This window comes from Bidens hawaiensis, unplaced genomic scaffold (assembly GCF_021521415.1).
Source record: "Bidens hawaiensis isolate Kalapana, Puna unplaced genomic scaffold, B.hawaiensis_p1.1 tig00018026_1, whole genome shotgun sequence".
NCBI classification, from domain to species: Eukaryota; Viridiplantae; Streptophyta; class Magnoliopsida; order Asterales; family Asteraceae; genus Bidens; species Bidens hawaiensis.
This window is the reverse complement of record NW_027492718.1, coordinates 240,937-313,025: the sequence shown is the minus strand read 5'-3', so window position 1 is coordinate 313,025 and position 72,089 is coordinate 240,937. Positions and strand designations below refer to the sequence as shown.

The 72,089-nt window shown below is 34.2% G+C and overlaps 4 protein-coding genes and 2 pseudogenes across 6 annotated transcripts; 3 read left to right on the top strand and 3 right to left on the bottom strand.

Moving 5' to 3' along the window:
* Positions 1-12,646: 12,646 nt before the first annotated feature.
* Positions 12,647-19,487, bottom strand: LOC143555216 (protein transport protein SEC24 C-like; annotated as a pseudogene). Its single transcript, XR_013139165.1, has 24 exons — positions 18,765-19,487; positions 17,491-17,724; positions 17,328-17,402; positions 17,148-17,246; positions 16,960-17,071; positions 16,749-16,876; positions 16,533-16,652; positions 16,352-16,432; positions 16,187-16,264; positions 15,999-16,091; positions 15,848-15,902; positions 15,676-15,752; positions 15,521-15,592; positions 15,358-15,441; positions 15,150-15,269; positions 14,990-15,058; positions 14,832-14,909; positions 14,598-14,736; positions 13,935-14,099; positions 13,669-13,814; positions 13,410-13,589; positions 13,087-13,175; positions 12,958-12,989; positions 12,647-12,845 (listed from the first exon to the last, which is right to left on the bottom strand). The product of XR_013139165.1 is annotated as a protein transport protein SEC24 C-like (transcript).
* Positions 19,488-26,506: 7,019 nt separating this feature from the next.
* On the top strand, positions 26,507-28,138 carry LOC143555213 (ubiquitin-related modifier 1 homolog 1-like). Its single transcript, XM_077044805.1, has 4 exons — positions 26,507-26,574; positions 27,517-27,592; positions 27,681-27,763; positions 27,843-28,138. The coding sequence occupies exons 1-4, from the start codon at positions 26,552-26,554 to the stop codon at positions 27,958-27,960; spliced, it is 300 nt and encodes a 99-aa protein (XP_076900920.1). The 5' UTR covers positions 26,507-26,551; the 3' UTR covers positions 27,961-28,138.
* Positions 28,139-29,304: 1,166 nt separating this feature from the next.
* LOC143555212 (uncharacterized) lies at positions 29,305-30,968 on the top strand (annotated as a pseudogene). The gene is made up of 7 exons (XR_013139164.1): positions 29,305-29,607; positions 29,783-29,850; positions 29,973-30,200; positions 30,271-30,357; positions 30,430-30,515; positions 30,588-30,708; positions 30,810-30,968. The product of XR_013139164.1 is annotated as an uncharacterized LOC143555212 (transcript).
* Positions 30,969-40,565: 9,597 nt separating this feature from the next.
* LOC143555211 (tetraspanin-2-like) lies at positions 40,566-41,739 on the bottom strand. The gene is made up of 2 exons (XM_077044803.1): positions 41,120-41,739; positions 40,566-40,869 (listed from the first exon to the last, which is right to left on the bottom strand). The coding sequence occupies exons 1-2, from the start codon at positions 41,615-41,617 to the stop codon at positions 40,579-40,581; spliced, it is 789 nt and encodes a 262-aa protein (XP_076900918.1). The 5' UTR covers positions 41,618-41,739; the 3' UTR covers positions 40,566-40,578.
* Positions 41,740-42,267: 528 nt separating this feature from the next.
* Positions 42,268-44,684, bottom strand: LOC143555210 (uncharacterized). Its single transcript, XM_077044802.1, has 5 exons — positions 43,787-44,684; positions 43,525-43,577; positions 43,245-43,411; positions 43,013-43,164; positions 42,268-42,904 (listed from the first exon to the last, which is right to left on the bottom strand). Exons 1-5 carry the CDS (start codon positions 44,583-44,585, stop codon positions 42,465-42,467), a joined length of 1,611 nt encoding a protein of 536 aa, XP_076900917.1. The 5' UTR covers positions 44,586-44,684; the 3' UTR covers positions 42,268-42,464.
* A 12,056-nt stretch (positions 44,685-56,740) lies between these two features.
* On the top strand, positions 56,741-58,539 carry LOC143555209 (1-aminocyclopropane-1-carboxylate synthase 7-like). Its single transcript, XM_077044801.1, has 4 exons — positions 56,741-56,911; positions 57,004-57,132; positions 57,249-57,409; positions 57,511-58,539. Exons 1-4 carry the CDS (start codon positions 56,741-56,743, stop codon positions 58,373-58,375), a joined length of 1,326 nt encoding a protein of 441 aa, XP_076900916.1. The 3' UTR covers positions 58,376-58,539.
* The last annotated feature ends 13,550 nt before the right edge of the window (positions 58,540-72,089 follow it).

The window sequence follows — 72,089 nt, the reverse complement described above, 5'->3', positions numbered from 1 at the left end:
AGTTGCACGGAACAGGGAGAGAGGGTGGGTTGTCGGGCCACCGGAGACGACTCACCGGAAAACCGAGGGTGGCACGTGAGGGGCTAGGGGCTACCGGAAAGCTGAGAGGAAAGGAGGGTAGTGGTGGTGGCTGCGGGGTGTCGGAGAAAGCGGAAGAGGATAACCGGAAACGCGTTGCGCTTCTCGCCGGAGAACGGCGGGAGGGGGGGGGGGGCGGCTGGGTAAAGGTTGTTAGGGTTAGGGTTTTTTTTTTATTGTTAGTGTTATATATATATGTATATATTTTAGTTATTTACAGAAAGACCCCTCCAAGTTCTAAATATTATACTAAAGGGTATTAAACTTGAGTAGTGCTAATATAAATTCGAAAATGGCAAGTATTACCCCATTACAATTTATAAACTAATTTTATGTTAATTAAACAACGATTAGTACATGCCTACATGATGGGTTTTGATTAACTAAGTACGAAAAAAAATTAAAGATCAACTTAAATGATTAATAAAATTACCGGGTTGGGTTTACAACACAATACGAGTATGAAGTAAAATTTATTAAAATAAAACGCGGAAGAAAATCTAAAACCCGAATTTGACGAATGTCACAAAAACTAACTACTCAAGATACACCACCCACAATGTGTTGTTAATCAATGATCCAAAGAAATAGAAATTTATACATAACTTGTTTGAAATATAGACTAAATTCATTTTTTCCACTCATATTAAAAACTATGACTAATGAACCACTACCATTCATCAATCAACTCTTCATCGACTCTTCTTCAAATGTTCTGGAACCTTGTGGTAAAATACATGTTTAATTAACCCAAAAAGAAAAAAAAGACAAAAACAAACTAAATAAAACACCCAATATCATGCACTTAGCAGCCATCGGATGATAAATTTGAACAATTATACAGCTCGTAAAAGCAAAGACAGTAGTTCCAAATCACATGCATACAAACAATCTAGCCCAAACATTTAGATACAGATCCGTTGATCCGTTGAAGAATGACGGTAATGATATTCCAAGCCAAGCCAAAGCACGTATGAGGAAAACATACATATACCAAACACAACAATTGCTAGTTTATACCCCTCTTCATCTTTGTGAACTTGCATATAAGCTATATAGCACTCCAACTCGTCTCTTTGCCCGTTTAGTATACTCATACCCGTTTAGTATCCGTATTGGTACCTATAACTGTACCCATTCTTGTTTCTTTGCCATTCAAGCCAAAACCAACCTAGTCTAATCATAATCATCTTTCAACCTAACAACAAGGCACTAACATGAAGCAAGAAGGTCTAAGAAGGTGAAATATCAGAAGTTGGCTTGGAGTGCTCAAGTTCAATATCTTTTCTTCAGCTCCATCATACGCAAAATCCATTTATAGTGAGTATTGATCTAACATAATCTTTTATTTATATACTTTCATTAAGAGTTTATGTTATAAGTGCTCTCCCAAATGTAAACCGTAACTTAAAAAATATTATAAAAGTATGAACAAATATGTAAACTCTAATGGAGATAATAGTTATAATTAGTGTTAGATTTAGATGTAAGTTTAAATTTATAAAATCGTTAGTTATTATTTTTAGAGAATTTTTTCATGAATAAGAGGATTTTTATAAAAGATAAGAATATAAAAGTTTTATTTAAGATAATTTGTTAAAATATTATGTTTACTATATATGAATTTCTCTACATAACTAGATTATGTATAGTATTTAAGTTACAAATAATTCGATTAAATCTATACTCTAAAAGATATATATTTATTAAAGGTTTTCAAAACACATACATATTCAAAAATATATATAGTTATATATATATGAATACTTATTTTGGTTATTATAAAATATTCGTCACTTAATAATTAATATGACCAACACGTGTAGTTATATTAAATATATAACTACTCGATTTTCTTATGACGGTTTACAAAGTATATAGTGTGTATAAAATCTTTTACTTAAACTTTCATAAAAATATGTATATTATTCAAAGTAGATATATATAAAATGTGTATGTTATTCAAAGTAGATATATATGTTAACTGCTTATACATATATATTGTCGAGACCTAATTTGAGTAGTGAGGTTGAAATTTGATTCAAAATTTGTTAAAAATTGTATAGGTGAAACAAAGTTGGTTGGCTCATTTGGTTGTAGGTATTGCTACATTAACCATATTTTTATAATATTTAACTAATTTTAGAAATTAATTTATTTCGTGGTATGTATGTATTTAGTTCAAGAGTAAGATATGAACAATCACTTGTAAGATGGGCATTCCCCCAACTCTCCATGATATTTATTCCTTGGCCAAATGGTTGATTGAAAAGGTATCCCGCTAAGTCTTTATCTCACTTTCCTAACATCGTTGCTCTTTCGGGTAAATTTCTCAAAATTTTGTTTTTACGTTTTAAATTTATTAATACTTGCACGAAAAATTGAGGGGGAAAATAAGAGGATGTTTTTGGTTTTGTATACGTACAACATGAACAACAATTCTGGCCTCCCATGTCTAAAGTTGTGCAAGCATTGGTTCGGCTAATGCAAATGGTAACCGTGGTCAAGAGGCGTTCTCGTGATGACTCAAGCTTTACATACAAAACTTCATATCACGAGGCATACGAGATGCCATATTATAATATCCAAATTTAAAGTATTATTCGGCATAACAACCCTGCAGTTTTCACATATATATGTGCAAGGTCAAAGACTCGGCATTGTATATTTTAGTTCATTTTCATCAGAAGCTGATCAATTAATGTTCAGGACCTCAGGTTATGGCAAACCTATATACATTGAAGATACTTTGATTATTAATATGAAAGTAAAGACCTTTGACTTTTTTTGTAATTCACTTGAGGTTATTTTTTAGTTGGATTCCTAAAGATATTTGTGGGTTTTTGCAACTAAAAGAAGCAGTAAAAACTAAAAAGTAATTATTATACGACCTTTTACATAAAAATGAGTCTAAAACAATTTACTTTGGTCAAACAATGTGGTCGGCATGAATATTTGCATTAGCTTACGTTACGTTTAACTACATGTTTAACGCGTTTAATAGTGCGAACACGGGTTTTTGCTACCCAAATGGGCTTGGACAGTTCACATATTATTTTTATGTTAAAATAATACCTTAAATGATGAAAATCTATTATAAAAGGCAATGGTTTGGTTCAGGTTAAACAGGTCATATAAAGAAGGCAAAGATTTGGTTTGTGTTAAAACGAGTCATTATAAAAACATATGTATTTGGTTCGGGTGAAAATAGGTCATTTAACAATTGTGTCAGTTTGTTTCATGAATTTGAATTTTCCTTGATTTTACACATATTAAATCTTTTAACGCCAAGCAACTTGTGTTTAAATGCTTTCAATTATGTGGAAGAGGTTCAAATTCATCAAGTACTTGCATAGTTTCAACTGAAGCTACAGGTCGATCGAGATGTTATCATGTATTTATGTTTGTATTCCAAAAATTATCAGAACATGTAATGCATTTGATGTGTTTTGTCGCAACATTTTTTAATGTAAACTATCAATCAATCAATCAATCAATCAATCATGCCCAGTAAAATCCCACCGACAGCAAAGCTATAAGTAGGGTCTGGGGAGGGTGGGATGTAGGCACACCGTACCTCCATCCAAAGGAATGAAGAGGTGGCTTCCAGAGAGACCCTCGGCTCTAAGTACATGTGTATGAAGCAAAATAAAGGAAATCAATTTTTAATGTAAACTATCTCTATAGTTATTTTTAAAAAGCACGTACTGTATAAAAAAATTAAAAGAAAAATAATTTAAGAAAAAGAAAACATATGGGTTGTATTAAAAAAATTATAAAAATGTTTTATAATATATATAAAAAAAGTTTCTTTAAAAGAATAGGAAAAAAAAGTTTTTTAAACTAATGATGGTAAAATATAACAAAATGGTAAAAGGTAAAACAAAAATGGTTAAATTGTATTAATGTGAAATTTGAAGGAGATAGTAGGTTTAGTAAAAATAATTGAGATGAGATACGTTTCCCTTCTTATTTAATGTTCAAAATATAGATGCCAAAGTTTATGATTGTTGTTGGTGTGTGTGGTTTTGATATGGATGGTAAGAATGGTGAGCCCTGAGATCTACTTTCCATGGCTTTGATTTGTTTGCATTAACTTCTAATTAAAGGTTGCTTTTGATCTAGGAAAAAATTAGCAGACTACTTTTCCTAGCTTTTATTCTTATTTGGTGCAACTGTGGAAATGGGTTGTGTGGTCACGTTAAAGTCAGCCAAGGAATCACATGGGCTGAAATTTGTGAATTAATGGTTAGGGTAAGAGTAGGCATAGTTAGTTTAGGTTTTCTAAAGTATTAATTGTAATAATTATAGTATGTTATATACATAAATAGTCACAATCTAGTGTAATTATGTGTTTATGATTTCCGCATACGTGAAACAAAGATACTAGGAGATTAATATATTTATGTTAAGGATTGCACGTATATATAATCGTGAAATACTAAAATTTGTCCATTTTCACAAGTTTGTTCACCGAATTATAATGTACCGTTACACTTCGGACACAGTTCAGATTCGTTATTTATATATATCTATATAAATATATTGTGTCGTTTTTCCTTTGAAATATAAAATAATTATTTTACTATTCAAAATAAAGTATCACCAAATGTTATGTCGGGTGTTTGTGAGCATGGCGTGGTAATCATGTAATTATCTAAGGTACATATTATGAAATTATGAATGCATGGAATTTACTAGACTTTAAATGTAATAATAAACATGTATGCGTTTAAGGAGCTCGTGGTTAATAATAATGTTTAATTATCGCTAATAAATTATACGGGTATTGTGAGTTGTCACACTAGTAATAGTTAATTATAAATAAATTGGTTATAGAATGTCATTTCAACAAAAGATTATATAACTAAGCACAACACCACTAGTAGTGTGCGGACTAGTTTGTGTGATTCACAAATTACCTCCCACTATCGAAATAAACACAACCACTTATTTACAAAAAAATAATAGCTCAATAAATAATAATTGTTTTGAATCGGTTTTGTAAAACAAAATCTTTGAATTAAAAAAAAAAGTTTTCAAAATCAATTGTTTTGAAGTATTTTAGAAAAATGGGACGAAAATAAAAGCGTAAATTTTGTTATTTTTAATTCATTTTTTTTTATTTTACTTGAATTAAAAAACATTCTTATTTGTGGATTATGTTGCACATGGATCATCAATGAGTCAACGCCCAAGAACAAAAGGTCCAATTCACCCTCCTCCTGATCTATTATTATAAATAGATAACATCAATTCAATTTAAATAGAGCATTCCCGGTAGTTTCTATATCTTTATCTGTAACAACCCGCAATATCCGTACAATTCTTAAACAATAATTAGAAATAATTACATTACATAAATGCCCTAGCTAGGTGCATATTCATTAAATCATCAAAAGTCTAACAAATTGTGTCCACTTATATCATACACGTTAGGTGATTATAGGGATTACCACGTCACGTGCGCAAACACACGTCACGACGATTGGTGATACTATATTTTATATGGTAAGATAATACTTTAACATTTCAAAAGAAAAACGATAATATATATATACATCATTATTATCTAGCATTAAATGAGTGTAAATCTAGCGTTACATCATTACGATTAGAAATGAGTGTAAATCTAGCGTTAAATTATAGCCTCTTAATAATTTTACTACACAAGCTTGAGTATAGTAAACACAAGATCTAAACTTAGTTATATAAGATTATAGCTAATAAAAATTAAGATAATTTGCACCTAAACTAATACTTGGCCTAACAAAAACAAACCTAGGCTACATTTAATACATGTAGAATCGATTTGTGGGATGTCAAATTGTCAATAAACAAAACACATGTATATTTGTTTTCATAAAAGGGGGATAATGCATTATTTATGTGATGTCCATACTTTCACAAAAATAGATATAAAATAGACAATATTGGAGAAAGGTGGAGTTGTACTAACACCTATTGATCGGTTTCCATTGACCAATATTTTGACACAAGCCATGTACATATCATCATAATTAATTACAGAAATGGTAAATGGAGTTGGCATCATGCATTCAGTTTTCTTTACTAGACAAAAGAACACACTCAAAATAGCTTTACACCAATTAAAATACAAGACAAAACTACTCAGTGGGAAAGGTTATTAAGTGTATACCATTTCAATTCTCCTTATCCAAAGCATGCCTCCACCTTTCCCATGTATTCACATCAACGGTTCATGCACATACATAACCAAATTAACATTTAAGTTTGAAAATGTGGTTGAGTGGTTATATAAGACATCATATGATTTGAAGAAAACTCACACCCCTTTCAAATATATGCACAAGCACACCAAACTTTTCTTCTCTGCCCTATTCAAACCAAAAACAACTCAGTCTCATCATAACCATTTTTCAACCTAACAAACAAGGCACTAAAATGAAGCAAGAAGGTCCAAGAAGGTGAAATATACTAGAAGTTTGTTTGGAGTGCTCAAGTTCAGTATCTTTTCTTCAACTCCGTCATAGGCGAAGTGAGCATATATCTAACATAATCTTTTATTTATATACTTTCATTATGATTTTATGTTATAAGTGCTCACACAAATGTAAAATGTAACTTAAAATATATTATAAAAGTATGAATCTAGCATCATGTTAGTTTAGATATGGTTATAAAACTATGATGATGTGTGTTATCTTTGAATAAGTATATAAACTCTGATGGAGATAATAGTTATTATTAGTGTTAAATGTACGTTTAAATCTATATAACCGTTACTTATTACTTTTAGAGAGATTTTTCATGATAAAAAACATAGTATAAAAGTTTTATTTAAGATAATTTGTTAAAATGTTATGTTTATTAGATATGGAGTTCTCTACCTAACTAGATTATGTATAGTATTTATTTTAAGTTACAAATAATTCGATTAAATATATACTCTAAAATATATATGTAGTAAAAAAATATTTTTATTAAACATTTTCAAGGCACATACGTATTCAAAAGTATATATATAGTTATATATACATAAATACTTATTTTGGTTATCATAAAATATTTTTCACTTAATATGACCAAAAAGTGTAATTATATTAAATATATAGCTACTCGATTTTCTCATGAAGGTTATAAAGTTTATAGTGTGTATAAAGTCTTTTACTTAAAGTTTTATTAAAATATGTATGTTATTCAAAGTATATATATATATATATATATATATATATATATATATATATATATATTTATTTATTGATAAGTAATTTCTTAAGTGCGTATACAAATATTGTCAAGCATATTTCTAACTTAGTGTTTTACCTAAAATTTAATCATGAGGTTTTGATAAATGATTTAATCATGAAAGTATATATGTGAGAAATCATTACTTGCCATATATATTTTAAACATTGAAACTCAACATTTTCAAATCAGCGGGTTTAATCATGCATGTAAAACATATGAACTTACCAATATTATCTTGACTTTTTAAGTATGTTTTTTCAGGGTATTAAAATAGGAAGAAATATGTGGGCATATACAAGCATCGCATCGTATGTAGGATCGCTACGTTAATCAATAACCGTGATTACTCATGAGAGTCGTGTGCCCGCATTTCGCTCTAGCAGGTGTGGCACTATCTATATAATTACACTAAAAACACTAATATTCTCTCTTCCACGCACAACCACTTTTAAATATATTAAAAAATATATAGAGAACGAATAGTGTTCCTTCAAATTTACCAATCTCTTTGAAATTTTCTCTCTCCATCACTCACAACCACATACAACATTCTAAAAAAATTTAGAGATATATCTCATATAATTAGAGCATTCCAAACACCTTCACAAAGATGTAGAGGGGTATAAGCTAGTAATGTGACACCTAATCCTATGAAAATTTTCTCTCCTTTGTTCCAAACACCCCTTACATCAAAATTTATCAGCCTAATCCTTGTTAGCATGCCAAAAGCCCCCATTCTCCTAGATCCATTTCCCCATCAAACATCACCAAGACTACCTCAAGCTATGGCAAGACATGGTTAAGTCTTTGAAACAAGCCTGAGCAGCAATTTTGGTTCTAATTGCTTACATGCAACTTCATAAGAATGCCAAGAGCCCCCATTCTCCCAGAGTCGTTTCCCCATCAAACATCACCAAGACTACCTCAAGGTATGGGAGACATATTTAAGTCTTTAAAACAAGCCCGAGCAGCAATAATGGTTCTACTCTCATACATGCAAGTGCATCACACTGAAAAAGGGTATGAGCTTTCAATCCTTATGTTTGGTACAAGCATGTTTGTATGATACGTCATCTGGTTAGGTCTCGAATATCATTATATCCATTATTCAACAATTACGTCTACACATGCTATTGTTAGATTTATGGTATCCATATGCTTTGGAGGCACGGTGTTTGCTATTGTGGGTCTTCTATAATCCAAATTTAGCTTTGGCCTTGATAGCGTGTGTAGGGGTTTTTTTATTTTTAGGGATGCTTGTCCATGTATTCTACCACAGATCTCCATAACATGGTTCTTGAGGAAAGTTGATTAAGAGTTAGTTTAATGTTTGTTTTTTTAGTGTTGATGCTTGTCTGGTCTTTTTCAACATAATGTAAAGACTGAAATAATTTTTGAACTATTTAAAATCTTCTATCAATTAAGTTATAAACACTTTCTCAATATCCACATTCATAAATCCCTAGCAAACAAAAACTAGTGTTCTACTCATCCCTAGACATTACGCATTAAACGTCCTCAACTCCTCATAAGACTCCAATTAGCCAACGCCACTTAACTCGACATGTATGCATTGTCTACTTTAAAAAAAATCAAGAATTTAACGAAACTACACAGGAATCAAGCTTCTTTTCTCAACTTATGCTCACATGGCATTTCGTACAAGTGGGAGGTAACGTTTCTAATGAGTCACACAGGCATTACACATCACCTTTCAATATGATAATTAATGGCAGCTAAAGTTTAGCATCAATTAACTTACAACAAAACAAGATAACCTTAAAATCTTAAACAACAAACTTACTTGTCAAGCTATGCGGCACCAAACTTTAAAATCTAAAAATGACCAATAAGGTGTTGCAGCGGGAATTTGCAGCACCAAACTTTGTAATTGTATTATATAATAATACATATATGAGAAGAAGCATTGATGCATAAAAGTTTAGGATTTGGATCAAATACAAATTAGGGTTAAACCGATTATACCGGATTTTGGTAAGACAACTGGTATTTATAGCCCGATATTTTTAGGCGGTTTGTTAGAATATCGTACCCCCTGTTTTTTTTAAATATCGGTTTAAAGCGGCAATTTGGTTTTATAACAAAGATATTTTTGGTATATTTTTTGCGGCCCACATATTTTTAAAATGGCTTTTAACCTAGCGGGTAAAATTATAACATGTAACACAGTAAACGATGATTCGTTAATCAACCAATTTTGTATCATACAAATCCAATGTTGGTTTATTTACATTTTTGTAATTGATTAATTTCATATACAAAGTATAGACTTCTTATTTGGCTCGATCCTTGTTATGTGTAATGTATGATTCACGTATGATGTTTATTAATGTATTTTACGGTTATTTTTTGAGTTAAAAGTTTTATTTATATGAACTTTGTTTTGAATTGGTTTTGTAACGAAATATTTAAATTAAGAAAATAAACAGTTTTCAAAAACATTTATTTTCTTTTTGAAGTATTTTAGAAAATATTGGACGGGAAAACAAGTGCAATATATGTTATTTTTTAATTTATTTTTTGTTATGTTACTTATTTCTCATTGGTGGATTCTATGTAAGATGGATTATCAATATGAGCCGTTAGATTTGAAATGTAATCAACGGCCAAGACCCTACAGCCTCCTCCATGATCTTATCTCCTCCCTAGAATCTATTATAAATTTAACATGCATTCAATCCACCTTCAATTCATTTCCACTTCCTTTGTACCTCTTAAGGCTATGTGTTGCGGTGGGATTATAAAATAGGGTGTTTTGCGTCATGTGGCGTCCAGTCAGTAAAGGATAGGTTTTTGTTTTTGGGGTGTAATGGTGTAGGGGCTACAAATAGTAACATATATATGTATATATATTATGTATGTATATATATGTATCTATATAACACACACATACTAATATAATAATAATATTCATTTCTTCCTCCTCCGGCGACAAAATCCTCCCGCCCCTTATCGCCCAGGATGCCGTGCCCCCCCCCCCCTAATTCGCCCAAATTCGCCCCATTACGAATGGCCTAACAACATGCCAAGAGCCTCACACTCTCCACGAGCCATTTCACCCGTAAACACAACCAGGATTACTTGAAAATCTGGCAAAATGTGGTGAAGTCCTTAAAACAAGGCTGGGCTGCGATTTTTGTTCAAATCGCTTATATGATACTGCACAAGGATATCAAAGGATCTAAGGTTTCAGTTATTGCATTTGGTTCGTGTATGTTGGTATCTTATGTCATTTGGGTAGGTCTTGAATTCCATTACCTCCACTCCTCTTCAGATCTGTCTGCAAGTCCAATGGTTAGGTTTTTGGTATCCGTATGTTTTTCAGCGACGATGATTCCTTTTACAGGCCTTCTCATGGTTCAGATCTATGAACTAGAGCTAGTTGTTGTCGTTAGGGGTTTTTTTATGTGTAGGGATAATCCTCCATGTATTCTACTATAGGAGGAAAGAAGTTGATTAAGAGTTGGTTTTTGATGTGTTTAGATAGGTAATTTTGGAGATAGGGTTTTGGTGTTAACTTTAATATATTATGAACTTTAAAATGCACTCATTGAATATTAGTCGATCGGTACCTATCAGTTCCGGCCTCATCGGTTTCGGTATTTCACATTACATAATCTAAAAGTTTGTGAGTCGCGTTTACGAAATAGGATATTGATTGCAATTCAAATGCGTTATTATAAGAAAAAACAAACCTAACATCAAATTCAGTTTAAACAAATATTTGTTAATTTATAAAATGGGGCAATTAACTTTTTTTTAATTGAGAATCCCATTTCAACTATCATCCAAAAGGTAATGGTGGAAAAGTGAAACTACAATCATACACAAAGAAATTTGCTGGTCGGTCAATCTTATCTAGATAGACCAATTTCAAAGATTACTCCCTAATCCAACTAAAGGTTAAAGTAATAACTTTATTAGCACTCATATAACTTTTTTTTTTTTTTTACAATTTAATATTTTAAATTACATTAAATGACTAAAACGGCAACAACAACAAAATCAATGGATGTTAACACTTATTGCTTAATTAGTGTTTTCACTATTGCGATTTTCAATTTCAATAATTTATTATGTAAAGATTTATACATGTAGTGTTGAACTATACTTATACAGTCCCAAGGCCCAAACCAAAGTGTGCAACTAAAAGGTTAAAAGTGAAAGGACGTCAATACGGCCGTTCCACACTTTGGCGGGTTGATAAGGTGGTTAAGGTGAAATAGGAGGTCTCGAGTTCAAACCCTATAAGATGCAAAATTTTAGTCGTTCATGAAAAAGAAAGAACGTCAATACGAGATATCAAAACCGACAACAAAATCAACGATTTCGAAAGAAGGGAGGAAAATCACATATAATCTGTTTATTTGTTAACAACATTTGCTGTTAATTATAGTAGATTATGTACACTATATATTAATGTTTCTAGGTCAATAGTAAAGAGAAGTAATGTTAATACTTGTGAAAATTAATCAAATAACTATTATGGTAATATATTAGTAACAAGTAACATGACGAAATTGTTGTGGGTTATACAGGATCCACTGCCGGAACTTGTGCAAGGTGTGCAACCGTACATGGCCTATATATTGAGTCGGTTTTTAATCGACGAGTCACTAATTATCCTTCTCATATCTGTTTCAACCACACCATTTCTTCAATACCAAAAGCTTTCCAGGAGTAGATCTAGATGCTGACTACACTGCAACCTCAAACGTACGTTACACTCATGATTACTTCCAAACATTTTATCAACTAAAAAACATCATAAAGATGCAGAGATCAACTAGAAGAGGAGTGTAAACATCTTGTACATCAGAACTATGAGCATCATAATTCCTGTTGCAGCCGTTGATACATGAAGCAACTCTCCTGCACCAATCAGATTATTATAAGTCAAATATATAAACTATTAAAAAAAGGTAATATATATAATAATAATACTAATTTTCAATAACTTGAGCATGCTGCAATGAACACAAACTTACAGTTGATTGATGAAGGGTGGTGGCTTATTAGTTGTAAGGCTTTATTGCCATTTAATGTTTGTTTTTAATATCAATGAAAAAAAAAGTCTATATTGCAAATAAGTTCTCTATGAATTTCTATTTTTTTGGACCATTGATTAAACACGCATTGTGGTTGGGATATCTTGAGTAGTTAGTTTCCAAACGGCTTTGGATAGTAAAAACTCGGTTCTGGATATGGATTTTGGTACTGAATTGTATACCCTATTTATACCAAACTAATTATGCAACATTACAAGAAAGGACTATGATTTCCAAACTTTTGCTCAACTAAGTTTCAACAAAAAGACTGCTATCATCATCATTATCATCAATCACATGTTGTAAATGAAACAATAATCTATTAAGCCATTTTGCTTTGAATTTGCCGGTGAACATGCACCAGGAACTCCACATAGGACAGACCACTTGGAGCCTTGTCTTCCACCATGTATGAGAAAATAGACCTCCTGAAACCCAAAACAATATGACGTACTCATATTAGACCTTTTATTGTAAAATTTAATCATTCTTGCAAACATGAGAGATTTCAAACATATCATAAGAATGTGCGAAGAAAAACCCATAAAAGAGGTGAAAACAGCTTGATTTATGTTACCTGATGGGTCTCCTTTCTTGCATAATTTTAAGCTGCAAGAAATATAAAAAACGTCAAGACAAAATGCGTGAACATGATAAGAAAACCGATCCAAAATATTAAAAGAAATGGAACATGTATCAAGCTTACCGAAGGTAATTGCATCTTTGGCTCCTGATCTCATTTATGACCTCATTTAGCTTCTTGGATGAAGGATTGTCATATTGTTGCAATACAAACTGAACATAATATAAAAATAACATTATTGCTATCCTTCGGGTGAAGTGAAACCAATTTGGCCCTTTTTTATAAAAGAATGATTAAGGAGCTTATATGTATTAAAAATGTACTTTGGGTGACTTTCAACCTAATTAACCTTCTCTTCTAGGTATTTTATTGTTGACTGTTTGAGTTTGAGATAGCCTACAACCGAAACCGACCTGGCCCAATCCGTCAAGTAAAATTGGTCGTACCTGACTAGGAATTGCGTCAACAGAAGAAATGCCAAACAGTTGCCTCATGGTATCAGGATCTGCAGTGCTTCCTATATAAATTAAGCAGTCCTCACCGTTTTCAAGAAGATAGATTCCGCTTTCATTCACTTGTTCACTTGATAGAGGAATAACAGCTGGAATAGCAGATCCCTCTGTTTCCTGTAACCTCAGAAACAGTAAACATAGTAGTAAGTCACCGTACAGAGGAATGAAAACAAAACAAAACCTCTACGTTTACCTTTAACTCAAGATCATGAATGCTTATCATCCTAGGGTACACAAGTGGAATTGCCAGCTGTGCAGACAGAGGGAAAACATAGTTGATCCAAAATGATCGATCATCTATCCGTGCATCAGTTCTCAATCCAATACTTTTAATTAAAGCTAAAGTAGACCCAAAATTGAGATTAATCATCAACCGATCCAAAATAACGATCAAATATGAGTAAAAGTAAGTGTAAAACTATGATAAAAAAAAAGAAAGAAAAAAAGAAAAAAACATACCAAGAGTGTACAAAGGCAACAATTTAAGTGCTTCCGGAAGAATAAGTTGTCCTGATGATGAAACGGTAGCACAAAATTTGCGATACGAATGAAGAATGCTGATGCAAAGATTTGTCACTTGTTCTCTTACATGTAATAATGGGCTTGTAATAATTTCATTTGCAGCTGTAGCATATAAAAATTTATAGATACTTTACCTCTCATCATCATCATCATCATCATCATCATCATCATCATCATCATCATCGTACTCAGTATATCCCACCAATAGCAAAGCTATGGTAGGGTCTGAGGAGGGTAAGATGTAGGCAGCCTTACCTCTACCCCATAGGGATAGAGAGGCTGCTTCCGGTGAGACCCCCGGCTCGATAGTAGTTTTGCATCAAGCCTTGGACATAAGGCACATAGCACTCAATCATCGGGACACCGGCTGATCGGTGCATGTACCCTTATCTTTCAGCTATCAACGCCACTACATGATGCCTGATTAACCGTCCGTCACTTTTAACGTTATTTTCACGAGATTAGTAAAATAACGTCAAAATTAGTGCAATTTCACTTTTGCCCACCCGAGGGTTCACACATATATACATCATATGTGCGCACCGCAAGCAGGGCTATAGATACTATGATAAACAATAAAGATTTGTGAGAATCAATTACCTTGTTTCAGAAAACATGAAAACTGTGTATCCAAGTCAGCTGCACGGAAGAGATTACTGAGCATAGTTGTGCATGGTAAGGATATGGTAGACACGCGTATTCTTCTTTGCCCGTATACAGTAGTATAAAGAAGTGCACACTAAACAATATAAACAGTTAATTATTTAAACATACTATACAAAAATTTTTTAGTCAAAATGAAGTTTAGTAGGTCATTAAATAATAAATGCATACCTGAAAAGAACATTCGGTACCATCTTGCAATTTGTCATCATGTTTCAGAGTAACCATGATGGATTTGTCACAATCGATCTGAGAAAGAAAAAAGGTTCGTTTAAAATCTAATAATGATTTAAGAAATGAAACTGTTCAGTAGTGAACGTTAAACGAACCGCAGGTAGGTCCACATCCGTTGGAATGCGCTTACAGAAGTTTCCAGAATATTCTTGAACTTGAAGACCCTGAAATTAATGAAAACAAAAATATATAACCACTTTTAGTGACTAAAATAAATAAAATCAAATGGTAATTATAGATGAAGTGAAGGCTGACCTGGCTGCACCTAACACGCATCACTGCTTCAAACCCTTGAGGCCTCGTGACATTCCATCGAAGATCATTGTAAAGTTTTGCAGGGTCTGAAAGAGCAGAAAAAGGGTGATAATAATACACCTGGAAAAAGTGTGAATAAAAAATTAGTAAATTAGTATTAGCATGCAAATAAAAAATTAACAGTTGACAATATTTTACTAATGACCACCTGTCCTCCAGTCGTCCTTGAAATGACAGATATGGAAGCAATGTCCACATAACTTTGGGTAGTAAGAAATACATCAACAGAGACCTAAAATTAGTGAAAATAAGTATTAAAGAGAAAAAAAATATTATTTTTTAATAAAAGAAGCAAGTTAGGGGAGCTTTACCTGGTACTCCGCAAATTCAATAGCCATTGTCTTTAAAGTATTGTCTACTGGTTGAAGTAGTTTATGAGGTTCCTGAAATATAAGAATAATAAAAAATTAAACCTGAAATATCAGCACAAGAGGGTATTTTAAAAAAACTGGACATATTTATATACCTTTTCTCCTGCAGATATATTAGATCTTCCTTCAGCTTCTCTAGCAGAAAGAGCGGCGATACCAACAGAAGGCAAGACTAAAGTATTAAACAGTGATTAGAGAAGAATACACATTTAATATAGTATCATACATATGGAATACAAATTCTTAACTAGAAAGTTATGAGCTTACCTGATTGGAATACCAAAAGCTTGCCTCCAGTGTTCTTCATTGCCAAAAACGCAGCCTGAGTGACATGGAAGTAAAGGTTATTTGACAACGTCAACAAAAATCTAGTGTTTCTTTTCAAGGATAATAGTGTCAATTAAACAAAAACTAATACCTTTATTCCAGCCCCAAAAGCTGAATCAGCTGTTTTATTATTCTGAAACATAGTTGGGATGCTTTCCAGGAGTAGATGTAGATGCTGACGACACTGCAACCTCAAACATACATTACACTCGATATTACTTCCAAACATTTTATCAACTAAAAAGATCATAAATATGTAGAGATTTTTGCATCGGAAACCTCAGAAAGCTGAACAATAACATCAGTTTGAAGAGGAGTGTAAACATCTTGTACATCTGGAACTATGAGCATCAACGGCTGCAACACCATAATATTACTAGTTAATCAAACAATTTTTTTCCTTTTATACTTATTGTAATTTGTTCAAAACGATAAACCTGTTACCTGCTGCAATGCCCGTTTCAGGTTGTAAAAATGGATGGTGGAGTCAAATGTAGCAATTCCCACCATCGTCTGAGAACCCTCCTGCGCCAATCAGATTATTATAAGTCAAATATATAAACTATTATAAAAATAATACTAATTTTTTAAAAACTTGAGCATGTTGCAATGAACATAAACTTACAGGAAGATCTGCAATAGCCCGGCTGATAGCACTGCAAGCTCCAGCTGTTGCGCCAGTTTGTACGGCGTTCATTGATACATCAATGAGAAAGAAGAATACAGCCAGCATCGGATCACGCACCTGGCAACATACAAGGAATAGAGTTACAGTTAAAACTAATCCAATATATATACATGTAGGCATATATTTTATTCATAAACAAGTAGTAATCCGAACCATAAATTCCCTTGTGGCGACAAATTCAACTGTGCCTCTACATAGCTCAGGTCTCTCATCAGCATCTCTCCTTCTGCCATCTGGACCTAGATTGCATTGATATTCACGGGGAGTTTCATCTGTGAAACCTGCAAAAAAAGGATGTGAAAACCTACATACACTTGATTATATGATGGTCAACGGTCGGTCAACTGAAAATACCAATACTCACCACAGAAGTTGCAGATAAACCGCCTTCCTTGGTCAACAAACTTCATGAACGGATTGATGTAGCCTTTGCAACGGGAACAACGAACAGGACCACCTTCACCAAAATCCACTATCTGCGAATATTAACATTTAGAATTTAAGAAATATTATAATATGATAAAAGTACTACAAAAAGGATTTATGCATTACTTGTATGGGCTCCTCAGATGGATGAGGTAGAGCCAAGGGCTGGACCAACAAAGCCAATTGCATCCCGGAAGTGGTCAAAAGATCTGAAGTACAAGGAACCTGACACAACACAACGGTCCCAATTAAACTAAGCAACAGCATCCTCAAAACAAAAAGTATAAACGAGGAAGTGTAGATTACCTGGTTGATGGTACACCTCATGTACCGTGGACTGCAGTTTCCAGTATCCCTTACAATAAACTCACTTGTCGCAGGCTTCAAAATAAAGCAAAAGTCAAGAATTTTTTTTTATGCAAGTAAAGCATGCAGATGAATTGTTATAAGAGTATTAAAACTTAAATACCGGTGGAGGAATTGCTTGGTTGCCCTGGCGAGTTTCGTGAAGAAGAACCGAGGGACTGGGAATAGGTCGGGGAATTTGGCTAGGGTCGATCTTTGATGGTCCTGTAACTGCAGAGCCGCCAGCACCCATGGCGGGTGATATTGTAGCCATAGCTTGTTGATTAGGAAGTGGTGGTTGCATGCCATACATTCTTGGTGGTTGACCAGAACCAAGGATTGGTGGCGGTGGTACATTCTAATACATTTTATCAATTCATAACTCAATATACAAATCAAAGAATGAACACATAACTAGCATCACAGTGAAAAGTAAATATTTTTCAACATAAGAGCATCTAATAGTCTAACACTCTAATGTAATGTGTATTTGATGAGCTTATGACAGCAGTCATTTAAAGTCTTCACACCAAGTGTTAATTATCTCTATCCAAATAATCTTAATACTATCAATTGCCAAAAAGAAACTAGCACACTGTTAATGAAATATCCTATCACACTTGCCAATTTTAAACCGTTCTTTTTTATTCTGCACATAGTTCGAAAAAATGTTTATCTATATTGTTTTTGTGTGAACAACAAACACCTTATACACGAAGTGTCTATAAAATGCTTACCAAAATATAGATGTTAAAAACATATAGTTGATTAGTTTCTCCATTCCACAATTTCACTTTATTCTGTTAGCAAAAAATAAAAGGCTGAAAGTGTAATGTGTTTCTAGTGTAGCGTAGTCCCCAATTAACAATAATCGTATGCAAATCAAAGCTTTCAAAATTATGGTCTTCAATAGTTTGATGTGTTTAGGACTTTAAGTAAACGGACCTAGGTGATCCTGGTGGCTGGAGCCTAGGTTTTTACTTTTTAGTGTTGATATTTGCCTAATATTTTTCCAATATATGATGTAAAGTAAAAGACTGAAAGGAAAAATAAACTATTTAAAATCTTCTCCGAATTAAGTTATAAACACTTTCTTAATATCCACATTCATAAATCCCTAGCAAACAAAAACTAGTGTTCTACTTACGCCACTTAACTGGACATGTAAGCATTAAACATCGATGCATTGTCCACTTATTTTTAGTCAAGAAATTTAACAAAACTACACAGGAATCAAGCTTCTTTTCTAAACTTATGATCACAAGGCATTTCTTACAAGTTGGAGGTAATCTTTCTAATGAGTCACGCATAGGCATTTACGATGGTAGAACAGTTAAAGTGTAGCATTAAGTAAGTTGCAACAAAACATAACTATAAAATCTTAAACAATAAACTTACTTGTCGAGCTTGCATTTGCCACGGTTGAGCTCCAAAAGGAGAAGCTTGTGGTTGAGGCACTCCTTGACCCTGAGCCGAAAACGTCGGCGGTCCTCTTGGTGGAGCTGAAAACGGGGGTTCTAGTGGCGCTGGCCCTCTTGGCGGTTGGTCCGGCACACTTCCAGAAAAAGATGGTGGCTGTCCCAAAAAGGGTGGAGGTCCAGCAGAAGGTCTGACCACCTTGCATACCACCCGGTCCAAACATTGGAGGACCGTTACTAACCGGACCACCACCTGGATTAACTGGCGGCACAGGCGGACCCGCAAACGGACCAGGACGAGGACCAGGTGGTGCACTAGTCGCCGAAGAAGTCAAAGGTCCGGTACCCATTGACCTTGCAGCAAGCGGAGGAGGCGGATTACTACCAGGCGGGCCACCACCACCGGGAGCTCGGTTAGGAGCCACGAAAGGAGGCAATGTACCTTGTGGAGGCAGCATTGCACCTCTGGGAACCGCACCAGGCGGTGGAGGTCCGGGGCGACTAGTACCCATAAACGGGGCGGATGAAGGGAACGGTTGCTGACCAAACGGAGGAACTGGACCTCTCGGTCTGGCACCAGGATTAGGGCGATTAATTTGGAGGTTTTGCATATTATCAGCAATCGAATTCGGGTTAAAACTAGGGGGAACATTGCTGGGTCTAGGTCCGCCTGGAGTGGCCATTAACACAATCCCCAAATATAAAAAATTCAAAACCCCTGTTTGTTTATATGTGTATACTCCTAATTCCTCCAATTTCACAACAATTGAACACTGTAGCAGATAAAGATTCAATTTTTATACATCGACTGGTGATAATGTACAAAACCCATGTCGGGATCAGACGTAAATTGAATAAGATCTGAATAATAATTATTATTATTATTATTGAAGTGAATGAAGTGAAATTGATGGGCATACATATAAATACATATATACATACCTGAAGCTGGATAAGAGTGATAAGAGGGAATTTAGGAGAGAATAATGTGTGTAATGTAGGAAAGACCTATGGGAGACAGGATGAAGAAGAAGAAGAAGAAGAAGAAGATGATGATGAATGAAAACCAGTTACAACTACCAGAAAAAAAGAAGTATGTGAAATTGTAACTTTCTGTGATTAATGTTTTCGTTGAATGCCATTTATTATTTACTGAAATTATGTCCCATATTTTCTCTGTGATTTGACTCTCAAAACTTATTTTGAGTAAGATGTTGTAAACAATACTTTTAAAACTGTACTTGCTCGAAAATTACTTGAAAAATGTGAGTTCGATTTTGGCTCAGATTGGAAATGAGCAGTTCTACCCGGTTCGGTTTTAAAACAAGCCAAACACGAGCAAAGCTTTGCTCAGTTCGTTTTGCTTGAATTATATTTTATTTATTTATTTATTAATTATATATATATAGAGAGAGAGAGCAAGGTTATAATAAAAAGACAATGTTTCATAAGAAGTGTAGAAAATGATTTGAACCATTTGATGGTCAATGATGAAATGTTTTAATTTTGGAATATATAATTTGAAATTTTGCTGGGATTTGTTTATTTAAAAAATTTCCATTCATTATTTTGTCACACACAAATTGTTTATGTTTTATGAAGATCATCGACATCAAATAGTTGACTCACAACATCCCTTTCGTTTTCTCAGTTTATTTTGAAACAATCACCGACGTTCGGCGTTTGGCTTTGTCCAGAAGCCACCACTGTATCAACCCTCGCATAGTCATGTCATTTTCTGTTCTTCGATCAGCCGATGTACAACACTATAGCATGTCGGGATAGTGCCACCCAGGTCACCGCCGCTGATCTTCGGCTCTGTTTGCAATAATCAATTCCTTTTTCTTCTTGCCGGAAATACATATCGGAGGCTAATACATCCTTTTGGAGAAGATGAGATCTTTATGAAAATCGCATGTCAAAAGATCGGAAAAACCAGTCGGTAGTTATGGCGTTAGAAGGTAAAAGAAATATGATGGAGGTGTTCATAGTTGAAGATTAATTTGTATTGTATTCTTATTTTATTAAAAGAAAAGTTGTATTTTATAATTAGAAAAAGCAAATCAGTGTGTGACGATTTGTGGCCAAGATTTGAATTGTATTCATGTAATTAAAACATAAAATGTATTTCTTAATAAAATAAAAAAAAACTCCGTCACAATGTCTCTGTTCATACGATCGGAAATGGTTTTTTCATACGATTGAATGTGTTTTAAATCTTTGTTTATATGTAGTGTTTTTGTTCATGAATGTTAGTTATGATGTTTATATGAAATTAATTATAGATGATTGGTTTTAATATTTAATGATTGGTGTGTTTTTAGTGTTTATAGTTGATGTTTTAGTATGATGTGTATTCACTTATTGTGTTTTTGTACATCATGTTCAACATAATGTGTTTTTGTTCTTAATGTTCTTGGTGTTGTGTTTTAAATTTCGATGAGAATTTGGTGTTGTATTTTAAACACATTGTAAAATAGATTATGATGTTCTTGGTGTTTTGTTTTAACTTTAGATTAAAATATGATAATCATAGATATAATATGGTGTGTTTTTGTTCGTGATGTTCTTGGTGTTTTTTTGTAAATTTGGACTAAACTTTGGTGTTATGTTTTATAACACACTGTAATTCAGCAAGATTTACGTTATGTGTTTTTGGTGTTCTAGTGTGTTTTTCTGGTAATTCAACAATGGTTATTTATAGTATGTATTCATGTTAAATTTGGATAAAAATATGATAATTAATTATTTAATAAATATTTTCATATATAATATAACACATGAGATGATTATGCCCTTTAACACATCTTTATATACCTTTAAAATAAAACACACTCTCAATTATCTAATCTTTCCATCTTAACCGTTGATTACTAAGATCCAATGCTCCAGATATCTTCCTACACTTTTTAGACACTCTCATCTTTTTAGAATAACCCCTCCCTATATATATAATGAGTATCATTACAGAACCTTTAAATTATTTAAGAACTTAAAGGAACTCTTGAAAACTAACGTTTTTTATTAAAAATTTTGCATGTTAGTGTTATTTGAGTGTAGTTTTATCATTTTTAGTATCTATATTTACGATTACAATTTTGAAAATTAGTTTTTATACATGTTTATGTTTTTTAACACATATGTAAATTTGTTAGTACAAAAATTTTACACATATGTAAACTTGTGATTAATATATGTAATCAAAAATTTATATATAAAAGATGATAAAAACGTTTGGTTTTTATGAGTTCTTAACTTTTTTAGAGTTCTTAAATGATACCAACCCTATATATATATATATATATATATATATATATATATATGGGATGGTTCATGCGAGAAGTGCGAGAAGTGAAACTCAATCGTTTATTATAAAAATCAATGGTCAATAGTACACAATGGTAGTTTTGTAAATTCTTTGAACATTTAACACTAGTTTTCTGGAAGAAAAGGGCAGGATGGTCTTTTATGTGTAGCTTAAAATAAGTTGTGTATTAACTATCCCTGGTTTCAATCGTAAACGGCCCCTGGATACATGTGCCACGAAATCCTCTTAGAGTTGGTGATGTGATACACACAATCGATAAATTTTAAGGCGATTGATTCAGTTTGTGTAACTATAAGAAGCAATCAAAAGTCCATGTTATGTACAAATTGGGGTTTTAGGGTTTAACTGGTGTTGTGCGAGGTGCGACAGAAACTGAAACCGCAGACAAGAAATTGAAGGTATGTTGGCTAATTTATGTTGTGTCTTGTGTAATATAGTTCTTTAGAAGTTGCAATCTGCGTGCTACATGAAGTAATTGATGGTTTTTTGATTGATTTTTCTTACAGAGCAGATGTGGTTGGGTTGGTCTGTGTAGGCTGTAGGAACAGTTAGGTTTCATTGATATTTGGTTAACACACTCATGAAATTTCGTTGCCTTGTTATAAAAAGACTGAAAAAGGTCGATTTTTGTTACGTTGTGAATGGTTTATGACGAATTTGTGTAGGTACAGTTAGGTTTCAGTAAGATGTGGAGTCTTTGTTAATGAAGAACATACATGTTGTCTAAATTAAATTTTTGCAAATACCGTAGGTTTTTATAGGTTGAGTTTTGTTTTAATGTTAATGCATGTACTGAGTGGTGTTTGGTGGTGTTAGAAGTTATTTACAATTCATGTTTTGGTTGTCTAGTTCCTAATAAATGAGGGTTATTCATAGATGTTAGTGGTTGTGGATGTACTTTCACATGAATGTATGGTATGTGTATGAGTCTTGGATGAGTTGCGGGTTATTGTGTACTGTGGGTGTAATGTTTAATTTATGGTTGCGTAGTTTACTTTGTATGTTTGTTGTACTAGTTGTTTTAGTTAGTAGTGACATAAGATATGGCATTCCTTTGGTGTGTTATGGATGTAAACATGGTAAACCATCTGTGTAAGATGCAACATGCCTTTACTGTATCTGCCATTAATCTATGTAACTACTGAGTTTTACAAAAAAGAGTAAAAATTTAACTTGATATGTAATTGCAGGTGAGAAATCTCAAAATTTAACTTGTTACTGTGTAGGGGGGGGGGGACTGTGGATGATGTATATGATGGTTGTTTATTGTGTAGTTTACTGAGCTTATTGTGTGTGTGATTTGTTTATTGTGTATGCTTATTTAGGCAATGTGTAGATTGTATTCTGTGTAGGCTTGTTGCATGTGTAGGTGTATGCAATGTGTTTTCTGTGTAGGGTTAGTGGGTTTGTTGTGTAAATAGTTTATTACTGTGTAGGGGTAACTACGGTTGTGCGTGCATGTTGTTTACAGTGTAGCTTATTGTTTTATGTGTAGGCTTGTTTCCTATGTAGGTGTATTTAATTTGTTTTCTGTGTAAGGTTAATGGGTTTGTTGTGTAAGTAGTTTGTTACTGTGTAGGGGCGACTACGGTTGTGTATGCATGTTGTTTACTATGTAACTTATTGTTTTCTGTGTAGGCTTGTTGCCTGTTTAGGTGTATGCAGTTTGTTTTCTGTGTAGGGTTAATGGGTTTGTTGTATGAGTAGTTTGCTACGGTTGTGTATGCTTATTTTTTTGTGTGTAAGCTTCTTGTGTATGCAGTTTGTTTATTGTGTATGCTTATTTAGGTAATATGTAGATTGTTTTTTGTGTAGATTTGTTTTATGATGTTAGGTTGTAGAGATTTTTTGTATGGTATGTGTAGACTTATTTGAAGATTTTTGGTTGGTTTTGGTGTATGATGCTAGGTTGCTATATAGTTATGAAATGGTGAATTGTTGTGTATGTGTTTTGTTCACTATAGAGGATTTTACTTAATATGTAGGCTGTTGCTTGCACACATCAGTTTCAAAACTGGTAGTACCCCTAAATTTATGTATTTGTAAGCAGTTTATTTCGTTTTCTATATAACTTATTTGAAAATAATTTTTTTATTTTTATGTAAAGGGACTATACTTTGTGAGTTACCAAGGATTGTTGGTTATCTGAAAGATTGATGCACTGGGTTTGTTAATACCAAAATGGTTAAAATTTAAGTGTGAAACAGAAGATAATTATGAATAGTCCGGAAAGATAAATTAGGATTGTGTAAGAATATATGCTCTACGTAGATTTATGATTATCTATTTAGTCTTTATTTATTTCGTTGGAGTATATGTTATTAAGAAGGTTGTTTGATGTTTGGTATTGAAAAAAATAGAAAGCTAGTTTTAGATTATTATTATTATTATTATTATTTTTTATTTGGTTTTTAAACAGGCTGAGAGACATTTAGCTTTTAAAGACTTCACAACCTCACGAGAGTTCGGTTTGATGAAAAACAATATTAAGCACACACTCGGTGGCGATATAAATAGAATGACATTAAAAGACATATGTCGTTTACCAACATCTGTGGCGAGGATTCTATTAGTTATTTAACTTAAAAATGAAAAGGATCACATATTAGGGAGGTTCTAAGTTTGGATCGAATGTTTGGTTGATCAAGGAGTAGTAGGATAATGTCATACTTTGTTTTGTGGTTTTTACCCGTTTTTTAACCCTTCTGTCTGTTTTAGAAATCTTGTGTATGTAGGATCAATAGTTTGTTGTGTAAGGAGTAAGAATGAAATGTTTATGAATTACAATGTCATGTAACTATTTGTTATGTAGGTATAAAAGTAGGTATAATAGTTTGTTATATATGGATTAATTATGAAAGTGTTTAACTTATTTATCCATTAATTTGGGGATAAAGAAGAAAAGGAAACAGATTTTCGTCGTATATGATGCATGTAGATTTTCATCAATGGAATCACAAAAAAAGGAATAGGATAAAATCGATTTTTGATTATCGAATATATTATTGGTTGAATTGGACGTAAAGTTACCTAATGGGATTAAATTATTTGGGTTCAATAGAATTTGAAAAAATCGGTTGGCTAGAATCTCGTGTGAGTTATTCACAAATTTGGAAAAAGGTGATAGTAAGGGTTATTCACAATTTGGAAAAGGTGATAAATAATATAAAATAATTATAATAAAAATTGATATGTGGTAAAGTTACTTACCAAGAATATAAGAATTGGTTTTTTACTTATTTGCCCTTAAAATAAAATAAATAGAAAAGAAAAAGGTTAAATTGTGATTGGTTGGATTTATTTCTCGCACTTCTCACTCTAAAAATATTTCTGAAATGAACCTTTTATATATATGTATATAACCCTATATAGGGATGGCTTCCTTTAGGAACTCAAAAATAATTAAGAACTAAAAGAACTAATCATAGCCATTAATTTACATATCTATGGTTAATAAGATCTGTGACATATTTGTAATTATTAATCAAACAAAAAATTATATTTCAATCTGTAAAGGGTATAACCGTCTTAATATTATATGTAAAACGTAAATATGTATTGGTATCCCCTGGTATTTCTGAATTATATTAGGGTTAATCCCAAAAAAGGTGCAGACATGAACAGAAGACATAGAAGACGACTAGTTTATCACCACCGATTGTTATGCAAATTGAAATTCAAATGTGTATCAGGTTATCCCTACTTATACTGATTAATAGTAGTATATATTCATCCATATGGAAATTGATTTCCTCCAAAATCGATTTACACCAGTTAACTCCTTGGAGGTTGCGCTCTGCGGGTTTCAATTTAGGGTAATCGATTTCAATTGCTTAAACAACCAGCACTAGTTTTAAGCGATCAAGATCCAGCAACTGCTTGTTTTATATATATAATATCCTATTTATTTAAAGTTTTTAAAATTTCTCTTTTTTATGTTGACTTTAAAGTTCAAATTTAAACATTAATTGCTCGTTTTATATAAGTTTTCTTGTTAACTTTGACTTTTAGACATTTTAGAGTTGTACGTTTAGATATTTAAGAATTGAAAGTATTGAGTTAATGATATTTTGGAGTTTTAAAATTTTAAATTTTAAAACTTTGTATGAATCGGATACTATTATACCGGTTAAGAACTAGTTTCGGTTTGATTAACCGGTTAGGATTTTCGCCTCTGCTCGGCCCAGGCCCAATTAGAGAGAAACTAATTTGAGTAGCAACCGGTCCATATGCTAGGAATGAACACAACAGAAGCACAATTACAGTACAATAGATACAAGTGTTTGAACAGCCTGACTTTTACGCTGTGATTCTCCAAGGTTGGTTTCTTCTTTTACTAGGTCTTTAATTTTGGATATCCAGTTCAATTCCGAACCCCCTAAGCCTTCTTTTTAGGGTTTTTCTGGTGCAGGAAGGATAGGATAATAATTGAATTGAAGATGCAATTAACTCTTGAATTCGGGTAATTACATATCTATCTATCTCTGTTTACAATATTCATATTCATAAAGTGACAGTTAAAGTTTGCAATAGAGTGATCTCACCATGAACAATTTTTATATTTGAACTTGTGTATCTGTGTCTGTCTGACTTTCGAGTGCTAGCTTGCTTGTTTGTGATCTATTTCTATAGTATTACTTGTGATTTGAATCTAGAAATACCTTTTGGGCTTAAACACAAAGCTTTTATACATGATCATAGATGTATGGAGTGAATTCAATAGAGGTACATTTGAATGGCTTCTAAAAGGCGAGAACATATTTTAGGGATAAAACCGTTTTTTAGCTAAATTATAGGGATAGGAGGGGGGGGGGGGGGGGTGTTCCAATGTGAATGCTCTAAGCTTCTAGTTCTAAGTGCTTGCAGGTGAATCAGTAAAAGCATATTTGCTTGAAACATCCAAATATTATTTGTTGGATGAGTATAATGCCGTATGCGAGTTCACACGTTCACATGTTGACCTGATTTAAGGGGTGTTTGAGTGCGCTTCTAAATCTTGCTTATTTGTTTGTTGAAAAGCAAAAAGTGTTTGGCAAAGCTCTTCCAAAAGCTTAAAATTGGAGCTTTTCAAAAAGCAAATACGCAATTCTAAAAGCTCACCCAAACACCCCCTTAACCAAATACAAAAAATCTTTAATTTTGATTGATTTACCTTTTTAAAAGAGACTATGAAGATTTTTTGTATAATAATACAACTTGCAGTAAAGGTTTATTTATATATGTTCAATCATTTTTTATAAACTTGGAGTCTATCAAATTGGTGGCATTCCAGACTATGATATATACTTATTATCCAATTCTATTATCTGATGCCCGACTTTAAAGTTCTACTTATTGGTCTATGCCACTGTCATTAGTTATATGATTTTTGATATTTTGTTCTGTTGTTAAATGTTAAATCTAGTGGAGGACTTGAACTTCTTTGTAACTCGGTGAAGATCCATAATGTTGATGTTGACCTACCAGCTGAAGAAAAAAAGGTGCAAATCTTCAAGTTATCAATGACAGCTCTTAAAAGTTTAGATGTATACTTGTTATTTACTTTTTTTTTTTTATTTTTATTTTCAGTTAACCATGAAGCACTTGCTTGCGTGGGTTAAATCCAACTTAATCAAGGAGAGGCCTGAAATGTTCATGAAGGGAGACACTGTGTGAGTTTTTTTTGTGTGATTTTTTATCCAAAACTTATTCCTTTAGCTGTAGCTCATCATGTTGTGATATGGTGTGCAGACGGCCCGGGGTTCTTGTTCTTGTGAATGATTGTGACTGGGAACTGAGCGGTCAGCTCGATACAACATTGGAAAGTAAGGATGTTGTCGTTTTCATCTCTACTTTGCATGGGGGATAGTCACTATGTATCTATCTGTACACTTTATAAAATGTTGGAACTTATGATTGATTTCAGTTTGTAATTCGTGGGGATAGTTTCGACTCACCCATAAGTTTATTTTCTTCCAGCTATAGCTTGCAAGACAAAGTTGTAAACTCAGTGTCTTATTGATGGAACTTAGATGGGTTTGGCTACACTGTTGATGTCCATTTACCACTGTCAATGCAAACACACTATGGTTTTGACAGCGGTATTTCTAACTACGCGTATAGTGTAATACGTGGGTGTATGCTTTTTGCCAATGCATTTACATACATCTATAATATTTGAAAACGTCTAGTCTCATCTTCAGTATTGTGTATTTAGAGTTGTGACACAACCATGATACCAAAAAGGCCATTATAGAGAAGCAACTTATGTTAGATTTGTTGGGAATTTAGTAATAAGTATTTTCATCGACTTTGTACACAAATTTATATTCATAATATATGGGATATATAATCTATAATGTACGGATTTACGTTCTTGATGAGTGCTCCACATCTTTCAGTGCTCGATATTATATGAGTAAAACTTATCACGCGTCCGAGTAGATAAATTCTTAACGTGGTTTATAAGTAGCCAATATGCCTAAAATGCTTCGTACAATACATATATAGACTTGTACAAAGTTTTATGGCAAAATTTATAGCTTAACTGATCAGACTATCCACAATAAAACATTTTTAGAGTGTTTTTGAGCATGTCTACATCGTTAGTTTTTTCTTATTGTGGGTGTAGTTTTTATCATGCGTTTTTTAGTTAGAGTTTTTTCACAACTACCAAACACACCACTTTTTTGCAGATGGTTTGGGGGGGGGGGGGGTGCTTGAATATATATATTTTTGGGTTGAATGTGATTATGACATGATAACGTTTTTTGATATTTTTAAAGAATGGTGCTTTTATGATGTCACATCTTATCAGATATGTTTTTTTTTGTGTGTTTTTCGGGATGCTTGTTATGGATTCTCTTACACAAACAACCAAATATAAGTTATCTTTATTGCTCTTTGCAGTTGACAAATAGTGATTTGAAATATTTTACATCTGCTTACATTTAATGTAATTTTTTTTGGTGTAAATAATATCATAATGTATTGTTGGCACAATATAATGAAGAAAAATAGATAAAAGATTTACATGTTGATTTATTTTATATATATATATATATATTGAAAGTGAAAACGTTTGGTAAAAAATTTATCATCCATTTTCATACGTGACGATGGTTTGGCCACGTAAAGACTTTAATCCACTACATATAGCAACCATCCACATGATGTTTGAATCATCATTTTAGTCATACTTATTTATTTATTTATTATAATATAATATAAACAATTAAAAATGGCAAATCGCTTCCCAAACATTCTACAAAACAGGTTATCTAGTGTTCATCCCAATTCTTCAATTTCTTGTTTTACCATTAATTCTTCTTGTACTCAATTATCAAAAACACTAAAGAGAAGTAACAATCCAAGTAGCTATCGAGTACCTCGACGTCTTGTGCTCGGTATTGGAGTATCTTTTTGGTCTCAGTTCATGAGCATGGCCGGCACCAATAATAATAATAATAATAATAATATCATTGCATCAGCCAGAACAAAAGGCTCTGTTGAACAGGTCAGTTCTTATGTTTTATGGTTGGTTTTTCAGTTATTTGAGGATGAATGTATGCAAACTGTGAATTAGATAAGGTTTGGTTTGTTGATATCATGATGAAATGACACATATTAATTTAGAACAAAATAGAGTGACTTATATGCATATTCATATAATCAAATGTTTGTAATTATAGATATTGGAGAATGTCGAATGGCCCGAATAGTTTCCTTTCAAGGACGAAGACTTCCAACGTTTCGACGAGTAAGTCTCTTTAAACTAATCATTTAGTTACATTATTATGTTACATAACATTTTTAACGTGTCCATGCTCTATGTGTTACATGTTACTTTAAACTTTAAGTAAAAAAGAGTTGTTTTTGTAGATCATCAGATTTGATATTCTATGAATCTCCGCGTTTTGTAACCCACATTGACGATCCTGCTATATCCGCTCTCACAAATTATTACAAAGAAGTTTTCCCTCCAAGTAACACTCACGGTGTAGCTCTTCTAGACATGTGTAGCAGTTGGGTGAGTCATTTTCCCGCGGGATATAAGCAAGAAAGAATAGCGGTATGGGTCTTAACGAAGAAGAACTCAAGGCCAATAAAGTAAGAATTAAAGTACCCGCGTGACACATTTTTTATATTCATTTTTGTGTAACGTTTATAGTTGTTGTAGGTACTTACTGAGTATGTTGTGCAAGACCTAAATACGAAACCTAAGCTTCCGTTTGAAGATAATTCTTTTGATGTTATCACGAATGTGGTGCGTATTGTGACTGGTTAGTTATTCGTGTATTACCAAATCGGGCTTTGACTTAATCGTATCGAATTGCAGGTTAGTGTTGACTATTTGACCAAGCCGATTGAAGTGTTCAAGGAGATGCGTCGGGTCCTTAAGCCAGGTGGCAAGGCTATTATGAGGTGATAATTATGTTTAGTATTTTAATTTTGTATAATTTTAGCTAATATGTCTAACAATCAATTCTATTGCAGTTTCTCGAATCGGTGTTTTTGGACAAAGGCGATATCGATATGGACATCAACAGGCGATGCAGATCACGTGATGATAGTGGGGGCATATTTTCACTATGCTGGAGGATTTGAACCACCCAAGGTGAGTTATATTATGTAGAAAAGAAGTTGCAATTTTGACTTTGAAGGTCAATCCCACTGAATCTTGACTTTGACCAGAAACTCGTTATGAAAACCATGCAGGCTGTAGATATATCTCCTAATCCTGGTCGATCTGACCCGATGTACATTGTTCATTCAAAAAAGCTGGCTACCGCATGAAACGAACGCATATGATTCACATGTTAACGTAATATTTGTAACAAATTAAATTTAATTCTCTATGATAGAATGGAATCAATAATAATAAAAAGTAAAAAGCATATTTTTGTATTGTATTGTATTGTATGGTCAAGTAAGTTGCACGAAATAATAAAAGTAATAACCTTGACATAAGTACATCATCTTGTTATTCAATTTTAACATAACCTCGTTACTTATGTTGTTACCTATTTTGATTTTTCTATAGATTAGGAGAATAAATTTGTTAGCGACGGTAAACGAGGATGGCTCAAGAGAAGGAGTTAGATCAGTGGATGTATGATAGGAAGATGGATTATAGCGAGTGGTGGGTTTCGGATTGGGCCGAAGATTAGCTGGACGAGTGCGAGATGGTATGGTAGGTGTTTGAATGGGAATGGGCTGAAGGTCAGGTTGTGGAGTGGTGGGTTGGTTAGAAGTAGGGACTGGTGCAGGTGGTGTAGTAGAGGCTGTTTCGGTAACAAGGGCTGGTTCGGTCACAAGGGCTGGTTCGGTAACAGGGGCTGTTTCGGTAATGGGGGCTGGTTCGGGCTGGTTAGGAGTGGGCAGTGTAGTGTTAACATGTGTTGGAAAGGTGGAGAATAAGGGGCTGGATTGGTGGTGGGCTCGGTTAAAGGAACTGGTGTAAATGGAAAAAGATGCTCGTTAAATCGAACATGACGTGCAATATACACACGATCGGTAGTCAAGTCCAAACATCGATACCCATGATGAATAGGACTATATCCGAAAAATACACAAGGTGTAGATCGGAAATCTAATTTATGTCGATTATACGGAAGGAGGTAGGGAAAACATTGACATCCAAAAACACGAAGAAAGGAGTAATCTGGTGTTCGATTGAAGAGATGCTCAAAAGGGGATTTGTTTGAGTAGGTTTGGGAGGGTAGTCGGTTGATTAAGTAAACGGCTGTTTCAAATGCAAAATTCCAAAAACGTAGTGGAGTGTTAGAATGAGCAAGGAGAGAGAGGCCCGTTTCGACAACGTGTCGATTTCGACGTTCAACGATACCATTTTGCTCACTCGTGTGAGGACAAGAACGACGATGAATAATACCTAGTGAGGAGAAAAAATGTGTGAGATTGCGGAACTCTCCCCCCAGTCAGTTTGCACATTTTTAAGTTTGGTATTAAAATGTCGTTCGGCCATTGTCACAAATGATTTAAAAGTGGAATAAACGTCAGATTTTTGTGCTAATGGATAATACCACATATATCTTGAATGGTGGTCAACACATAACATAAAGTATCTATATCCATCAAAAGAAAGTGATGAAGCAGGGCCCCAAACATCACAATAAACCAAATCCAAAATATTATTACTACGAAAATTTGAATTATTCAAAGATAACTTAGAAGATTTTCCCATTTGACAAGCAAAACATAAAGCTGGAAATAGTTTTGTAGAAACAGGTAAAGAACAACTAGAAGCAATAGTTTGGAAAACACGAGCATGAGGATGTCCGAGACGTTGGTGCCAAATGGTTGAAGAAGCTCTAGTGGCGGTGAAGGAAAGACGTGGAAGAGACTTCAATTGGGGAAGACGGATCGAGTACAAACCACCATTACTTGGACCCGTGAGTAGGATGGACCGTGTAGATTCGTCCTTCACAACAAAAAAAGATGAGTGAAATTCAAAGAAAACATCATTATCAGTACAAAATTGTTGAACAGATAAGAGGTTCTTTGTAACATCGGGTACGTGAAGAATATTAGAAAGATTAAAAATTTTGTTTAGGGAATATATTTTGGAAGAGCCAATATGAAGAATGGGTAAAGGTTTACCGTCGCCGACATGAAGTTTGTCGTTACCAGAATATGCCTCGGAGTTATCCAAACTTGTGAAGTCTGGTGTGACGTGACTGTTGGACCGTGTGTCGGGAATCCATGTAGAACCAGATTGTGACCCAAGCTCAGAAAAATTTGCATAGTTTGCTTGAGGTGATGCACGGACAACAGAGGAATTGGACTGATTAGGGCATTGGGAAGGCAGATGCTGGATGCCACAACGATTACAGTGGCCATAAACTGTGTTCTGAGTTGAAGCCCATGCAAATTGCTGTTGTCGGTTTTGGTTGCTGCCGTGTCCACGAGAGTCATCATGAGTTCTGTTGGAATAATTACCACGTGTATTGCCACGTGAATTGCCACGCCTGTTGCCACGATAATTGTTTGACGGGCGGTTTGCATAGAATGCTTGAGGTTGAGGGTTTTGAGAGACGGTAGGATGAAGTTGATACCCTAGTTGGGATGCTAGCTGCTGCAAAGCATTTAATTGATTTTGCGGGAATGTGTTTGGTTGCAGCAGGGGATTGGTAGTGGAAGCCATGAAAGCTTGTGGAGAGGGTTTCATGGATTTGTTTACCAGAAAGTCATAATCAGAAATAAGGCCATGCAATTTGTTAAATTTTACCGGTGGGTATCGGCCTAGAAGATTTGCCTTGAGGCCATTGTATTCATCACGAAGACCGGAGATGGCAAGCATAACCAAGTCTTTGTCTTTGGTTGGTTCGCCAATGTTGGGCAGGGCACTAGCATATTCTTGGGCGCGGCTGAGATAGGAGATTGGAGTTTCATCTCCTTTCATCTCAATCTTTAAGAGCTGAGTTTTGAGAGTGTATTCCCGGGAAGAATTATGTGGTGCATATGCCCTCTCAAACGAAAGCCAGAGATCTCTAGATGTTATTCCTTGAACATGTTGAAAAGAAGCTTCAGATATAGTAGAGATGACAATCATTCTTACGTGTGCATCATTGGAGATCCAATGATGATAGCTAGGATTATCAACTGATGCAGTATCAGTTGTGGCAGCTGTTTTAGGCAGTGGGCATGGGATTGTCCCATCTATGTAGCCAAATAAATTGTTGGTGACTAAGAAGGGATGGTCATGGCTTTCCAATACCCATAATTGGTGGGTGATAGCTTGAAAGCGAATTTATGGGAGTTGTGTGCTGTTTTCTCCACAGTTGTAAAGGTAGTAATCATGGCCATGATGAATTAGGGTAGAGTTGTTGATCGACAGAGAAGAGAAAAAAAAATATATGATGTAGGCTGCAATTGGTTGTTGACGGCAGCTAGGGTTTGTAAACCTTGGCTGTGATACCAAGTTAAAACACGTAATGTGATTTTGGTTATTGATTTCTGCATTACAATAGATCCCTATATATAGGGTAGAATATTACATTCAACTACCATCTAAAATCAAGATTGTAAATATAAGATCTAACATAATATATTGTCTAACACATATTAGATAAAATTTACCTTAACATTTTGTTAAGTGCGTGAACAAATTTCACGTATACACAATGGCTCAAGGATTTACCTGCAGACAGGAGACACGGTAAGCAAAGAACGGAGGTGTAGCGTACGAATCCCAAGCCATTTTCTTACAAACTGAAGACGAAGCCAAACACGCCTTTATACTCACCCAATTGTCAGGATGAGTAATGTGATCCCAAGATACAAACGTAAAATTGCAGCCTCTAATTATGGTTGTCTCGTATAGTTTATTTGCTGAAGCTTATAGGCTTTAATTAGTAACTAGTTGTGGATTAGTGGTATGCTTAAACTTCAGGTTTCTGCACTCTAGTTATGGACTTGTGAGTTGATCAAAATGAGATTGGCAGTACAACCTCTATAGAACAAAATAAACTAAACCAAACACTTATTGGACAGGGCTCGATGGGGGTGCACTCGATGATCAGTTGGGTTATATATGGTTGCATTAATTTAAACAGAATCTTAGAGGCGGATCATGCATTGTTTCTGGGATTGGGCAGATCATGCATTAATTTTCGAGTGCAATGGGGATCGGGGCCCGGGCCCAGATGGGTTCAACTTCAGGTTTATAAAGTACTTCTGGGATTGTTTCGAAGTTGACTTCGAGAAAGTGTTGTCGGAATTCCACACGACAAGGAAATTTAATACAGGGGTTAGTTCTTCTTTTATCACTTTGATCCCTAAATGTGTTGATCCGGTGAGCCTAAATGAGTACAGACCAATTAATTTAGTTGGAGCGATAAATAAAGTGGTTTCGAAGGTTCTGGCCAATCGGTTAAAAAAGGTGCCGGGGTCGGTTATTACTAATTATCAGTCGGCGTTCTTAACTGGAAAGGTTATCCTAGATGGTCCTTTGATAGTTAACGAGTTAATTGCCTGGGCCAACAAGTCCAAATATAAAGCTTTCTTTTTGAAAATTGATTTTGAGAAAGCTTACGATTATGTAAATTGGAAATATCTTGTGTCGGTTATGGCTCAAATGGGTTTCCCTTCGGTTTGGTGTGAGTGGATTACGGGTATCCTCGCTTCGGCTAGATCCTCGGTGCTTGTTAATGGGTCTCCTACGTTCGAGTTTCAATGCTTCAAAGGTATGAGACAAGGAGACCTTTATCCCCGTTCTTATTTCTCGTGGTGATGGAGGGTCTCTCGAATATGGTGCAATCGGCGGAGGAGGCAGGCATTCTAATGGGTTTTCAAACTCCTAATCAGGGACCGAAAGTGTCTCATTTATTATATGCGGATGATGCAATGATAATAGGAGAATGGAATACAAGGAATGTGGAAAATGTGAATAGAATCTTGAGATGTTTCCATTTGTGCTCGGGCTTAAAAATCAATTTTAGAAAGTCCAGTTTGTTTGGTTGCAATGTAAATGGAGTGGAGATTGAGGAGATGGTCGAGGTGCTCGGTTGTAAATTGGGTATAATGCCTTTCATACATCTAGGTATTCCGGTCAGTGCTAACATGAACAAAATAAATAATTTGAATGGAATCATGGATATTTTTGAAATAAGATTGTCGATTTGGAGAGCTCACTCTTTATCTATAGGATGAAGGGTAGTTCTCATTAAAGCGGTGCTCGAAAGCTTACCTGTCTATTATCTATCTTTGTTCAAGGTTCCGAGTAAAGTAGCGGAGAACCTTGAGAGGATTATGAAGAGATTTTTGTGTGGGGGGATCAAACGAGTCACAAAAGATCCATTGGGTGGCTTGGGAGAGGGTTGCCACCCCTAAAGATAAGGGCGGTTTAGGTATCTCGAGGATCAAAGATATAAATAACGCTTTATTAACTAAGTGGGGTTGGAGATATAAAACGGGAAAGACGGGGCTGTGGATAAGAATTATTGATTCTGTTCATAATCATCTGAGAAATTGGGATGTGGTTCCGGTCAAAAATGGAAACACAAGTGTGTGGGCTAACCTTGTTAAGTCCATAAATAAGTTAAAGTGGGATGGAAGAAATTTGGTATACATGATAAAAGGTAGTGTTGGAGATGGGCAAAAGTTGTGCTTTTGGATGGATAATTGGGTGGGCAGCGTGTGCCTTAAGGAAGCATGCCCTTCTTTATTCAAATTGGAAAGATATAAAAGGTGTAAAGTCAAGGAGAGATTTTGGAGAGCAAGAGGACATTTCAGTTGGAGCTGGTGTTGGAAAAGAAGGAAGAATGGAAGAAGTGCATGAGGTTAATAAATGCAGCTGTTTGGGTTAACGGGCCGGACTGGTGGGAATTTCTAGGGGACAAAGATGGCGAATTTTTGGTAAGCTCGGTTAAAAGGTTGATTGTAAAAAATAAAAACGTTGGAAATAACTAAATTATGAAGTGGAGCAAATGGGTTCCAAATAAACACAACATTCACGTTTGGAGGACGAAAATGGATAGACTTCAACTTGAGGTGCTCTTGAACAAAAGGAACATACGGGTTACGGAAAGTGGGTGCCCCCCTTGTGCGATAGGGGGGGGGGGGGAGAAACGGTGGATCATATCATGACAAGTGGAGTAGCGGCGGTGGTCTGGGATATTTAAGTCGGTGGTGCAAGGTTCCTCCTATTTTTGGCTTCTCGGTTAGAGACCTTCTGGAGCTCCACAAGACCATCAATCTCGGTCCTATAGAAAAAGAGGTGCTTCATGGAATTATCATAATTTCTTGTTGGAGACTTTGGAAGACGAGAAACGAAAAAAGTTTTTGGAGGAAAGGAGGTTACTTTGGAAGAGATTATAGGAGACATAAAGGCTTGTGGTTTCCTTTGGTTCAAGTATATGTCTAAATTTAGATCTTTAGCTTGGATAAATTGGTGTAATTTTGATTTCATGTAATTTTTTTCTCTTTTTTGGGCTGCTCTCCGGCTTTGTGGTGGTGGCCTTTGGGTGTTGTTTTTCTTGTTTGGTGTTGGTGTTGGTGTTGGTGTTTATAAAAGTTAATCTTTCAAAAAAAAATGCATTGTTTCGGTTTCACCTAACAAGAGTAAGGACCAAAGCCTACAGATTGATTTCGTCTTTATTCCGTCTTAATTTTAAGTTTTCTAAAAATAATACACGTACAACACTGAATGGTGTTTGAAACAGAAACATAATATGAACAAACCATGATCCATGTAAAAAAATCAAAAAAATATTACAATATTCCAAGAAGTCTCGTTTAAAACACTAATAGTAACTGTTGAACAGATAAGCTAATGAAAAACGACAACATATCGTAGCTAGGTACAATGTTAAGCATCAAAATGTATGATCAAGTCCTAAACAGGTAGTAGCGCCTCGTGTGTAATGTTGAGTTGCTCGATCGGTTTCCTTGCTAATTTCTTGTTGATGAACATCAAGTAGGTGATCAAGTGATATGCAATTTCCAACCCAAAGGATATATATAACACTGGATGCAGAATCCAATCGTAGGGTAAAGGGATCACGCACGCATAGAAAATAATGATACACACAAGAAGAGGTAGCCGGTTGGGAGGATACGATCTCTTGTAATGTTGTTGATCATCCAAATAGAGACATGTAAGTATGATCCCAAGCATTAGACAGGCCAGCAAATACCCGATCCAGTTGAGCTCGGGGGAAGAGCTAAGACCATGAGAAGCGAGAAAGAAGCAAGGAACGTGGAGAAGCAACCGATGAATTTCAAAGCGACGAAGCAGAGATCCCACGATGGTAGATTGAAGCACGGCTCCATAAGCAGCCCAAGATAACCATTAAGGAATAAAACGGCCAATGTTGCAACAATGGCAATGTGTGCAAACACCGTATTGTTTTCTAAAGGAATTCGGAGCATGGCAAATCCACACATGAGGCTGGTGCGAATCGAAAACAAAAAGTTTTCCGTAACCCTGAAACAAAAAAGAACGATGCATATATGTCAATCAACATTCAACAACAGTAGTAAGTAATTACCTAGACGAAAACAAACTTACGATTGCTGTGCCACGCTGGAATATAATGAAGATACAAACTCTTCTTCATTCTGGATATCATCTCTCACAGTAATGGCAACCTCTTCTTCTTCTTCTTCTTCTTCTTCTTCTTCTTCTTCTTCTTCTTCTTCTTCTTCTTCTTCATGATTCGGGATAGCCGAGTACTCCATGCCTTGATTAATTTCCAAACCTTTGCGTTCCTAGTCGTTTGTAATTGAAGAATGAATTTGTGTGAGAGAGAATGAATACACATACGTATATATAGATGTTGATGGCCGATTTTTATGCAACTCAAAACTCAATTTTTGAATTTGACTTGATTATTAAGTAATCTAAGGATTGATTACTTGTGGATGAATATTACATTGTTAATTAATTAATCTTTTTTTTTCTTTTTTGAGTCGGTTGATGAGGCAATCTTTTTATGTTATAACTTGTTCGGTTTAAATATATTTATGGAATGATAAACATTGAGGGTCTGTTTGGTATGAGGTAATGGACGTGGTAATGGAATGGACAAATGAATGAAATAGATTATTACCACTCCATAGTCATGTTTGGTTACTATGTAAAAATGAAATGATTTTTCACTTTTTAATTATTATTATAATATTCACCAATGATAATAATTATTATCATTAGTGAATATTATTATTAGTAAATAATACTAATAAACATACTCGTAAAAACGTTGAATCACACACACATGTACGTTATGAAATGTTAACTTCTTAAAATTTAAATATAATAGTAATTCTAATATAATAATAGTTATATTATAATATGCAAAATAATAATAATATATTATAATAATATTGATAATATACCATAACTATAATATAAATAAATAATTATAATATAATATTGATATAATAAAAATAATAGAGATTATTATTATTATTATTATTGGTTCATTTCATTCCTTGAAGAAATGAAAAAAAAAAAAAACACCCCTCTTAAAGGAATGAAAATCGTATAAATGGAAGAAGTTTCATAACATATGACAACCAAGCATATTTTAATTCATTCACTTGAAATGATTAATTGTATTTCACCTTTTATTCCATCATACCAAACACTACCTGAGATTTAAAATTTTTAACTTGATGTGTAGGTAATAGAAGCTAGGACATCATAACGTTTGAAATTCAAACTCAATTTTTCAAAAACCAAAGAATACCTTAAAAATTTCTTTGTTACAAAACTCTTCTTCTTATTATACGGGTTTGAGACCGTAAACAATAAGTTTTTTAACATTAAGTTTTTTATAGAACAGATACATTATTGCATTAGTGAATAATTTTAGTATGCATTAAAAGCTCTCAACTTCTTGTTATGTGTCAAGCAATTGTCGTATTTCGGATATAAAATTTAAAACCTTTAATTTAAAAATGAGTGATTTAAATATAATATAAACTTAAGGTCTTTTTATATATATTTAACAACTTAAAAGAAAAAAAAAATTAATGGATGTAGAATGCTATACAAAATTTGTGGAAAAATGAGAGGAAAAAAAATAGTGTGTGAGGAATAAAAAATATAATAGTTCTTAGAAGAATAGAACTCGTCTAGGGTACAAATAGAACACATAGTCATGACCGCTAGACAAGAGCCTATTTTTAGTTTAACAAATAAATTGTATCTTATTTCATATGTTCGTTCTACATGTATAAATTAAATAAATTCTAAACAGGTCACTTATTAATTTGAAGCCCCAAAGCCCTAGCTTTATCCAACATGACTATTGTGTTGGCCCTGACATTCAACAAAAATTCGAACTATCATCACTTGTAGCTACATGTTTTTGGATATCATGTAAGAAACATAAAGATGGAGACGAACACTAGAACAAGAAAGATGGATAAAGAAATGAAAATGTATCAGAAAGTAAAACTAATAATCGTGCAGGTTGTACATATATCTCTGAGTCCTGGTCGATCTGGCGATCTGACCCAATGTACGTTATCCACTCAAGAAAGTTGGCAACTGCATGAAATAGACACTTATGGTTCACATGTTATATAAAAAAGAATGAAAGCCTGATGAAAGAGAACCGGGAAATCTAAAGCTAAACCATAAATAATTGTTGAAGGAATAACTAACAAATTAAATTTAATTCTCATAGATAAAAATGGAATAATCCAAAGTTCAAAAGTAAAAATAACAAATTAAATTAAATTCTCTAAGATAGACAGAAATGGAATAATCCAAAAATCAAAAGTAAAAAAAACATATTCTTGTATTGTATTGTATGGTTAAGTAAATTGCACAAAATAATAAAAGAAAGCAAAAGAGGAATATATATAGATGCACTCCACTAGCTACAAGAAAACCACATTTTCATATGGACAAGTTTTAATGCATGGTGTACAAGTCATTTTAGCATGACTGACAAAAAAGGTGTTACCTAAAAACAAAAAGATAAACATCAAACGTTAAATGTTGGCAAACACAAATTTATTTTTTGGATTGCGTTTTATGCATGTTCTTGTAAGCGTTAAACGCGATAAAATAAAGACAAATGAGGGCGATCACAGCTATGATCAATATGATGTTTGCTTCCTTCCATTCTTTCCTTAGGTTCCCCAACACGCCCGCTTTACACGAGTCACAATTGTAGCACAACTGATTAGGGTCGTTGTTCCACAAGATGCAGTCCACGTCCCCCATCAGGTTTGTAGGATTGATCCATGTTATTGGGTTCACATATTGATACCCGCACACCGTGGGAGGCTTGCAACATCCTGACTGTAAAAGTAAGCTTTGTTAGGGATGATGATTTTATGTTCACATATTATCATAAATGTCTCGTGTATACAGAATAAAAATAAAATGACCACTTGTTAAGAAAATAATGTAATAAAAGTAGACACTTGACAAGAATTTCGTGCACATTAAAAAACTAAATTAAAAGCTTTGTTAGATTTTTACATTTTATGACACATTTATGATGCTACAAATTAAGCACAAAACATAACTCAAAGACATATATATATACCTGCAAAGAGGAGATACGTGAAGCAAAGAACTGGGGTGCAGTGTACGAATCCCAAACCATTTTCTTACAAACCGAAGACAAAGCCAAACACGCTTTTATACTCCCCCAATTTTCAGGATCAGTAATATGATCCCGAAGCCATTCCGAGTACCCCATGTAATGGTACTCATCATACTCCCGTCCAGGGACCGAGTACGCCCCGGACGGGTGGGTCACGATATATGCAAGTATGAGCAAAATGATCCCGGTCACAATCAAGGCCGCGTTACAGAACAAGTAGAAGGCCAACAACCCTTGTTGGTTACAATAAGCACCTATGAACCCGGTTAAGGCTAGAACAAGGAACAAAACCCCGATGAAGACAATCGGCCAAGGGAGCGAGCGGATGCAGTGGTTATCGGGTTTCGAAGCGAGCCAAATACCGGTGAAGATGATTGGGATTGAACATATTAGTGCTATAAAGTTTATGGTAGCTATAATGTTGTTACTCACTGCCATTATGCTTTGGTTTCACACAATATTGAGAGAAGCTAGGTGAGGATCATGTAGAAGAGCATGAGTTATTGGTTTAGGGAACATATTCTATAGGCACTAACAATATAAATGGTCACTTTATTAAATGATTGATTGGGTTTGGGTGTTACTTATATGATTCCTGGATGATTAGGCAAATGTAAATAAATGGGAAAAGAGATTCTTTTTTAGTGTATTTATATATGCAATTATTATAAAAAGATATGGTGGGGTTTTCTTTTTGTGAGTGATGGAGTCAAAGAACGTGTTGTTTGCAAGATTATTTCAATGTACAATCTTTTACTAGACAAATCAACCACCATTAATATAGGACTACTCTTTACTTGAAGGATATGATACATTTAGATTTTATTGAGATTTATCCCCACTTCTATTATAATTAGGGGTGTAAACGAGACGAGACAAACCTGAGCTCGAGCTCGGTTTGATTCAACTTTTTTTTTTTTTCATATTTGGCTAGTGAATCGTTTTTTAAGCTTGAGTTCGTTTACTATTTTATGTATTTATTTAAATTGTTTTTATATATATTTAATTACTTTATATGCATGAAATATCTTATTAAGAATACAATATAGAAGACTTTGAGAAGTATGAGAATATGAAAAATAAATAAATACTTAGAAATTAAATTGATAAATAAACAAATGAATAACTAAATCAGGAAAGTTCAAAGAAGCCAATAGAACAATAAGAGTTGTACACAATAAACCTACAACTGTAGTTCACAACTTCACATTGACATGAAGATACATTAATCAGAAATTGACAAATTAAAAAAAATTCTCAACATTCAAAATTGAATCATTTTCCTTTAGTCAAGATCTTCATCTGAGTCGGGATCTTCCACTTCACTTTCACTATGGGAAACATCTTTCTCTAACAAACCAGCTTTTTTACCAGACTTTGACCCCGAATGGTCTGCAAGGTTGTACCGCTGAAACTTGACACCGTCTTTCTTCTTTTCAGCATGTCTTTCTTTTCGTTTCTTTCCACTTTCGTATGTATCAGACTGCATAGTTCGCGCAGCAGCAACAAAAGCATCATTCATGGAATCATCGATCTTTTCATCTTCATCATTACCTTTATTATCAATGAAGAACTCTAAATCATCTTCAGTTTTCCCAGCATTTGGCTTGTGGGACTGTGAGTCAAGATCCAAGCTTGACACGTAACCAACTAATCTTGCACGGTGTTTTGAAATGAACCCATCAGTCATATTCAAACCTTGATCCTCGAGGTCAAGCAACCACTCTGTTGAAAAAGTGTCAGTCAAACATGGTCAACAATTAAACTCTATAATGTGATTCAAAAATAGTATGATGCTTAAACTAACTATAACTACAAAATAGTACCACTTACTTAAAAATGCCATAGGTGATGATCCTTTAGGTTGACTTGCATTTCCATTAACACCAAGCTCACTTGCCACCAATTTTGTGATAAGTGTCGGTAAATGGGAATCGGAGAATGCACTTGTGTAAGAAACGACTTCTGTATAATCTTTGTTTTTCCTACAACCGAATATACACTCATAAGATATTCAAAATTGGAGTTTGGTTCTATATTAAAGATATCAAAAGGAAATTTATACCTCAGTAACTCAATGGCTTCATGAGTAACCATAAGTCTAGCAAAGATATTATTCTTTATGTAGCTCTTTGGGATATGACCTACTTTGTCCAGACGAAGGAATGAAAAGTCGGGTAATATAACAGCATCATATAACACTTTCCTCAACAAAGATTCATCTTCAGAACTCTGAAAACCAAATCACAAGTATAACCATGTTATACTTATCACTAAATAAAAAACAGCTACAAAAATGTTATCTTTGGTCATAACAAAGCATAATTCTACTGAAATTGACTAACCAATAGGGACATCACGGGCAAATTCGGTTCCAGGAGCATCTTAACGAGTATATCTGAAACCATAAAAGCACAATATAAATCAAATTAATAAATTGTAAAATCATGAAATATTTGGTGTCAAACATCTATTTATCATCTATAAGGGTTTCAAATGTTGCTAACATAACAATGTGTAAAGACTGCTTACAACACATTATATAAATTATATATAATTAGTAAGAAAACATATCCAAATTGTAAAGAAAGTCAACTGATCATTTACCGAATAAGTAAAAGTTATGAAACCCGGTTATGGAACAAACTGCCCAAGTCCTCAACTCATTCTGCAGCTCCTGTTTCAAACTCCCGTCACTAAACTTCAAACACAATTTCAACAAAAGCGCCTCCACAATCACAGCTCCAGCCAGCACCCCAATATTACCACCACTTTTCTCATTAACCCAATGCGTAATCTCATCACTCAAAAGCGGAAAAAACTGCTTTGATCCATTTTCAGTTGATTCACCACGCACCCAAATCGATATCAAATCGTTTAACGGACTGATCAACCCGGTATCATCATCACTATTTAACCCCTCACAACATATGCTAAAATACCCCAAAATTACATCAACAAATGACTTAATTTCTCTCCTTGCTTTCTTTTTACTCATCAAACCCACTTCTTTACTCTTCAAATCAATAATTACCGAATAAAGTTTATAAATAACAGGCGCTGTTAGTGCGATGGAAACCACAGGACTACTCGAAGCCGACAAGGTTGTTACAGACTGAAAAAGATCTTTCACAGCTGATAATTGATCCAAGATACCATCTTTTTCGTGATTACTAATCTTAAATGTTAAACCCGATAAAACCCAGATGGTTTCGAGATGTGAATTGGGTTTTTCTTGCATCAATTCCACAAATTTTGTAGTGAAACTGGATAAATCAAGATTAGGGTTTTGTAGTGAGTCCAAGAGGCTTTGAATCGACTGATTAATTGTTAATTCGTACTCATCTCTGGTTAAATACTTCAAATTGTGTGGCTTTATGAGGTTTTGAGATTCAATTAGAAGCATTGTGTGGTTGAATTTGAGCAGATGTTAACGCAAAACCCTAATTTGAGGATGATGAATGATAATGATAAAAGAGGGCTAGGGTTTAAGGAGTGTTATAAATTGTTTTGAGTGTGTCAATATTACCCCCTGAATAATAATTTAGTGATATAAATACATAAACTTTGTGTAGTAATGTGTACCATATGGCCCATATTAAAAGCCCAATTATATAAGTCTTGTTCCTAAGACCAAGTGACCAACCCTTTAGGCATGCTCATATTTGGTCCAAAAATAATAATTTTGACTTTTCATGTAATAAGTATTTTATAAATAATTAAGAAATGCTTAATTAAAGTTGATTATACTATAACTTTGATGTGAAAGTAGAGATGGCCAAAAAAACCGGTTGGGGAACCGGTTTACCGGTTTAAACCGGAAACCGGTTTTTACGAAAACCGGTTTTTTAAAAACCGGTTTGACCGGTTTAGAAACCGCCGGTTCGTCTTTCGGTTACAAGTTCTAGATCCAAAACCGGTTAACGAACCGGTTAATGGAAAAACCGGTTTTTTTTATTAACCGGTTATGGAAAAACCGGTTAACCGGTTTATAAAAAAACCGGTTTATAACGGCTATATGCCCGTTTTTTTTGTTTTTGGACCGTTTTTTTTTTTTACCATTTTACCCCCACAAACATCTATATATAGTTTAGGTTGGGTATTGGTTAGATCACACTCGATTATACAACTCCAAACGCTCTAAACGTTTATTTCATACGCGATTATTTTGTTATCTCACGCTCAATTATACCACATTACCACTCCATACGCTCTTATTTCGTAGTCGTTTATTTCATACTCGAGTATACCACTCTTATTTCGTAGTCGATTATCATGGCCTCCCAAAGTGCTGCTTCATCCGTCAACATGGGTGCCTCGAACACGGGAGAAACGGTCGTTCGGGTCATCCCCACGAAACGAAACCATGATGTTTGGCAACATTTCGACCAAATTCATGACTCGTTAAGAGCTGTTGCCCAATCCCAATCCCAAACCGACCTTGAAATGGGGATGTACTACATGATTTGGGAAGACGCCGGTAAACGTCAAAAGGTAAACACCCCAAGCAGTGAACTTGGAAGGTATGGTGGTACCAACTTTGTGAAACACATGACTCCGGATGAATTTAGAAGTCTTGATTTGCTGGCTTGGTGGAGAGGTAAGGAGGATGAGTTTCCGATCCTCGCCGCCATGGCCAAAGATTTACTAACGGTCCAAGCTTCCACGGTAGCTTCGGAGTCTGCTTTTTCTGTTTCTGGCAGGGTTATATCGATTAGGAGGACTCGACTCACTGCACCAGCTATAGAGATGTCGATTTGCTACAAGGATTACTTGGACTCTTTAGATAGGGCACAACATCAACGCTCACTCGAGGGGGAAATGGAGTATGAAGCGGGCTTGTATGAAGACGAGGTCAATGAAGGACACACTCAACCAATGACCGATGAAGAAGCCGCGTACGACGATTACCTAAGAAATAGCTCGGGATCGGGTAGCGAAGAAAATTAGTTAAAGAAACAGCAAACATGGAGGCAAATCATGAGTAAGAAACAGCAAGTTGTTCATGTAATCGTGTCTAAGCATTCTTTTTCCTAATATGTGCTCTTATTTACTTGTTGATTTGGATTTTTCTAATTTAGTTAAAGAAACAGCAAACATGGAGGCAAATCATGAACAAACTGCGATTGGGAACAACAGGAGCATCTGCTAGTTCACGATTTAATGTTTGTATTTTTGAGTTAAATCATGAACAACAGTTCTTGGCAGAGATTTCTTCAGTGTTAATGATTTAATGTTTGTATTTTTGAGTTACGAATATGCGATAACGATTTAATGTTTGTATTTTTAATGTAAAAACTATAAATGAAAGTTATGTGTTTTTAATCTTTGGTTTGTTGAAAACACATTCACCAACACACACTCATACTCATCTTCCAAGCAAAGAACCCTAGCAACAAAAGCAAAGAATGGCTTCGGTCAGTCCGTTTTGCCTTGTAGTTACCGTTTTGCCTTGTAGTTACCGGTTTGTTTATACTGTGAAAAAATAATGGTCTTTATTAAGTACAAAATATAAAAAACAAATATTCGTATTTGAAACCGCGAAATTAAAAAAAAAAAAAAAAAAAAAAAACGGTTAATAAAAAAACCGGTTTATTAACCGGTTCTAACCTGTTTCTAAACCGGTCCTAACCGGTTAGACCGGTTAGGGTTTTGACAGCAAAAAACCGGTTATTAACCGGTCCGGTTATTAACCGAACCGGTTTTTTTCCGGGCCAAAAAAAACCGGTCCGGTTAATAACCGAACCGGTTTTTTTAAAAAAACCGGTTTGTGCACCTCTATGTGAAAGTTTAACCTTAAGGCCATTTAAAAAAAAACCTTGTATATATCCATATCTAGCCAGCTATCTCCATGTTTTACACGAGATGACGAGAATTATTTATTCTTAAAATGAAACAATAACAATAAATTTTAGTAATTCATGATGGTAACTAAACAAAATTGTATCCACATGATTTAAAATTATTTTTATTTATTTATTTACATGGGCTTAACATTACAGCTTTTTAGATTTTTTACATGAGATTATGTTTTGGGTTCAATGACGGACACTATTTGGTTAGGGATGTGTTCTTTGACATATTCATGTGCGTTGAGATTTCAATTAAAAAAGAAACACATGTGAACTTCTTGACGTAGTCGTGGGATGGAAAGTCAGCAACTCTTAGACCAGGTGATATTTTGTTCTTTGGATTGGTAGGAAGGAAACAAGCATGTGTAGATCTGACAAGGGTTTCCCCTCTTAGGGGCTTGGATAGTAGTGTATTTACAATGGGCCAAGGTGCATTAAAAGCGGCATGATGTAAAGTGATCAAACATGAGAAAACAGTCTTGGCAACCAACACCTGTTTACCCTCTTCACGTTTGATATATTTGGTGTCCTAGTGCATAAGGCTGTAGAACTACTTATTAGTTATATCCAACATGTCATGAATAATAATATTATGATCTCATCATCTATGAATGCTATTTTTAAACAACTTAGTTTTGCTATTCAGAAAGTGCTAGAGTCACAGTTTCTAGCTCATTTGAACAAATGTTATGTCTGCGTGATTTCAAAATCCATTTTACAAACATCACATTTTTATGTAAAAAATAGATATAAATATAACAAAGACCGAAAAAGTATGTGCATGTAGAGTGTAGACCATATTATCAACAACTAAAAATATAAATTGCACCATGCTTAGAAGCAACTAAAAGCTTTAGCCACTTGACTTGTTCAACCATACCTTCCCAACAGTTGGTCAAAATGGTTAGGATTTAAATATTAGTAAGTTAAAGTCCCAATGTCATATGATAGGGGTATACTCCACGGTTTCTAAGCTGGCTTGCGACTGTATTTCCATACTTTATGATTAAAAGGCCAACAAACACCACTAGCAAAATTGTTTAATCCAAACCTTTCCAATTAATATTTAAGTCACCTGCTTCTTAAACTTTAAACTTATTTGCAAGGTTTTTAACAACATATATAATTAACAAATATTTTATGGTATGGTTCACTTTTATGATTATGAAAAGCTAATATGTTTTTGTTAAAAAAGATATCATTGTGTTGACTGTTGAATATGTAATCAAGCAACCATTGTTTAATATATCTTGCAAAGGTTATGGTGTTTGGTCAAGGAATAACTGAAAAGGCATGATCCAGTGTCCGTGAAGCAAATGGGCATCCTACAAGTGGTGTGTCTGTTGGTCCGAGAACATGCAAAAAAGTAGATTTTTGGAGAGTATGACAAATGGAAGTAACAAAAATACAAGTGGGACTTGTTTTTTTTATTTAGGTAAAGCAAGTATAGAATACTATCTCTAGCCCATATAAGAAAATGGCCCAGTTTTTTCTTTCTTTTTTTTTTAAATGTCACTCCAAGGATTTGAAAATAAAACCTTTTTGTTTCATACACCCAACACTATCAATTGCACCAAATAACCATTTGGTAAGATTTTGTTCAAAGTTTCTTTTTTATATGTAAATCATACATAATTTTTGTTAATCAACTACATGCCACGAGGCGGTCACCGCTCCTCCGGGTCGTCCCTTGGTCATACTAACAAGTGAAACCCATTTCCTTGGTAAACAACCATTATGTTTTGTTAGGAAACAAAACATAATACATATTGATGTTGACGGGCATGAAACCTTGATATATAGCTTTGTATCCACATTTTTTTACATATTTACTTTCATTTTTTCTACTTTATACTCTTCATTCTTTTATAAATTACAAACTCTATGTATTCTCATGTGTTAACATTTATCTTTGTATAAGCATGCTCACTTTTGAAATATATATTTGTCAACATATATGGTAAATATTACTGTTGGATCAATGTGTAAAATAGTATCATACTTTTTCAATGATATTAACATCATTATGAGTTTAAGTGTCTGTTTTCAAAGAAGATTGCTTCTTGTGATAATAACAGTTGTTCTTGGCACAAAATAGCTATCTTTTATAATTTATAAAAAAAAAGTAATTGCTTAACCCATGGTGAATAAAATTTAGCCCTCATTGTCAATCAATATTGTTGTTTTGTCTAATAGTAGCTCAAACATTGTGGTTTTAGTTAATATGGTGGAGACTTCCTATAAATCACTTATCCAAAAAAAATTTCATGTCGCATATATGTTTAGCATTGTTTTTGGGTTACCGAGTAGAGATGCTTTTGTTGTAGATAAGATTAGAACTCAACACTCAAGTGTGTTTGTATGGAAAAAAATTCCAAGATGTTCCCCTCCTTGAAAATCCCCTCCTGAGTACCAAAAGACACGAGTGTTTATCAGTTTGGTTTTCCGATTACTAAGTTCGGTTTAAATTTCTTTGTCAAAACTTGAAATTAAATCTTGTTCATATAGTCTAAACCCAAACCAAAAATTGAATTTGATTTTTGGTTTGGTTCTAGCTTTGCTAACAGTATATAAAAGAACTGTAAATTTCAGCAGGGCAAGAAGCCAAGAATGAGCTCAATGGAATGGAGAATATAAGCTATTACAACTTTTGTTCTTGGGCACTAAATATCTTAGAGGAAATCAGCTATTGAAATATTGTCAACCAAACTGTTTTGAGGTATGTTCTTCATTTTGACTTGTCCGTGATTAAAAGAATAATAATAATAATCCATATTCTCTAATAAACAGACAATAATTTCTCATTTATTTGTGAAACAATTTCATCATAAAACAATCATTTTCGTGGGGTTATGGGTTTCACCAAACCTGGATAACCTTTGGGTTATAACATCTCACGTGTGTTTGGCTGGGCAGGGGGTAAGCATGCGTGTGTTGACCTCACTGGGGTGTCCCCGTTGGTGGGGCTGAGAGACAGTGGCTTCGTACCGGGACAGGCGGTTTTGAGAGCGGAGTCTAGGAAGGTTGCTAATCATGAGACATCGTGTTTGGAGAATCAGCACGTGTTCATTCCATTTGCCTTCGACACTTTTGGATCCCTAGCTCCCGAGGCGGTTCGCTTCTTGGAGCGGGTGCAGAAGGTGGTCCATAGTGACTCGCAGAGCCCGAGGAACCAAGGATTTATATTTAGTAGAATAGGCTTTGCGATTCAAAAGGGGATAGCGGCGCAACTTGTTGCTCGCTTACCCATTATCCAGATGTAGCTCGGTTTGTGTTATATATAAAAAGATATATAAAGTTTTAACAGGACCGAAACAAATAAGCAAGACATTGGTTTCACCAAGCCCGGATAGCCAACGGGTTACAACATCTCATTTATCTGAAAAACTCTTTTGTTATCAAACCTTAATTTAATTTATCCCCTCTACATATTCTCCATCACCGGTTAACTTCATATTACCACCCTCCATCGTTAACCTCCCTTTTCGCACATCAACCACCATCGTCACCTACATCAATTGCCCCTTCTTTGTTGTATTTCTCCTGAATCGTCGAATGAACACCGGTTAATTGACTATCGGTTTAGATCCAGTCGCCCCTTATCTCCTCTTTTATTTATGAAACTCTATCTGGGTCAACTCGTTTTCATCTTCATCACTTATACCACCACCACCACGCCAACCTTGATTTCAGACCTAGAATGGTTGTTGCTAGTGGCAAATTACTAACATATTATGTTATCTTAAATTTTTAAAAGCATGTCTGATTTAGTTTTTGATCTTAATGCTCTCTAATGCATATACGAGTTAAATATTCTTTCATTTAAAATTAACATGAACAGTTCATTAACATAAATAAACGTAAATGAACATAATTGAACAAAGTAACGAACATAAATGAACAAACGTAAATGAGCATAAAATGTATATAAATAAACACACTTAATCGAAAAAAACGAACAAATATAAAACATTATATAGATGATTAATTCAATGTTTCATCCATAAATGAATATAACTAAAACTAAGTTAATCAAAATAGATCCAAGTATATTATAAACTTTCTTACAATAGATTAAATTAAAATCCAAAAAAAAATTATTCATAATATGAAAAACAACAAATATAAAAATAATACAGTAATATGGAGGCTAAAAGCTAGTACCATATAACTTCAGATCGAGCATATATTTTTTTTTGTTACTTTCATGTAAAACATGTTATTTTTAAGGTTTTTTTTATATATCTTATGATAAATACATTGAATGTGAGTATTAGTAGATGCTTTTGAACGGCAAAGAATCTCACGTGTAAACAATAAACCTATCCTTTTTCGGGTTATGTCCTTCGTTGACTCCTCGACTGCCGTGAAACTATATCCCCTGATGTGTGGGAACCAGATGCATGGATTCCGTAAATGACAAACTTTTTAATTTATATTAATTGATTTTTATTTTTTTTAATGTAGGGTGTCAAACTAAGAACTCGGCTTGTATTTTGTGAATAAATTTTACATACTGAACATAGTGACCACTCATTGGATAGCAAGGTTATCAAATTCAAACGTACATTGTGCTCTTTATTATTTTAATTAGTCATTCATTACATAGAAGTCGTTTATATAGCCTAACTTTATTACCCACGCTAACACTTGCATCATAAAGGGTATGTAGGGTGAGCAACCGGGCAAAACTTTTTTCTTCTCTTGTTTGTGTACCATAGGTCAATTAACATATATATAAACAAAGTTATAAAGTTAACAATAATGTCATGTTATAGAGAATAGAGGGGTCCAATAAATTAATAATCATCTACCATTAGCTCACAAATTAGCTAATCATTTAACCAAATTTGACCCTTTTAAACACTTAAAACAATAACCTAACAATATTTAGCTTTTTTTTTTTTTTTTTTTTTTTCTGTTTCCTAAAAGTTGAGAGAGCATGTATATCAAACCACCATCATGTTAACTATATACATGGTAAAAGCCTTTTGTTGCCTTCTTTTCATGAGTATTATTTAGTAATTGAGATATCAAGTTTATATTTTTGTGGGTGTGAGTAAATAGTATCATAACATAACAATAACCAATGAAACAACAATTAAAAGAAAATCTTGCGGCAAAGATCGTGTATAATTGAATGGGGTATATTTAAGGGTAGTTAAAATATTGTTTATGTCATAAGATTTCATAGATCGTTCACCAACTCAATTTCTTCTTATCTTCCTAGTTCCATTCATATCTCTCACCAAATCCTAAACAACATCCAGCCTGGTGTAACTCAATTTGATACAAACAAAATATATACAAACGCGTATTTGAGATTTCAAATTACACACACACATTATATACGCTGTTATCTTAATCCATTTAATAACTAGCTTTAAACTGTGTGATCTACAATTCTCCACGTAAGTATAACTTTTCAATTTATATTATCATTTTTTTGAAGATTCTCATGTTTTGAGTTGGAACATGTATGTAGGTAAATCTCAAGAAACTTTACGTAGCAAATGCACAAGTAAAATTAGTGGCCGCATGCAACTGTTGACACAACCCTAAACATGAGCTGAACCCGATAAAAAAAATTGTTCAGAGTCAACTAACATGGTTTGTTTAAAAAACTGGTTAGCTTCCAGGGTTGATCGTATAAAAATAAATTGACCAGTTAACCCGTTTAACTATTTAAATAAATAATAATTTGTGATTATAAACTTTGGATCAAGTTATTCTGCAAAGGGGAACACAAATGAGAAGAATTTGTAGTCACAAAAAAAACTCTTAAAAAATTAAAAAAAAAAATCATAACTCAAAATTTAATAAAAAAAAATGAAAAAAAAACACAAAAATGTTTCTCCGTCTTTCTCGTTTCTTAAATAAAAAAACACAATGGTGAGTGAAAAAAGTCGTTGTGTCTTTTTGTTTATCGATCATTGTGTTTATTTTCGTCATTGATTGTGTTTTTTTCCTTGACATTGTGTCTTTTTTTTCTTTATATTGTGTTATATTACTTAACAATATTGTTTTATATTTTATTTGGCATTGTGTTATATTGTGCGGTTTTTTAGTTATAATTGTATTTTTTTTCATTTTCGTCATTGTGTCTTTGATCTCGGCATTTGCGTCTTTTCTTCACATTTTTTTATTTTTTTAACGAGAATGATGGCGGAAACATTTTAGTTTTTTAAAATTTTTTGTTTTTTTATTTATATTTTGAGTTATGATTTTTTTATTATTATTTTTTAATTTATTTTTAATGAGGTTTTTTGTGTAGTCACAGATCCTTCTCACACTTCTCATTTTTGTTTCCTTTCTATTATAACTTTACCTTATAGACTTTTTGTTTCATGTTTTTTAGTTTCCATTTTATGAAGTTACACCTGTAATTTTCAATTTATTTTCAAAATTTTAAATAATTTAGAAAAATAAATAAATTTGTATTACTCATTTACTCTATCAACTTTAAATTATATCAATTTTTTTTTAAATTTTTTTTATAAAATGGGCTTAAACGGGTCATGTTTTGGTCAACATGAATTTGATCAACATGAATTTATTTGTATACGGGTTAGGATCAAAATCTTTGACATAAATAATAATATGAGTTGGGTTCGTGTTGTACATTTCAACCTGCGACACAATTAACACCCTTACGATGCATTAAGACATATTAGTTTAAAAGGGGTTCCACCTTGTCACCCAAGTTTATATTTATTAGTAGTAGTAGTATTTCTTGCGGTAGTTTCTAACATGATTTTCAAATCTAATATATATTAGTTTAAAAGGGGTTCCATGTTACAATAGGTATTGTAACCTATCAAGTATCAAACATGCTTTGATTCCAAGTTAAAAAGAAAAAAAAGGCATCATTACCGACAATCCTAAACCTAGTTGACGCAAATTTGGGGGATTTGATACATTTTCCCCCTTTTGGTTGGAGATTTAGGACAAAACTACACTAAACATTATTAAAGGAATCTAACATTGTCCTTTGACTGCAAATTTAGGACAAAACAATTAGCTGTTTAGTGGTGTTTATACTTGAATATGTCTTCCTAATGTTTGATTTCTTTACTAGACAAATATACTTTTGATTAAAAGTCTTGATACTAGGAATGTTGTCTACTTTTCTATGTAATTTAATGTTGGTTGTCCCCTTTGAGTTTTTTTTTACATGTTGGCAACTATATACTTCATAAGAAACCAAGACATATGTGCTTAAGTGATGAAATAAATTCAATATTTATAGCTTTTTTTATATTCATTTCTATTAAAATCATGAAGGATATGCCCTCTTAGATATAAACATAAACATTTTTTAAAAACAAACAATACACCGGCTAAACAAATGAATATTGTTGACAACTAGTTATTGACGCGCGCATTCTTTCAATTATTACTGACGAACTTCCCAAAAATAAATTAAAACATTTTCTAAAATAGCATTTGATTCAGAATACTATTTAGTTTAGTGGGAGAGCATCACCGACGAAGATTTCCTCAGTACTACATCAGTGATATGGGATTGGATTTTTGATAACATGATCTCCCTATTCTTTTTAGACGATTGTCGTGTGGGCTCAAGATTCTGTATGTAATGCCTCACTCATTCGCTAGTAATAAGGGTTTGGTTTTTCGATATTCCAACCCAAACTTTTTAGACGAATATTGATGTGGAGCCATTTATTGACGGGTTTCAGTTAGAAATCCATCAGTTTCACATTCTATATATGTAAAACTGACTAAAGACTAACCATCAGTTTTTTGACGTTTCGAAAAATTGTAAAACCGAGTATTTCAAATATAGTCTAGGGAGGAGTTACTATTGAGTGTATATCTTAGTTAGCATTTTGTTGGAATATATGATTTCGAAATTAAAACATTCCGTCATTGATGCGTCTTTTACTAAACTTATCCCAAATAGGCAAGCCGTTACCGGGAGCTGTTTTCCTATGTTTGTATGTTTTCCCACATGCACAATATAAATGTTGTTTATTTGTATATGTTGCCCCATCCAAGCAATTGGGGCATGAGTTGCAACGTTAATGAGATTAAAATCTATATTTCTTGCATAAAACCCTCTACGTTAATAAATGTGAGCGTTGATAAGATAATGTTATTTATCTGGAAGATGTGTCATATGTTCTGAGAATCTTATGGCATAATATCACTTTGTGTAATTTGTTGTATTCGAAAATGTATTGTAATTTATCTGTAAGATTTGTAATTAATATTTAAAACTATTCGAAATCATGGCATGGCTTTATGTAAACTATAAATGTATATCAAAACAAATCCATAGGTATTTGTTTTATAATCAAGATGACATATATGTTAGCACGTGTAATATAAGTTTGTGTAACAAGACCAATCAAATAACACATGATATAAGGTTCATTGGTAGCCAATTATGCTCTTGGAATTTAAAAGCTCCGATTCTTACATCAAGTGATAAAACCCAAGATTTAGTGATGTTTAAAATGTAGTTTAGAGCAAATAAATAGCAAATCCCAAATTAGAGAAAACAATTGCCAAATCCTTCATAAATTCATCAATAATTACATATGGGCTTCCGAGATCATTAATATTACTGTCGGAAATTCGAGGGATTTTATGACAAATTTTTCGACGTGATTACCCATAATGGTTTATCAGAAAAACTAGGGTTAAAGTTAAACACAACACGAAGACCAACCGGACGCTGCCACCCTCTTTCTCTCTTGATTAGACTGCCTATCAACCACCACGGCAACCAGAAGACCACCACTATATCGATAATTAATATATAGTTTACGTAATAAAATGTTACTAATAATATTCATGTATAATCATATTACTTAATTTAAGCAGTTTTAACATACTAATTACTAAGTGAACTTATATGTAAATAAACTTTTAAGAGAAAATTCACGAACATACTAATTAGAGAAATTAAATGTATTATTTTTTTAATATGAAAACAACTATGCAACTTAAAACTAAAAAATATCTATAATTTTTATTATATAAAACAGATTAAAATTAATAAATTGACACGCACGACAAACACAAAATATATTGACATTTAATGTTGATTAAGAGTTTGATTAGCATGAATATATTTGCAGTAAAGAATTGGCTCGTGAGGCATGGGAAAATATTAATTATATATATTTAACATAACATAATGCATATTAAATAATACATAATATTACTCAGTTTATTAATTTCTTGACAAATGTAGATCGAAACCCCAACCCCTTAATTCCACACACTTCAGCCCACGTAGAAAACATCATCATAAGGAGGTATTATGATTGGTGGTCTTTTTTATAATAATATATGTGGTTATGGAAATTATTAGTTTCTTATTAAATTACACAATTTTAAAAGGTTGGTTTTGATCTTGCTACTTGCTACCTTATTCTAAACAATTAATCATTGCTTCATTTTGCCAATTTATTGAAGATAAAATAAATTGAATTGAATTAAATTAAATTAAATTATATTGGCATGTTGCAAGTGAACCCCACTAACCTTTTTGATATGTGTGTCGCATGTTGAATTTAGACACTTCCTATATATAGGGGTGTTTTGTCAAAGTTTTCATCAAACACTTTCTTTTCACTTTTTTCTCTCTCTCATCCCATCTCTCTCTCTAGCTCTAAAGTTTCTTCCTTCAAACTTGAATTCAAGAAAACTTTTATATATATATATATATATAGAACTCATGGCAATTGAGATTGTGCAACCAAGTGTTGGATTGTCAAAGATAGCAGTCTCACAAACCCATGGTGAAAACTCTCCATATTTTGCTGGATGGAAGGCTTATGATGAAAACCCTTATCATGAAACAGATAATCCTTCTGGGGTCATTCAAATGGGACTAGCTGAAAATCAAGTAAGCAATGACACACAACTTATTAAAGTATTCAAACTTTCAAGACTTTAATATTTTTACATGTTACTGATTTTTGTGATCACTTTATATAGGTGTCCTTTGATTTACTTGAAGAATATTTGGAAACAAATCTTGAATCAGCAAACTGGGGCCAAAAAGTTTCTGGCTTTAGAGAGAATGCTTTGTTTCAAGATTATCATGGGCTTCAATCCTTTAGAAAGGTACCACCTTTTTTTTAAAAAGAAAAATGTGCAACCCCATGATTATATTTGTTGCAAAAGTGATAAAAAAAAGTCTTAACTTTGTTTAATTATTAATTATTATTTGTTATATATAGGCAATGGCAAGTTTCATGGAACAAGTAAGAGGAGGTAAAGCAAAATTCAACCCTGATAGAGTTGTCTTGACAGCTGGTGCAACTGCAGCTAATGAGCTTTTAACTTTCATTTTGGCTGATCCTGGTGATGCTTTGATGGTCCCAACACCTTATTATCCAGGGTAGGTAGCAGCCACCAATTATTGGACACAAAACATTTGTCAGAAACTTGAAAAATTATTTACAGTCTTTATTGACATTTTTACCATCAAATAATGCACAGATTTGACAGAGATTTAAGGTGGAGAACTGGTGTACAAATTGTCCCAATTCACTGTGACAGCTCAAATGGTTTTCAAATTACACCAGAAGCTTTAGAAGCAGCATATGATCATGCAACATCAATGAACATAAAAGTAAAAGGAGTGCTCATCACGAACCCGTCGAACCCATTGGGCGCAACCGTTCAACGCAAGGTTCTCGAAGAGCTACTAGAATTCGTGACACGAAAAAATATTCACCTAGTATCCGATGAAATCTACTCGGGTTCGGCTTTTTGTGCCGATGAATTCGTTAGCATTGCGGAAGTGCTTGAATCAAGAAACTATAAAGACGCGAAAAGATGTCACATTGTTTACAGCTTGTCGAAAGATCTTGGTCTCCCAGGGTTTCGAATTGGGACCGTTTATTCATACAATGATCAAGTTGTGACAACCGCTAGGAGGATGTCTAGTTTCACATTAATCTCTTCACAAACACAGTTTTTGTTGGCATCTATGTTGTCAGATAAGGATTTCACACAAAAATACATTAAGATCAACCGCGAAAGATTGAAGAAACGATACGAAATGATCATAAATGGACTCCAAAAGGCGGGTATCGAGTGTTTAAAAGGGAATGCTGGTCTTTTCTGTTGGATGAACTTGAGTCCATATTTGGAGGAACCTACAATCAAGAGCGAATTAGCGATTTGGAACACGATTATGCACGAAGTTCGGCTTAACATATCGCCTGGATCGTCTTGCCATTGTTCCGAACCAGGGTGGTTTCGGGTTTGTTTTGCGAATATGAGTGAAGAAACACTTGAAGTTGCTCTCTCAAGAATTCATGACTTCATCAAAGAAAGGAAGCAAGATATGCAAGTTTAGTGAGTGCTATGATTATTAATATAATTATGAAGTTCTCTATCTTTTTGGCAATAATTTTTTAGATGGGAAGCACTAATTATCAAGATTAGGGTTTTTGCCATCAATAATTTGTGAATCATACCGGGGATTTAAGTATGTTTTTGCTCTAATTTTCTTTGGGATTAATTTCATAATCTCCAAAGATTTTGAGTTTATAGACCCCTTTGTATGCGTTCAACTTGTTTGTAACATTATTATTACAATTAATATATCAAAATTATACTTTTTTTTATCCTTGTGAAAGTATCATAAAGTTTGCAGTTGCTGGTTTAAAGAGTCTCTGTCTTACCCAACCAATCAATGCTACGATTTTTATGAATACAATATTATAATATGTGTTATTTTAATAATAAACATGACTCAATCATATGCGTACACATAAAGTTGCATGGTTTGGCGTTTTATCTTTAGTCGATCAAATATAATGGAGTCTAAGCTTATCGTCCCATAATTTAATTTGTATAAAAAAATAATATGAATTGCAGCAAATGTTTTATATTTAAACTTATTGCATGCACAACATGTAGAAGAATCCAACTGTTATCCAGTCGTTTTAGTACTGCTATATGATTTGGTTTGATTGTATTGTGGGGTCCAATTATTACTATTCATATAATATAAAATTTTGATTGATAAATAAAAGTTTCAACCTCACAGAGAGAAAATATATGTATGTATCAATATTTAAATACAAAGGGTTATTAAATATGAGAGTTTTTAAAGAGGTTTGGATAGGTAAAATTGGAGATGTCTCCTGTTTTTCAAGTTCTAATTTACTATAAAATTGGAGACGCAAGAGATGAGTACGTGTACGGAGCAAGTTAGCATGCTAAACTAAACCGGGGTTGCTAAAATGGGCTGCTAATGGAACTGCGGCACCAAAATCCCCTTTTATACTATATAGATAATCGTTAAGAGATTTTAATTATATGGCGTGGTTTTAAAAAATATTTTTATTATATTTTTTTTATATCAACTTAGAAAGCGTAAATGTGTTGTGCATAATTATATACATAAGTTGAGAAAATATATGTTGCGTAATTATTATTTAGGTTGTGTTATTATTTATAAGTTGCATAGTTATTTATATTATTACTTATTTTAACATTCTTGAACATTTTGATATTTTTTTTCTTTTGGTTATGTTATTGATGTTAATTTTGTAACTAGTTAAGAGTTAAAACCGTTCTAAATCCAGATACCATCAAAGACTTATGTATGAATTAGATATTCGTATAGAAATGTTTATTCTTTTATATAATTTTGAGTGTTTTTTCTCCCTAATTTTGTTTATTCGAATAGATTCAATTCCGACTTGACTTTAAATAAGCTTATTCGAAACGATTTATTCAAAGTTTTATCAAATTTAAATTTAATTAGTTTTAAATTGTAGGTCTCTTGACCGGATCTAACAATACAACAACTATTACTAGTTATCTTGGATCAACCTCTACACTAGTTAGCGGAAATCACTAGTAAGGACCGATATCTCAAATCTTGTTTGTGTGTGTTTATTGCCGAGAGAATGAGAGAAGAGAGAGTTGTTGAGAATAAGGTATTTTCAAAAGGTTATGTGTGTATGAGTTACACACACTATATATAGTGTGTGTGCTCATACACTATGTATTGATTGTAAACAGCCCATTGGGCTCAAACACACACGGCCTTGGGCCCAAACATACAAAATATAAGTTTAACAAGCTAAGAGCATTCACAGCTCGTACCTCATCTCTATATCTATAATTATACTATAAAACACTATATTTCTCTTTCATGTTTAATTAAATAATACTTTTTATAATTTTATCATTACAGTTTTCTCTCTCCTTTACTCACAACCAATTCAATAAATATTAAAAAATAAATGGGGGCAAACTTTGCTTCCCCAAATTTACAAAAAATCACTACATTTCTCTCTTCACCCTATAATTTACACTCACAACCATTCAAAACTCCACCCTATAATTTACCAATTTTCCTCACATAATTATGGGGGATGGGTTGGGAATGCTCTAACAAATACTTAGACACTACAATACATACAAATACGAAAGACTAATTTAGAAATGAGCCTTACATAAATTTTCAATTTCAAATAACGTGAATTAGATTTGCCGAACACCTATAGCCGACTCGATAATACGGATACCTAGCCTAATGTTGTTTAGTCAGAATTAGTGTATGGTAGCGATATGGTGCCGCCACTTCTTAAGTTGGGCTTAGTGCCATTAAAAAACTTGGTGGAGAAATATAGGTTGAAAGTACATAAGTTGTAATTGTCTAGGTACATTTCTAGCATCGGCTATAGATCGAAATTGAGATTATTAAAATTCAATATTCTTTTTTAATTTTGTTGCCTTGTATAATCCATTTTTGTGTTTTTTTAACTTTTTTTTTAACGACTAAGTTTTTGACACTCTATAAAGCTTAAATCCATGACCTCCTATTTGGCACCTTAACTTGATTGATTTTTATATTTTTTTCTTTTTATCACAATAAAATTATCACATAAACAAGAAAATTACTTCAGTACTATGAAACAAAAACATCAAAAAAATACTATAAGTTGGTATTATTAAGGTCATTTTCAATATTTTATCAATATGCAATTCCTTTATTATACATCTATTTATAAAATATAATATATATCAACCCAACTAATCAAATGTTAAGAAATCAAATTCGAAAAGGACGGGTAAAAACGTTCTAAAAGTGTTTGTCCTTTACATAAGTTTTATCTAAACAACGAATATAATCAATTATGAGCTTTTTTATGATTACTTACTTGTTTTTTTGATGATTGTTCACGTAATAGGGACCAAAATACATATATTTTTAAATATTATATTAATAACTTGTTCACCACTATTTTTTTCTTCACATCCGCAGATTAATATTCAAAAAGATCTCTTTCATTTAGCAAAGTTGATATGTTAAAAGATTACTACAAGATCAAGGTGTAAATCATCCATATGTGAAACATAACCGGTAATTTAGACTATCTTCAATGCTAATTGCGCTCTTAGGTGCCCTTAATTATCACGTCATTTGTCACATATATCCTTACAAATTCTTAAAAATCTCAATTTCATCTCAAACCCTACAAATATCATTACCTATGTTAATTTCCACCTCAGCATCTACCCATTACACACAATATTTGTATAACATTTATTTATTTTTACTTTGGGCCCACCTTTTCATAAGGGCACATGCCCTTGTATAAGGCTATGTGTAGTGAATGAGCTACAAAATGGAGCGTTTTGCGTCATGTGGCGCCCACTCAGCAAAGAGTGAGTTTTTGTTTTAGGGTGTAATGGTGTTGTAGCCCAATATATATAGGGTGTAGTTACTGTACGCTAATGCCTTAACGTACGGTAGGTACGCGAGACGTTCAAAGGCAAAAACCTAAAACGCTCACAAAACGCTCACAAAACTTAAACGTTCAGCAAACGCTCAAACAGCGGTCTTCGTGAAAAAATGATAAATTGATCGATTAACCATCCAAAACTGTTTTTTCGGTGAACAAATGATTGATTGGATATGTATTGACGATTCCGAGATGTTTGGATGTGATTTCATGGATCGATTCGTGAAAAATGGATCCGCGTACGTAATGTACGTTAAGACATTAGTGTATTGGATCTTTTCACTATATATATATATATCACACACAAACAATTATAATAATATTAAATCCCAAACCCACAAAAGCGACAAAAACCCCTCGCCCCATTTCTTGTCGCCCCTTTTGTCACCCACGGGGGAGGTGTTCCCGCCCCTTGTCGCCCAGATTTGTTGCCTACTACACATAGCCTAAGCGCACTTCCCCTAAGGACAACACCCTTAAGATGCTAAAGGCATTCAAGAGCTTCAAAGGATTTATCTCCTAAGAGCCCATTAGAGATAGTCTTAGAACCGATGGATAAGTTAAAACGGGCGTGAATCTCGGCAAAAAAAGAGGCTCCTGTGAATTTCCTGTAGGATCCGCATAAGGAAGGTCTACTCTCCGACCAGCGGGCATTCTTGTGTTTGGATGGGCGGGGGAAAGCATGCTTGTGTGGACCTTACTGGGGTGTCCCCTTTTGACGGGCTTAGGGACACCAGATTTGTTGCTAGGCGGGCAGTGCTAAAGGCAGAAGCAGGAAAAATTGCTAAGCACGAGAAGACATGTGTTGATACATTTGGGTCTCTTGCCCCCGATGCTGCTACGTTTTTAAAAAGAGTTCAACGGGTCGTCAACAGTAATTCAACGACACCGAAGAACGATAACTTTGTTTTCAGTATGATCGGTTTTGCCATTCAAAAGGAGGTGACGACGCAGCTTGTTGTCTGCTTACATACCTCTCTATTGTAATTGGATATTTTTTTAGTTCAAAATATCCAGTATTCTGTTAAAATGATTTAAATGGACGAATATGTATTTTACAATTATCAAACAATCATAACAGAACCAAATCATTATTTTTGATTCATTTCATTATTATAATTTTGTTCATTTGCTGCCATATGATTAACTTAATTGGTAACGATTTCATACAGAATTTTATACTTAAAAATACTTATTTATATAGAATTTCAATCCATATTCATAATTTTTAACAACGTTTGGAACTATACATCCCCAATATTCAAGTGTTCATTCCTGAGACAGGATGTCAATCGTTGTAACACCGCGTCTTTTACCCTGTAAGTTTAAGCCTAAATATACTAACTTAGAAAGTAAAGGGACCAAACGTGTAAATTTTGAAAATCTTCTCCCAACGCGGTACGCGACGGGGTAACAATCAACCCATCGCATAGCGCGATGGGCTTGCTGAGTCAGTGGACACGTGTCCAACGACGTGTCAACACGTGTGATGTACATAAAAATATACATCTTTTCGGCATCAAATAATCTCTAAAAACTGCAATTTCTGTCAAATAACATAGCATAAAAGACTACTTATCATAATAAAACATAATTTCAGGTGAAACCAAGCCCAAAACGAAGAAACAACCAAAAAGACGAAGAAAAACAGAAGAAAACACAAGAAAACAAAGAAACACGCCCCCGTGCTTCAAGAAACAAGCCCCCATGCTTCTAACACAAGAAAAAACAAAATCTGGAAGCAAAAGCACGGGGTCGTGCTCATCATGCACTAGGCCGTGAACGAGAATACAAAAAAGACAAAGAAGAATTGAGCACATGTCGCTAAAAAGCACGGGGCCGTACCAACCACGGGGCCGTTGCCACCTCACAGAAAAGACAACAAATCTGGCACATGTCATAAAAATGCACGGGGGCGTGCTCATCAAGCACGAGGCCGTGCCTCACTATCCAGATTGCCTATAAATAGTGGCTCATGTTGCACTAATTTGGTGTGCCTTGAAAAGATTTATATCCGATTTTCTCTTATAAAAACACACACTAACACTCACTTTGGAGATTTAGTGAAGAGTTTGAAGGCTTGGAGATCATCACCATCAATCATCATCATCAACAATCGTTACCATCATTAAGAAGAAGAATTCATCTACATTTGGTTAGATTGTTCCAAGTTTAATCATGTATTTGTTACTATCAATCATCTTAATGTTTATCATCATACTCATTATGAGCTAAATTCCTTTTACCATCTAAAATCTATGAAGAAGCTTTATTTTACTTGATAATTAATCAAGACATGTGATGTGGTCTAGTAAAGTACATGGTTATATTACAATTATCTTTTGATAAGAAATGTTTCACTATCTTAAATCACTAATTCAACGTTGGTGGTTGCCAATTCCATTGGCAATCGTTCATGATCGATTCATGTTCTTGAAAGATAGAAATACTTTGATACATTATCGAAACATGAATCCTTATATTGTACTTAGAAATGATGAGATATAAGTTATAATGTATTTTTCTAAACCTTGGTAATCCGAAAATGGCTTTTCTTAGGATATCAAATTAGTTGAAGAAATCATATGTTAACGGAATGTGTAATTATAACCTACATAAATCAACCAAGGGGAGGTTGTGTGATGAACTACAGTCACCCGAAGTTGTTAGAATCGGTATTTGAGAAATCGAAGTCAATCCTAATCTTTCTACTTTACGAAACTACTTGCCAACTTAAATTGACATCATTGAGATGGTATGACATTAGGAAAGGGTGGACTTTAAAATGCGCATGCTATCTCCTTAGTGCCAAAGATGCTCACTTAAGGTTTAAGGAGCCATCTATCATATATTGCTATGGCAAGTTTATCACATGTCCAAATATTAATTATCAATGTTAAAATGGAGTGGATTCTTGATCTTAGATGGTAACCTTCGCATAATTGAAAAACTCATTTAGAATCTCTTATCTTGGTCACCTATATATTATATATAAGTATTTATATTTTATAAGAAGTTTGAAGAAAATTAACCCCAAAATGATTAAAAACCTCCAATTAAAGTAAAGCAACGATTTATTATTAGAAACCTTTGTGTCCACGGATCGATACTTGGTTCTTACCAATACTATTCTACATATACGATAGGTACACTTGCCTATTTTGTGTGTGTTTAGTCTTTGTAGAAGTCACTTTTATAAATTTAAAACACGATCTTGTGCAAAAGAAAATCATCCCATCCTTTCTTATTTAATCACACGCGCAGCACCACATCAGGTTTTTTGACGCCGTTGCCGAGGACACTGTACGTTTCTAAGAACAATCTAAGTTTTAATTTAATCATTGTCAATAATCGTACAAATTTTTAACTTCTATTTTATTTTATCTTTAACTTTTATTTTTTTTTAAAATATATAATTTGACGGCTAGCCTACTTTTTACCTTTATTCACCTTACCTTACTTTAGCTTAACTAACTTAAACCTTAGATAGTTTAGAATAGCTTAGCCTAACTTATAGTTTAACTTAGACTAACTTTTAATTTAGTGTTTAATTTTGATTTAATCCCATGTATGTCCTCTACCTTTGAGCCTGCGCTTGTTTCTCCAATTTCAGAACCGGAACGACTCTTTCGTCGACGAACTCGTAAACGGACTACAGAAACCGCAGAAGCAATCAAAGACGTATCAGTAGACGCCACCACGTCAGGAGAAAATCAAACTGAAGAAATGATGGCGGCCCAGAACAATGAGCTGAACATGAGCCAGTATGCCAAGCCAACTCTCGAGGGCTATGGCAATGGAGTGGATCCACCCGAAATTACAAAAAACTTCGAAATCAAATCTAGCACCATTCATATGGTGGAAAATTTAGTTCAATTTCATGGTCTCCTCGACGAAGACCCTCTTTCTCACATATCTCGATTTCTACGAATCTGCGGAACCTTTAAAATCCAAAACTGTTCAGAAGATCAAATCAAACTCAAACTCTTTCCTTTCTCTCTGAGGGGCCAAGCCCTAGAATGGATAGAATCTCTTTCTTCTGGTTCCATCACCACTTGGGACCAGATGGTTGAACAGTTTCTCCTCAAATATTTTCCGCCGGATAAAACTGCCAAATACCGAGCCAGTATTACCGGATTCCGGACCGATGATGACGAATCGTTACACGCAACATGGGAAAGATACAAAAGTCTTCTAAGAAGATGTCCACATCATGGACTGAGCGTATGGTTACAAGTACAAACTTTCTTTGACGCACAATCCAGTCAAAACAAACAAGCCATCGACCAGATCGTTGGTGGAGACCTGGGATCCAAATCACTTAACGAAGCATTTGAAGTCCTGGAGAAGGCCACAAAGAAGAGTTTTGCTTATAACCCGCCAAGATCTACACCTACACATAAAGGAATACACCACGTTGATTTCAACACTCTTGTCACAGCACAACTTGAAGCTCTTTCTAAAAAATTCGAACAACTTCAAGCCGAACTATTAAAAACCAGACTCACCTGTGACACCTGTGGAGGAAGCCGTAAGACGATTGACTGTAAGCAAGTCATCATGGCCATGGAAGAAGTCGATTTCATCATTCGACAGAACAACGCTTTCAGCAATAACTACAATCCAGGATGGAGAAACCACCCGAATTTCAGCTGGAAAGACGGAGGTAACACTCAACCTTTACCCTGACTCAAAAAAAGAGCAATGAATCAACCCTTCCAGCCTAAACCTCAATTTCAAGATCAAAGTTCTAGTAGCCATCAAAACCCGAGCTACTCCAAGATTGAAGAAATGCTAATCCAACTAATGACCAAAACAAATGAAGCAGAAAAGAAAGCCGACTCAAGAGCCGTTGATATCAGCGGAGTATTATTAAAACATGAAGCCGATCTCAAAAGCCAACAAGCATCACTTTAGAACCTAGAAACCCAAATCGGACAAATTGCCCGACAATTATCCGAAAGACCACCTGGCACTCTTCCAAGCAACACAATCACCAATCCGAATGCAACAGCTAACGCCGTTACACTCAGGAGAGGTACAACCACTGTTATCTCATCAGCTTCAGAATCAGTTATGGAGAAAAAATCTCCTGATGAAACGCAGAAAAGGCTGACTCCAACAGGCACAGTACAACTTAAGGAGCCAGTCCGAACCTATGTTCCACCTATTCCATAACCTGGAAGACTGAAGCAGGAATGATTAGAAGCCCAGTATGGGAAGTTTCTAGAACTCTTTAAGCAACTCCATATCAAGATCCCTTTCGTCGAGGCTATTGCTCAGATGCCAAAATATGCTAAGTTTCTCAAAGAAGTGCTGACAAACAAAAGGAAGCTGGAGGAACTCTCGCATGTCACCCTAAGTGAAGAATGTTCAGCTGTCCTCCAAAGCAAGCTACCGACAAAGATGACCGATCCAGGGAGCTTTACTGTGACATCTGCCCGATCCGACCCGACCCAGGTACCCGTTTCTCCGATCCGATCTCTTTCTCTTATGATTTAATATTTATTTATACTTATACTTTACTTTTAATAATAATAATATATTTTCCTTTCCGCCGTCCCATCCCTCTTCTTCTCTCCGCCTTCTTTTCTCTCTTGTCGCCGTCCCGCCTCTTTCTCTCTCTTGTTGTTGTTCCGCCCTTAAGCCTTGAACCCCTAACTGTCCTTTGTTCCTTCCCGCCTAAGGTTGTCTGCGCAGCTCCACGCGCCAGACTCTTTACAAGGAAGCCTGCGCGAAGACCAGTTGTTCCTGCGATACGCGAGGCGAACTGTTCTCGCAGCGCGCTAAGAATGGTAGTTCTTCTCGCAGCGCGCTAAGAACGGTAGTTCTTCCCGCGACGCGCTAAGAATTGTAGTTCTTCTCGCAGCGCGCTAAGAACAGAAGTTCTTCCCGCGACGCGCTAAGAATTGTAGTTCTTCTCGCAGCGCGCTAAGAATTGTAGTTCCTCTCGCAGCGCGCTAAGAATGGTAGTTCTTCCCGCGGCGCGCTGTGGACTGTTCTCTGTCTGCCTTCGCCCTCGCGCGTGCGCTCGATGCCTTCTCGCGCTAAACCTTTGAGTTTTCTTCTGTTTAATCTAGCCGTTTACTTTTGTGTTGTCTTATCTTCTGTGCTGTTGACCTGACCTATCTTATGTCTGAAAAGTTACTTTCGGCGCAGCATGCGCACCAACCCCATTGGTTGGCAGAAAAAGTGACTGACATTATCTTTTGAGATCTGCTTTTTCCATGCTTGACCTGTACCTTTATCTGACCCTCCCATGCCTGTTTACTGTTACCTGTCAGCTTTTCCCTTGTCCCCTGCAGCTGCCATATCTTTTGATATCTTTTGCTTTTGGAATCTTTTGCTTTTTGGAGATCTTTTCCCCTTTTTATGGGATTATGTTTTCTAGGGTTTCCCTATAAATAGTAATGTTTTCTTAATAGTTTATCACTACGCACACAAACACTTATTATCTTCCTTGCTCTCTGCCGTTGATCCTCTGCCGTCTCCTCTCTCTGCCTTCGTCCTCTCTCCTGTTCTGCCCAGATTCCCGGTAATATATAATATATATATAATAATTTGTTAAAGATACATATTACTATGCTATCATATATTCAAGACATTAAAACAAATCATTAAAACAATAATCTTATTTATAGGTTAACTTGTGTTTGTTTAAAGTTGGTTCTTGCTTTATCTTACACCGCATCATTTATCAAGTGAGTAATCTCGTACCTAATCCCTTTTTATTTTTGATGTTTTGGGATGTTCATGTGTTCATATAAACTTAGTCTTAAACTTGTTTATGAACTTTAGTCGCGCAGTATCCCATGTGTTGAGGACGTTTACTTGGCTGTTTATTTGTATGTGTGTATCATTAACCGCTTTGTTCGGCCTATTCCGAAATTTTCATGGATCCATTAGATGAACACGGGAGACCTATCGTTTACGGTTTTCTTTGTTTACACTTGCACAGATGTTTTCTTGTTTTTGTGCTCATTTGGGAGCACGGATTGAACTATGAACTATGATCTATTTAGGCTTGATCACAATCTGATTACACCCTTGTTAAACACCAGACATACACGTGTTGCGCGCAGATTTATTGTTATCTATGTATGGTATTAAACTTGATTTCTCACCAACACGCAAGTGTTTGACGTTTTATTTTAACACATGTTCAGGTTTGCTGTAGCTACATTTGGAGCTTGTGGACACGTAGGACGTTTTTACTTTTGGACCTAGATTAAAATGTATCAAGACAAGTTATTATTGTTCGAATATTTTGTCTTATAATATATTGATTTATGTTGATGTTATCTTGGGTTTACGTTGCGCGTGCGCGAATGAATATATTTATTAAATATTGACACCCAAATAGTGTCACGAGTAATGAAACAATATGTGACGCCCCGATGTATAATCCGCCTTTGGTCGGGGTGTTACATTTACTATCCCTTGTCTCATAGGAAATTTATCTGTTAGCAATGCCCTAGCTTATCTAGGAGCTAGTATTAATTTAATGCCTTATGCGGTTTTTGCAAAACTAGGGATAGGAGAACCAAAGACCACCTGTATGAGCATTCAGTTAGCTGACCGATCCGTTAAATACCCTCGGGGCATTGTTGAAAACATGCTTGTCAAAATTGACAAGTTTGTTTTCCCAGTAGATTTTGTGATTCTAGACATGGAGGAAGACAAAAGTGTACCTCTAATTTTAGGAAGACCCTTTTTAGCCACCGCGAAGGCTATCATTGATGTTTTCACCGGCAAACTCACTCTCAGGGTCAATGACGAGGCAATCACTTTTGACATAGGAAAATCTATGCAATATCCGCAACAGCATGATGACACGTTATATTGTGTTGACATCATAGACTCCATCGTGAGTTGCTATATGCGAGATTCCTCCATCAATACTCCGTTAGAAACACAAGTCTTAGACAAAACACTCAACAAACCCATTTTAGAAAACGAAAATCTCAACAATAACTACGAAGAGTCAGAAATAATATACGAAATCATTGAAAACAATGAAAAATCAAAACCATCAATCAAAGAACCACCAGCCTTAGAATTAAAAGAACTACCAAAACATCTTGAATACGCCTTTCTAGAAAAAGATTCTCAACTCCCAGTAATTATTTCATCTCACCTTTCTAAAGAAGAGAAAGACGAACTTCTTAAGGTTCTTAAAAACCATAAGAAGGCCATCGCATGGAAGATCATGGATATCAAGGGCATCAGTCCCTCCTTTTGTACTCACAAAATCCTCATGGAGGAAGTGATATACGTTTATTTATACATCTTCAATCCCGTGTAAAGTTTTGTTTATTTAATGTTTTGAGTTCGTTTTAGTTCGAGTTTCGTTTATCTTTTATTTTTTAAGGTTTTGAGTCAAGTTTTATATATTTATCGTGTTTTAACTCTTTTGATGTCTTGCATGTTAAACTTAATTCTTTCTATCATTTCATGCGAAGTTTATGTTCGTTTTACTCGTCAATGACTACATGATTAGTTCACTTAGAGTTTAGATTTGTTTTCATGTAGATGGTGGCTTTGGAGTCAAGGAAAAGAAGTTCTAGAAGTTTCTCATCGTTACTTGGAGTTCAAGAAAGGGGCCTAACATGAATAAACAAAAAATAAGTGCAAAAAACGAAAATTCACCCCAGGGGGCGCCGCGCCGCGCCTAGGCAAAAGGCAGTTTGCCGTCGCGGGTGCCTAGGCCTTTCTGGTCACTCTTTTTTGCAAGTCCAAGCCTATTATGCGTTCTATATATACATCTTTATAACCAATCCGATTCTACAACTTTTGGCAGCCGATTTTGAGTCAAAAGCCAAGGGTTTGAAGGTGATTTGAAGCTAGGAACCAAGGAGGATTGAGAGAGCTTTCATCCGGGTGTTCGAGGATCAATCGCAAAGGGTTTTATCGCTCTAACTTTCATTCCTTGTTCATTATTCTTGATGTCTTTCCTCTTTGATTTTAAGACTTGTTTAGGATTGTTTTTAATAATGATTCTAGGCTAGACTTCATGTCTACCTAGGTTTGATGAACATGTTTGAGACTTGATTCTTGCTTTGGACCATTGTTTGATTATGGATTTCGTTATTTAATAGTAAAGACTTGATTTTGTTTTCATGATGTGTATAAGTATTTGTTATCTTGATTGATTGTTAACTATTGCTTCACATGGATCTTTTATCTATTGATTGTGTTCTTAGATTCAGGGTTCATGTTTAATCTTTACTTGGTGTTTTGATTATTATGGTTGAATAGGCCTATTAGATCATAGAAGCTTGTTGATAGTTGGTTAGGGTTTTAAATGTTTTGCTAAATTCCGATAGCTGTAAGGTGAGGAGTTGTTCGTGTGTCTTGGTCAATTGCATGCTAGGATAGATTGTGACAATATTCTTGCTTATTGTGTTGATCCATGTTCATGATGTCATGTTAGTTTATCAAGTTATCTAAGGTTTAGTGTTTCGTAAGATTGCTTGCTATAAATACTATTAATTAACCCTAATTGATGACTTTGCGGAAATCAATAATACTGATTGCTTAATAATCTAATAGTTGTTCTTTGGGATTTCACTTGATTCAGTCAAGGGTCCTTAGGGTTTTGTTAGATGAATATGTTTTAGAAATCAGTTTCCATAATCATGTTCTTTGTCCATTGCTTGATGATTGTTGATACATGGGATTCTTACCTAGGTAGATTCCTTCTCTGATTGGTTTCGATCTCATGATTAATTGCTTGTTTCTCATTTACTTGTTTATTTGCTTTCTTAGTTTAATCTTAGTTTATTATTAGTTTAAAAATTCTCCTTAAAACATTATTAATAAATAGTCGTGTCGTAAGTCGAGTCTAATTAGTTAATTAACGTAATTTATAGAGTCCTGTGGGTTCGATATTCCGGACTTACTTATCTTAGTACAATTGACCGGTTCACTTGCCGGTGTTTTGTTTAGTTGAGTCTTAGGTCTTGTTTTTATTACTTTTTTAATTTAGTTAATATTTATTGACTGTTTTTAGCACATCAAGTTTTTGGCGCCGTTGCCGGGGACTCTTGGCGATTTCGTTAATAGCTTTACTTGGACTTACTTGCTATATTCGTGCTATTTGTTTTATTTTCGTTTGAGTCGTAGGAGTCTAATTTAAGTTTTAAATTTATTTTAGTTTATTTTTAAGTATTCGAGTCTACTCACTTGGTCCTTTGCGTTTTTCAGGTTTATGCCACATCTTCGTTCGCAAGGACCACCGTTGGATAATCTGAATTTGTCCCCGTTGAAGACCGAGGCTAGTTCGTCACAAAAATCATCACCACA

Coding starts and splice junctions, on each gene's coding strand:
- LOC143555213 (XM_077044805.1), top strand. CDS start 26,552: ATGCAATTAACTCTTGAATTCGG. Junction 26,575..27,516: donor CAATTAACTCTTGAATTCGG/GTAATTACATAT, acceptor TGTTAAATCTAG/TGGAGGACTTGAACTTCTTT. Junction 27,764..27,842: donor TTCATGAAGGGAGACACTGT/GTGAGTTTTTTT, acceptor TATGGTGTGCAG/ACGGCCCGGGGTTCTTGTTC.
- LOC143555209 (XM_077044801.1), top strand. CDS start 56,741: ATGGCAATTGAGATTGTGCAACCAAGTGTTGGATTGTCAAAGATAGCA. Junction 56,912..57,003: donor TGGGACTAGCTGAAAATCAA/GTAAGCAATGAC, acceptor CACTTTATATAG/GTGTCCTTTGATTTACTTGA. Junction 57,133..57,248: donor GGCTTCAATCCTTTAGAAAG/GTACCACCTTTT, acceptor TGTTATATATAG/GCAATGGCAAGTTTCATGGA.
- LOC143555210 (XM_077044802.1), bottom strand. CDS start 44,585: ATGCTTCTAATTGAATCTCAAAACCTCATAAAGCCACACAATTTGAAG. Junction 43,412..43,524: donor TGCCCGTGATGTCCCTATTG/GTTAGTCAATTT, acceptor TTTGGTTTTCAG/AGTTCTGAAGATGAATCTTT. Junction 42,905..43,012: donor ATCACCTATGGCATTTTTAA/GTAAGTGGTACT, acceptor CTTTTTCAACAG/AGTGGTTGCTTGACCTCGAG.
- LOC143555211 (XM_077044803.1), bottom strand. CDS start 41,617: ATGGCAGTGAGTAACAACATTATAGCTACCATAAACTTTATAGCACTA. Junction 40,870..41,119: donor CACGTATCTCCTCTTTGCAG/GTATATATATAT, acceptor TTACTTTTACAG/TCAGGATGTTGCAAGCCTCC.